The sequence below is a fragment of the Pangasianodon hypophthalmus genome, chromosome 26 (assembly GCF_027358585.1).
Source record: "Pangasianodon hypophthalmus isolate fPanHyp1 chromosome 26, fPanHyp1.pri, whole genome shotgun sequence".
In the NCBI taxonomy this organism is placed as follows: Eukaryota; Metazoa; Chordata; class Actinopteri; order Siluriformes; family Pangasiidae; genus Pangasianodon; species Pangasianodon hypophthalmus.
In genome coordinates, this window is record NC_069735.1 from 6,649,225 (window position 1) to 6,710,172 (window position 60,948).

The following is a 60,948-nucleotide window of genomic DNA, read 5'->3' on the forward strand; positions in this document are numbered from 1 at the left end:
AGAGGCATGAATACTTACGCAAGGGACTGTATGTAATATACAAAGTCTTCTGTAGAAGTTGTGAAGTGTCTGATTGTCAGCTTAGCTCTCACTGAAAACACTAAGACTTTGGATTTCTCTGTCTTAGAAATGTGTACGGGTTGAACTTTTATTCTATATGAGTGATTCTTCGGTTCTTAGGAGCATCAACAGAAATTTTGCAGAAATTCAGTGTATCAGATGGAGTTGGTGTAATAGGCTCATGTTAAGATCTTCTACACATGTATGTACCCTACACAGACAGGTCTAAATGTGGTTGTAAAAAAAGCCTGAATGTGATGTCACATTCAAGACAATGAACAGTGTTTAGCTGCCAACCATTCTCATACTCGAGCATCAGCCACTTGTCGACATGCTCCCATGGCAACAGAAGGACGTTCTGTGTCTACCAGTGGAGGATGACGTGAGGATCTATTATACAACCGTGAATGAAAGCGAGCGAGAGAGAGAGTGAGCAGGAGGGAAAAAAACAGTAGAAGAAAAAAAGGGGGGCGGGGGGATGGGGTGTTTGGTGTGAGGTTATTTCAAGTACGCTCTCTAAACCAGGGGTCCTGCTACATAAAAATCCTGGCTTTAAAATGTCCAGACAAGCAACTAAAATGGCTGAATGGTGACAACAGTCACCTTTTAACACTAAGCCATTAATGATGTTTTGTTTCCCATTAGCTTCACCATTAATGATTAGTTCATGACTATAAATAAGACAATTTGCAATGCTTATGTTTTGTTTTCCACTAGCGCTTCAATAACTACATTGGACTAGCGTCACAGACTCTAAACAGAAGAGACACCTGTTTTGAATGTGACGCAGGGAGAATAAACACATACTTTTCTGTCCAATCATCTTTAATCATTCTGTTTTTGTTTAAATGAGTCATGTAGTCAGTTCGCTAATCAGATCAGAGGGCAAATGAAGTGAAAAGTCTGTGAAAGTCTGATAACTCTGACCTAACCTCTCTAGCCCTGTAGCTAGCCTTTGATCCGATGAGCTTCCTTCAGCAAAATAATTAATGCATGGGCATTTTTATGTGCAGTTTTATTTTTTTCATTTCATGTTCCTCGGCTCTGCTATAGTATTTTTCCATGTACTTGGTTTGGTCCGCCAGTTGACAACCCCTGCTCTAGACTGACTTGTTTACAGCAAGGGCTTTTTCTCTCATTTACGTTTATTGCTGGGAGAGGCTGCAGATGAGCTGATAAAGTATCATGTGATGCAGTAATGACCACTGGTCAGTATGAGTATGATATGAATCTCTTTACTCAAAACAACTGTCTTTTACATCTACCAGTGCTTCTCCTATCTGAAAGCTGTTCAGTGTCTTAGCCTGAAAGGTCTCTTAAGGAATTGTAAGGAGTGGCAGAAGATCTCGAGAACAAACCTGATTGCGAAGGAGCAGCGGTTTCTTGTACATTGTGTAGTCAAGCTAAAAAGAATTACATCCCTGACCTCAGGATAGAGAGCAAATTCCAAGCCCTGGCTGAGTTAAGCCTTTCTGGCTCTAAGCATAGACTAGCACTGCCCAGGAGGTCCAGGATCAGATCTGTATATAAGCCTCTTTCATGTCCGTCTGTTCTGACTTTGTTCGGCTTGTTTTGCTTTGAACACCCGAGCAGTCTGTCCCGAACAGCACAGTACAGATCAAAGATTGGTACTTTTGAAAGAAGACAAGGAGTAAGACTTTGTGGATTTGTATGTTTGATGTTGGTTTGGTTGCGGTTTTTGGGTTGTAGTGCTCATGGAATGAAATGGCTTATAGCTTTACCTAAGTATTTTCATGCCTAACTCCAGAACTTCATGCACAATTTCACTTCAACCCAGCTCAAATCCCTCACAATTTTCTTTTCTCTGCACACAGAATCGAATTATCAGTACTGGTGTTTTTTTACCATCTTGCTGGATCAACAGTCCTATCAAAGAAGAGTATACAGATATAAAGGAGTACCTATAACTGAGAAAGAAATACATTGAAATCAGAAAGAATTGAGATTTTGAGATTTTATATGAGATGGAATAACAGCTTCAGTTAAGAGCTGAGTAACTTTAACAACCTCTAGAAGCAGTGACGGACTCATGAGATAAGTATAATTATGGTTAATAATAGTTCACGAGTGCAGAGTAGACCACACCTTCTGGTTTTGTTATGAGGAGTGATTTTGAAACTGTAGAATGTACACAGAGGGGAACAGGATGTGAAAATTTCATCATTTAACTGGAAATGAGAGTTGGGAATATTTGGAGTATGGGAGGTGTATGAGAAAGGTCTGGTTTCATAACCGTATGACCCGATATCACAGGTTTGGGTATAAGCTTACGGCGTCATATTTTGAAAGAGCATGAGCAATAATACTGCAGCACTGCATGTTACTTGGGTGAGGAAATGGAGTTGTTAAGAGGATCACTCCTGACATTCAATGGTTTATTAAAACAATATGGAAATGCAGTGTAGAAATCTATGTATATCCGGGTATGTTCCCTAAACAAATGGTGGGCTAGTCTAGTCTGGATTTTAAAATTTGTAGCATTTTTGTTTATATGAAGTTATTTTTCTCTTTCGCATATCTTTTGGATTTCCCTATCAGAGTGTACGGTCATACCGGTACATTACCATCTACTGCGAAACAAGACAGGAGAGTCATTTTTTTTTTTTTTTTTTACTGAATTTGTATGGTTGACAAACTCATTTTTATGTGCAACCAGTGGAAACAGTCTTCAGTGAATACTATGTCAGTACATCTCCGTTATTCGCTGACTAAGCTGAAGCATCAGTCTAGATTTATTGATGAGACATGTTATCTTTATTAACACAATCATGCATGCAGTAACCCAATATATACATAATAGTGCACAATTTGCCAGATCTGTCTTCTACAGGTAGGTCATCTGATTCTTCCTTCCTCTTTAGTTTCCTGCTGCATGCAACAGCCACCAAATTCTGCCAACACTCTTCTCAAATCTTATCTTGCACCTCTTTTTGGCTGATTAACCTCTGCTCCTGTTCCTCCTCTCGTTCTGTCTTTCTCTCCAGGTCAGACAGGGGTGGCTGATGATCTCCTGCCTGAGATAGATCTGGAGATTATGCCAGGTATGGGTTTTCCCCACCTGCTTTAGTTTGTCTCCCTGATCACCTAACTTTCTTCTCTTGACTGCCGTGGCTCATAATCAGTTCAGCCTAGTCTGTATGTTCTTTCAGTGATCGTTAGATGAAATACAGCATCATTGCAGACCTGCGTCTGGAGATGTTCTTTAATGCAGTGATGGTGCCTAATATTCAGACGTTCTTGAAGACCATGATTTGCTGGATTAGGTGCAGTGGGATTGGAAATCTTTCAGTCACATCAGTAATACATTGTTTACAAAATTCCCAGTATTATCATCCTGATAGACCTGCGCTGCAGTTATACATTTACACAAAGCCAGATCCTTATGTCTGATTTCTAACGTGCTGCTGTATTTAGTTTGATGTCCTTCAACATGAAGTGTTAAAGCTGTGTCTAATGGATTTTACTCAAACTAAAAATGATTCTGGGAATACTTATGACTGTCAGCTAATTAAGCACAACCTTACCACATGTCTTAGACAGAAAGACCAAAAGCAGTGTTAGTACTCAACAGTATGAACATGTATCTTCAGGCTGACTCATGATACATGCTGTATCAGAATTCCAAGTCATTAGTCACAACTGATATAACTTACCAGGGAGTCTTATCTTCAGTGACTGCTTTAGTAATGATGTACAGCGCACCTCCTGGACTGCAGTCTAATCTCCTAAACATCTTGGTTTTGACATCCAAAACTTTCCTGGCTTTGTCCTGAGAACATTCTGTGTAGCTTTTGTTCTGCTAATGTTTAGAATTCACTCACTTATTATCAGTTGTATGATTTATATCCCACACTCATTTATATGAAATAATGTAATGCTCTTTGTGTTCTCTAAAATAGAAATATACTGTTCACAGGTACATTTCCATCCTTTCACCTTTTAGGTCATTGATTTTATGATTTTTGTGTATTGGTGTGTTATACCCTATAATTTGTAATGGAAATATTCCCAGGTCACAGTACTAGGTCAGACCTCTGTAGGTTTGTTTTTTTCCTTGACATAATCAGACTGTTTCTTCATAGTGCTCTCAGAACTACTGTTTCCAATTTTTTTCCCTAGACGGTTCTCTCAGATTGTCCAGATTTGTGTTTGTGGGCATAACGGATAAACCACTTTTCATGATTATTATATTCACTTATATATTTATATCACCATTTTGCTATAAATATATTCTGCATGTTTATGGGAGCTCCTATGACTGTTGGGTAATTATTATTATTTTTATATTTCTACATGACTTTTACCTTTAAACAGTGAAGGAAAGCATGAGCACTGAACTGAACATTTTATTTTAAATGATTATAGATTTGATAACTGCACAGAAAAGTTATTCATGACAGCACGATTTACAATCATTTTTGAATTGACTATAAATCTGTGAAAATTACTTGAAGAACTATAATAAATAAATTCCACGAACTATGAATAAAAACAAGTACATTTGAATCCAGATATTAAAACCACTTATAGAGCTTGAGTTCTGGATATTCCCTGAAACACTGCTTTAAGAATGTAACTATTTTTCTAATCCATGTGGACCTTAATAGGCAGGCACTGTACATCGTGTACCTGTGAAAAGTAAAACTGTGACAGGAAGGCCTTGTGTTATTGTTATATTAAGAATTTCATTCCATTGCTTGTGAGCAGTCCATATTTTGTCTCTGACCGTACGTAATGTAGTCATTATTTTAGGCTTTTATGTATAGTCTCAACACTGCGCTCTTTGTTGCAGAGTGGGTGTTTGTGACAGTTGTAATCCTGGGTGGTGTCTTGTTCTTCGTCCTGGCGGGTGTGTGCTGGTGTCAGTGCTGTCCGCACTCCTGCTGCTGCTACGTACGATGCTGCTGTTGCCCTGAAACCTGCTGCTGTCCTCGCCACTGTGAGTACCTCACGGCCACTCACTCAGACATTAGCAAGTTTTTTTCTTTCCTTTTTTTTTTGCTTCCAATTTGGTCATTTGGTCAAATTCCACCCACTAGCTAGCTAGCTAGCTCTCCTTGATCACATGACAGCTACCATCCAGGGAGGCTGAAGGCTAGTTTGTGCTTCTTCGGAGACTTGTGACGCCACTTTTCAACTTTTCAAAATGCTGCTCATGCTGCATCACAGGGCAGCTGAACACACTTGCAGGAAAGTGGTAGCTGCCATCTTTCTGCATACATGAGCTCACAGACGCCCACGATTGGTTAGTGTTGCTCTGATTGACATGTTAATGCAACGAAGCACAAGGCAGCTGTTCCTTTTCTATAATCGTGCTTGACACGGTGTCACGCTTTCAGCAACAGCATCCAGTGACAAGTGACATGTGAACTGAGATTTTCTCAATTCTGTGCAAATTAGGTATGACATAGTAAAGTGACAGATCCAAACTATTGGCTCAAATGAGTCCTCAGACCAACCCTATGGCACGTGTGGTCTGACTTGTTCAATTCCCCACTCTGAACTTTAGTTCCTACCTGCAATTGGTGATGATTTACTGTTTGACATGCAAAAACTTAACGTGATTTCATCTTATATATATATAAGGTTATATATGACCTCTCATTAAATGTGTATAGAGGCATTAAAACTTGATAAAGAGCAACAAAACTTGGAAGGAAGTAGCAGAAATTGTCTCTGGTGAGTGTATGCAGCTAGTACAGTTAGCTTGCATTGCTAATCTGGTAATGAAGATAGTATGAATCCTTGCATATAACATGCCAATCAATCAATTTTCACACTGATTAGTGTATTATTTCATTTGTGTTTAACTAGTTAGCTTTGGAAGCTATATAAAAATGGAGGTTATTATAACAGCAATGGAGGACTAAATCTGGAATGGGATGTTCAACAAGTGCATAGAGGTGTGATGGCCAGGTTTTTGTTCATGTAGTGGACTATTAGCAGGATTCTGGAACATGGGAAGAGGTTTTGCATGTCTATTTACATAAACCACACCAATTGCTAATTATTGAGATAAGGATATACTGGGTGTGTTACAATATATTTTACAATTCTGTTGCCATAGTCCAAAGAGATGGCCTGAGCTAGTGGAACTTCCATCTCTAAACAACTGTATCCAAAGTATTTTTTTATGTAATATATTTTACCCACAGTGTATGAAGCAGGAAAAGGCATAAAGACAGCACCCTCCACACCAGTAGCAATCTACCCTCCGTACTACATGCAAGGCATGCCTGCCATGGTGCCCATCTCTCCTCCCTCTCTAGTTGAGCCCAAGATGTCCACTGCACCATCCATCGATAATAATATCTCTTCACATCAGCAGTCATCAGGTAAATATTTCACTCATTTTACACAAAATGCAAATTGTTGTGTTTCCACACTTAGCTGCTATTATGTGATTATTCTGATGATAATGTAACTACAAGAGCACTAGCCAAATACACAGTCATGGAGAATCTGATAAAAACTGTCTTGCCATTCTCTCGTTATTGATACACTAACTCTTCCATGTCATCCAACCTTTTTTTATTTTGTAGTGTTTCTACTAAGATTTTATTACACACAAATTTAAAATACAAATGAAAATATAGCTGCAAGCAGCAATGACGGGCCCAAGCACTACGGTGCCTTCGCCACCTGGTGGGTGTATGAGAACAATGCATAGTGAAGCGAGTCCTAATTTAATCCCTCACCATGGCCACACCGTTCGAGATATCAAATGTCTTGGGATAATGTTGACCAAGTTTGGCGACAATCGCATGAATCCCCTAGGATTTGAAAGTTAAAATAATCCTTGGAAAAACAATAGGGCCCTGCTCACTTTCAGTGCTTGGACCCTAAAAACAGTGGATGGAAATGCAGCACTTCAGCTGCATGAGTCAGATTATGCAGCAGGTACCGTGTTCTAAACAGCAACTATATGCTTGTTTAAGCCTCATGAATTGTATTTGGTTAGCAAACAGCTGTGTAAAATGGACAGATAAGAATCAGTTGTATTAAAATTGATAGTGCTTTATTCCTGTTTCATGTATGTTTGCTTAGTGAATGTTATCAAGCAAAGGTTATCAATGTTACTGTGTATAAACACAGCTCCTGATAAGAGCCAGACAGAGAGAATAAAAGCCCTTGCCACTGAATTGTTTTATTTCAAGGTCTTTATCACTAAGCAAAGCAGTCACACTAATGTGGTTAAATGTTTCCAGAGCTGTGGAAAAAAAAAAAGCTGTAAATTTCACTGCAGGGAAGATTCCACAGCATAAATACACTCGACGGCCACTTTAATAGGAACCCCTGTAAACCTGCACACCTGCTTATTCATGCAATTATCGGCCAATCATGTGGCAGCAGCACACTGCATAAAATCATGCAGATACAAATCATGAGTAATGATCACATCAAACATCAGAATGGGGAAAAATGTGATCTCAGTGACTTTGACCTTGGCATGGTTGTTAGTGCCAGACTTGCTGTTTTGAGCATTTCAGAAATTGTTACAACAATTCTCTAGAATTTACACAGAATGGTGTCAAACAAAAAAACAAACAAAAAAACATCCCACGAGATCAGCAATTTCTGAAACACTCAAAGCAGCTCATCTGGCACCAGCAACCATGTCCCAGTCACATTTTTCTCCATTCCGATGTTTGATGTGTACATTAACTAAAGCTCTGGACATGTATCTGCGTGATTTTGTATCCGTTGATCAGCTAATAACATGATCAGGCATATAGGTGTTCCTATTAAAGTGGCTGGTATGAATGTATGTTTGAATTCTGTTTCACTCAAGCATAAAATTCTCAACTTTTTCTGTCTCTCATGTATGCATATGAATGCAGTCCCGCATGCACATTTACACACCATGTCCCCTGTAGTGCACAGTGGGTACCGTCTCCAGCCCACGCCGGATCAGAGTTCACTGAAGGTGCTGCAGTATGTGGAAAGAGAACTGGCACATTTCAACCCTTCTAAGACCCTCAGCAGTCATGATTGTAAGCCATGTGTGGTACTCAAATGTGCTATGTTCACAAAAGCCTCCTAATACAAGGCTGCACTTTCCTTTTCAGCTAGACAATGTTCTCCAGAGCTCTCTTTTTTTTGCTTTTCCCTGCTTCAATAGCCTTCCGATGCCGTCACCATCATTTAAAGTTAGCGCTCATACAGTGACACAGCACGCACTGTAGACTTTGAAGAGTATCTGATTGCTTTTGAAATGGTACCGGGGTTTTGCATGTAGTTTTGCAGGCTGCTTATTCTTTCTGCTAGAACTGACCAGTTATATAACCCTCAGGTTCTGTTCGTAACTGACTCAGGCCATCTCTTTAGATTTCATGGCAATACAGCTATGAAAATTATTTTGAATTTCTATGTGTGGTATTATTTTATACTTTCATTCTTACCATAACCTTGAACCTCATCTTATATAAAGTAATATATCTAATCGAATAATCTAACAGTATATAAAATGTTAATGTTTCTCAGATTAATAAGACATTGAGCCATGTGCATGTTTCTTGTCAGAAATATCAAAATATGAATTGAACAGAACATTAAGAGTTAATGTGATCAGTGACTGTTTAATGACTTTGAATAGTGCATGATACAACTTTGCTTGAGCCGACTGAATATTAATAAATGCATTTTGCACTGAAAAGGTAATGAAGAGCCTTTTAAATCGCATTGTTTTCCTTTTGCTGGCCAGCTTGCAGTATGTCAGAACTTAGCTCCTTACATGAAGCAGAGACAGATTTCCACCAGGCTTATCGGAAGGTTCAGAAGAAAGCACTTCCAGCCATTCCTGATATGGATGACCCTCCAGACATACTGAGTAGACAAATGTCTCCAGTGCATGCTCAAACGTCCGCTCGACATCCTCATCATCGAGTGAAGGAAGATCACCCAAGGTAACTAAGATTTGGGATGTGTGTTGCCACCTCAAAGCTCCATGCTCCCCAGGTTGATCCTGAGCTCAGGTTGTCCCATTGTTCATGTGGGTTCCCTCCCAATTTCCAAAACTCAGTCAGTAGGTGGACTGGTCAAACTGTCCCTAAGTGTGAATGAGAGTGTGTATGTGTGGCATCCCTTCCAGGGTGTATTTCCACCTTGCACCCAGTGTTCCCAGGACAGGCTCTGGATCCACCATGATCCCACAATAAAGTAGTTACTGAAGATTAATGAATGAATCCTAACTCATCATTATATATATATAGCATCATTATATATATATAGCCTAGTTTTTCACCATATAGCCTTTTATCCTGAGTTGCTTATGATTTTTTAAGTGTTCTGATGTTTTGGAAATAATATACTGTAAATAAATTGAAATTATTTATTAAGACTTCCAAAAATATATTAATATCTTTAAGAACGTTGGATTGCTTTGGAGTAACTTGGAAAGGTCAGAGGTCATTGTGATGTTTCCCCAGGTGGAACCCTCGTTCTGAGCACCTGCAGAGGAAGGCTTTCCAAACGAGAGGACGCACTGGCTCCCTGGACGAGCTTGAGGAATTCGCCATGAGCTACGTGCAGCACGGCCGCCATGACAACTTTAGTGATGACGAGGCCGATTACATGACAAGCACAAAACAAAGGCAGTGTGAACACGAGCGAGAACGGCGGAGAGAACGGGAGCTGGAGCGTGACCCCTATCCGTATTACAGCTCTAAACGTTCTTATACTAAAGATGTCCAAGACAGACCTCGTCCTCCAAGTTCTCCTCCTCTACCAGGAAATCCAAAGAGACGAGGTACAGGGGACTGCAATCTTCGCCGGGAACCCAATGCATGGGATCCGAGAAGGCAGGAAGCTGAGAGTGAGCAGGACTATGATGATGCCCTCCTTAATAGCTTATTGGAACGTAAAGCAAAAGCTGGGAGGAGCTTGTCTTCCAAAGGTGGCCAGAATGAGGAAGAATCAGACAGGCCCTCCAAGAATAGCTCTCAAAAGAGCTGCCACAGTCACTCACCTAGCAACAGATCAGCTAGCAACCGACCAGCAGAGGAGGACGACTCGTTGCCTCCATACGCAGAAAGGGAACCAGAACGTTTCCGTGGTGCTATGAACTCCCACCAACCTTTGACCTCCACACGCTCCAGAAAAGAACAAGAAAATAGAGAGGAACTGAGCAGGCCGCGTAAAGTGGTGAGTTATATGTAGGCACAGTGATTACATGAATCTTCCATTAGAGTGCTTGAGAACACTTCAGGGACACTCCAAGACAAAAAAAAAAAATCTGTGAGGAAATCCCCTTAGAATAGTCATATCATATACTAAATGCATTTGCACTCTATAAGATTTCCTCAAAACTGTCATGTTCATCAATTATTTCATGTTTATCTCTTATAGACATTTTATGATGAACAGAATTCGCAGGTTGATTCGGACCTAGGTTTTTTGGTCACGGTTCGATTTGTACCTCGCTTCGACAACAGAAAATAACCTGTACACAGGTAACAAGAACAGGAAGAGAAATGTGCTCTCAAGCATGCATTCGCTTGCATTTGAGTTTTTTCCCCCAAGCCATCTGTTAAACCTTTAACACAGCTAACATTTAAAAATTAGAGACACACCAAAATAAAGATTATTTGCAGGAAAAAAAACAAACAAACCAATAAACAAAAGAGATGGATTTGTTTTTTTTAATTAACTAATTTATTTTGCTTATTTGTTTATATATTAATTTATGATTTAAACTTTGATAATAATTTATACATATTGAACTTAATTGCAAAACAAGGTAATGAAATGATAAAAAGAAAAATTTTGGTTCAAGGTCAGCTTAAGGTGATTAGGTTGCCCAATGGAAGGTTATATGTTTTGGTATTTTTGTATGAATTTTTTTTTTTTAATGAAAAAAATATGAATAGTCTAATTATTGTAACTGATGCGCTAAGAGAAGCCTTTCCTGTCTTGCCTCTGCTTTTCACAACTCAAATCAAACTGAATCAAATCAAATCTAAAACAGACATATGATTATGAACCTGGATTCAAGGCTAACTGTTTTTGCATATTCAGCACTGCTAAAATCCCAGAATAATTTTGTCCACTATGCTCCACTGAGATTAATATTGCATTGGCTTTAATTGCTACACACTGCATTACTAGATAGTCCTGATGGATTTTAAAGTAAGGGAAGCACAGCTGTCTGCGCATCCATAAGTAAAAGCATCGAAAGAAATTTCCATAACCAGGTCGACAACATTAGTATCTTCCACGTCACACTAAAAAGTAGCTATGCTGCTAACTAGATTTCACTGAGGAAGGTAGCTAGACCTATAAATAAACAAAAAAATTTCCCAAAATATTGCAAATAACCAAACAAAATTTTATACTTACAATTTATTTACTATATTTACAAATTACAGAGATATAATAACAACCTATACTAGGTATGGATTAGGTTACTGACCGACTACTGCAACTCCAAGCACGCTGCAAAATATTTAAGTTTGAGATGTTAGTCATGTTCTTTATCATTAAGCAGTTAGTTATGAAGTTCCACAGCTTGGAGACATTCATCATCATCATCATCCAGTCTTCATGTGGAAAAGCCATGCATCTGCACGGGACCCAAAATGGCGTATTTACAGCGCGTTGTCCAACGAGTGTTAATCTTTGCTCCATTAGAACTACGTGAATCTGTCACAGAATCCCACTGAAGCTGTGTGTCAATGCGCTTGTACTGGAGGTGTGTCTAAGGGCTTCCGTGGACATTTTCACGCAGGCTGCATCGTCCACTGAAACCAGTTTGCATTAAATGAATGAACAGCGATATACTGCAGTGAGATATTTGACATTTTGATTCGCTTAAATATTGAATTTCACCAAAAGTAATGAATAATATAGACACGTTGGTACACATTTCATTCCTATGTGGTCTTAAAGCAGGCTGTGTCTACTATGTACTACTGGAACATAAGATATGGATATGGAATATGGAACATAAAATTTAGGTAAACAGTGAAATGAAATCTTATAGAGTGCATTCTTAGGGATCCTTATAGGATTTGCTTATTCTTCAGTTTCTCTTCCCCGATTGATCCTCTATTTTCAGCTGCTTAACGTTTTTTTTTTTCCTTTTTTTTATAAAACAGTGCAGATAATATTGTTTTGAAATAATAATTATAATAATTGACTTACAACCCCTCACTTGCACTATTTTCACAATTTGCTACTAATATTTGCATGACTGCCTGTACACAGCATATCATTTACACTCTTCCTCTCTTTCTCTCTCTTTTTTTTTAACAGAACACACTCCTAAGCAGAGATTCACTCATAGTCTGACCAGCAAAGGCAGGTCTCACACGCACTTGCTCTCCAACCAGCATCTCTAGGCTTCCCACTCTGCGCACTGATCTCCACACTTTTTACGTGCTAATTGGCGGTCAGACATCCTGGAATGCTCCGAGGATTAAAAGGAGGACAAGTATTTATTACAGCAACATCCAAACTGTGCTGGAAAAGCTTGAGTTAACAAAGAAGCTTTGTTTTCTTAAAGAAAACAACTGTTACTTATCTGGACTTTGAGCAGTCAAGAAGCTTATAACTGGGAAGCCAGTGGAGCTAGAGTTTTATGAAGATGAGATCAAAGATTGCTCTGTGGTAGTATTTTATTTGATGGTACCTCCAAACTATTATTCTTCTAACATTTTGAAGTGAAGGTTGATGAGTTCACAAGGAACTTCTGCCACGATACAAAGTGGACGTAATTAAAATGAACTGGAGGGACAGTATCTGTTTATTTGATCAGATAGGACACATACTGTCATTGCAGGAACATGATATAGCATTATGAGTAATGAAAACCTTACAGAGGTTGAGATTGACATAAGCATAATGGGCCTTAATTGTGCACATGGAACACACACACAAGTCTTTGTGATGACACACCAGGATGAGTTCACCCGACGTCACCAGGAGTCCACGTTGCTGTGTGAGATCAGGCACTGGATGACGTCATGTACCTTTTGTGGCGTCCTGAGATTTGCATCCCTCATTGCCACTATCACATAATGTGCCAACAAACAATGCCACGTGTGCTCTATAATCGGGAAAAATGAACTTTTTTCCATACTTTGCCTACGTCTGTTTTAATATAAAAGGAATAGTTGAGAAACTTGACAATTATTAATATTATGCCTTTTTGCCTATGAAGATTTTTCTATTTATTCCTATATACTGTATGTTTACATAGTGCTTTTTTTTTACTTTTAACAGTTGTTATTGCTATATCCAGGTTTTGTTTTACTCTTTATGTTTAATACTAAATCATGTCATTAACTTAACTATGGCTAGAGGAACATGCCAGCTCGTTTTAACCTAATCTCTGTGTATTACATCTAAAATGTGAATATAGTGCACAGACTGCATACCACAGACAAGACTGATATGTACTGAGAAAAAAAAACGAACACCTGCTTAATTGAAACTAACATATTATAGATGTCTAATGGCAGATATTGGTCAGTAATGTTCAAAATGTGAATATACAGTATAGTAGCACAAATACAAAACTACAGCCAACTATTTAATTCATTCCTAATTAGTGACTGCTTTCTCCTCGTTGCAGATCTGGAAACACTGCACGCAAAGCTGGAATACACACTGAATGAGACGCCAGTCCAATGCAGGGCATTATATTATACACACCCACCAACACACACACACACACACGTGACTCCTAGGCAAAATTTAGAGTAACTAATCCACCTTCCAGTGTGTTCATTGGAAGAGGGAGAGAACCGGAAAACCCAGAGATAACTCACAGGGATAACATGTGAAGCAACGAACAAACAGTAACTTATGGAGTTAGGATCAAACCTGAAACCCTGAGCTGTGAGTTGGCGATGCTAGCTGCTCTACCAGCGTGCCACAGACTAACACTAAATATAAAGGTCTAAGCATGAAACACATATATGAGAGAGAATGGCTTAACAAGCCTTTATCCATAATTGAATTCAATTTGCAATGCAGTAAAAAGCAATCCCAAAGATGTTGTGGTCTCAATACTGAATCAATTGTGAACTGAAATACTTGTTTTCTACATTGATAACTCATACCATAAATTCTTCCCTCTAAAAAAATAGTTTCATCTCCAAAAGGATGGATTTTACAGCTTTAGAGTGTAATAATCAAATTCTGTCTGACTGACTGAAGAATTAAACCTTTCAACACAGTATACAGGATTCATGTACACATTTATTGGCTGCCCCAACAACTATCCTAAGACTTCCATTACAAATGAAGTTTCAATAAACGTTCTTTTCTCAGTACTGCGAAATGTCAAAAGACTTCCCATTCCAGTGCCCCTGACCTTCATAAAGCATCTACAGAACACGAGTGATGGAACGAGGCAAATGCATTGCGCCCTGGCCAACACACTCATGTAAATCAGCGTGGCTTTTTTGTCTCATGTGCTTCGTATCAAACCTCCCGCATGAGAGTAAAAAGACTGTTGGATCCCAGTCCCTCTAGTCCTATGACTTGTCAGTGGTAAACACACATACAGTATATTACTATAGATGTGGTGTTTAGAGATTAGGTTTAAAATGCTGGAGTGTTCCTTTAATGTATTCAGAAAAAAAAGGTATGTCACGTTAAATCAGCGTGTCTAATGTAAAACCTGGTGTGAGGCGTTTATCTGTCCACATGTGCTAGGAGTGTTGTGCTGTCAATGAGAGCGTGTTTCACTAAGAGTGACTCATGCACTGAGAGTCCTTGTCTATTGTTATAACATAATAAGTGTCTCTCTGACAGACATCTCAATCTAGCAGCATACAAACACTAGGGTTATCATGAACAGACAAATACTCAGGCATATATTAGCTGTATAAGAATGACAAAAATGCACTCACTGCTTTCATAACTCTTTATCTAATATCTAATCTGTGTTAATGTCACAAAAGGGAAAAACTTTCTTAGCTGTTCTGTGACGTACATGCTTTTATAATGTACCACCTTTTTTTTTTTTTTAGAACAGTCTATCCCATAATGCCATGCTGATTTATTTATTTTGCTACAGAAATGCTTTCTTCAGGTAGTACCCCAAATGTACTGCACATTCTTTTCCATCCAATAAAAAAGAGCTAAATTTAAATCCATTACATTCTCGACTGACAGTTATTCATGTGTTTGGCAGTGAGGTAAACTGCAAAAATACAGAATACGGGACTATGGCTGTTGACCACAAGAAAGGAATGCAATTGTGTAACTCGTGCTGCGAAACACGGCACATTATCATTCACCTTGTAGTCTGGAATTTTAATTAAAATGACACCATCCTGCTTTGAGTAGCTGATTACATTTACATTTATGGCATTTATCCAGAGCCACTTACAAAAGTGCTTTGAAGACTCTATCAATAAATACATTCTGATACTGGTTCTCTAGGTCACAAACTAGGAATACCATCAGTCCAAAAAGTCTGTTGGGAAGGTAATATAGTGATAAGCGATCAGACAATACAAAGTTTTTTTTTGTGCTAATTTAAGTACTTTAGGAAGAGGTAAGTCTTTAGATATCATTTAAAGACTGCCTGTGACTCAGCTGTTCGGACATCTAGGGGAAGTTCATTCCACTACCTAGGTGCCAGAACAGAGAAAAGCACTCAGAACCTCCAGTTGTGTTTGTTCCAATTAAGACATACAAAATGTCGAGTGGAATTAGGACATAGGATTCAGCAGGATACATCTGAACCCTGAAAGGAAAAAGGGAGCATGTGTGAGTGTGTGAGAAGTGTACAATTCCAGGAAACAGCTTTCTACAGCCTTTACACACAGTTCCTGTTGGTTATAAAGGCAAGCGGGACACAGAGCAGTGTATGTTTACTCGTAGTGTGCAGTGCCATGGGCAGATCCATGTTAATGGTCAAAAGAAAAGCGCAGATTAAAAAATTGACTAGTTCTTTGACACATGCACTGACACTAATTACATTATTAAGAGAGTAGAAGCAACAGGACTGCCCTTACAAGTGCTCTTCTGGTCTAAGTCTGTTGACTGCCAATATTTAGAGAAAGCACTAGATGACACGCACTGCTGCACAACTGGTATGACACAGGCTTGCAAACTCGTGAGCTCCAGGAACATGGGGACCTCTTTTTCCCTTTTTAATGGGACCATCAGTCTTCAAATTCAAATGCTAATTTGAGGGCCTGCCACTGCTTGGAGCTCCAGTTTGGCTGAGGCACCAAAGCCAAGTGTTTTACAACACAGAATAAGTAGAACTCGATGCCAATGGCTAATGCCTCCACCACTAACAAGTCTAGTCCTTCCTGCTACTAATTTGCATGCCTCAAATATCCTTAAAATTATACTTCAAACAGGAAGGAAGTTATTGAAGAAAATCCATTTCGGACATTTGACCTTGCTGTGAATTTCAAAATCAGATCATCTTCTGGTTACAATGATAATTCCAGTGTTTGTAGTATAAAACCTACAAACATTTAATCACTTGTACTTGAGTCATTGTGCTAAAGAGCATCTTGGACGCATGCACAGAAAACCTGAAAACGTAAGACCTAGTGGTGGAGGCATAATAAGTATAAGTATCATGGTTGATTTTTTTGCTAAATGAAAGTGCAGTTTAATATTATTAATAGGCCTGTAATAAATGTATAATTTCAAAAGGACCTCAGAATAACTGTTATTTGTATAATTGTCGTGCAGTGGCTCTGACTAATTTCTTAATTTAGGCTTCTCTGTGCACATTTTTCCAGCCCAGAAATTAGTTTTCCCATCAGCTGAAAGAGAGCTGTTTACTTCTCCGTCTCTGCAGTGATACATTAAGATTGTTTACAGGTGCCAAAAGGACTGCGCGGCTGTGGGCTGGTTATGTCCCCCGCCAAATATACGGGTCCCTGAGGACTGCTGGACTGCACCAACTTGCATATGCATTTTGGTTAAACCTCAAGTAGAAGGAAACTGCTAACAGGATTATGATGTTGTGTTAAAAGGAGTAATAATTTTAGTATGTGATTATTACTGTTATACACCATTTAGTTCCAGTCCACTAATCAGTGTTCCGAAAGTACTGATATTTATTATAACAGCACTGGTACATTTCCCTCCGCTTGTCTGTGTTCACTACATAAAATTCCAATTCTAGCAATAGTTTGTTACACTGAAACCATTACTACACTCACAACAGGCTGTCAGTCAGTCTGTGCGTTGCCACGGCAACATGCAATGCTCTGTCCAGCTGTGGCTTCTTTGGGAACTATTTTCATTGACGGACAAAAATTAACAAAATATTTGCTCATAGTGTGTCTGAATAGGGTTTCAGGAACATAAGGAGCCTTAGCTGGTCCAGAAAATCAGTCTAACTTTGAACACAGATGCAGTAGGAGATTGACAACAGCTAATTTGGATTCCTATAATTATTTACTCGCAAATAATTATAAGAATTTACTGTAAATATATATTTTTCTTTTTCTTTGCACTGGTAAACTTTTGCACTTGTGGTGCAATAAAAATATCTGCACCTTCATGTTGTTGTGATGGAGCCATGTTTTTTTCCCCAGCATTTTCTCTCATTTCGCTCTCTACACCCAAAATTACAGCATATATGTAATTTGGCTACAACTAAATATTTGTACGAATAATAAGAGAGTACAGCTCATCAGATAAGTCCTCTTCAGATGCCTTTCTACACAAACACATGCAGTACGATTAAAAAAACCAAACAAACAAAACAAACCCTAAATCCACAAGCAAGAACCGTTTTACTTTCAGTGCAAAACCTTTTATCATTAGTGATTAATCAGTTCATATTTATTGTTCAATTATACAAAAAATTCCAGCTTTATATCCTCATGTATATACAGTATTTCTGTTTTTATATGATGTAGTCCAGTTAAATTGAAACTTGTAGGTGTTTTGGGCCATCTGCTGGTTGAATGTGATACCACAATCTTTTGAACATGAAGTTTTTAAAGAGGAAATCAGTGGAATTAATTCAGAAAGATAAAGGGTATTTATAAAGAAGGGTACTTTTATAGTGAATAAATAGAATATGAAGAGCACTTTATATTAGATATTTGATATTTTTAAAATAATTATAAGAAAATTACATTCATCTTCAGTAACTGCTTTATCCTTGTCAGTGGAAGCTGGAGTCTATCCCAGGAACACCGGGTGTGAGGCAGGAATACACCCTGGATGGGTCGCCAGTCCATCACACGGCACTGTGCGCGCACACACACACACACACACACACACACACACACACACTCATTCAGAGCCATGCAATTTTAGAGTCACCAGTCCACATACCAGCATGTTTTTGGGAAGTGGGAGGAAACCGGAGAACTCACAGGAAACCCATACGGACACAAGGAGAACATGCAGAACATGAAGATGAATAATAAAATAACATAAATTCTCATTTACGTACTAAAGCGCGGTCCAGGGAAACCACAACCCACTGTTATCAAAGTTATTACATTTATTATTGCAGTCTTATACTTCGTGAGTTGAATGGGTTTAATCAAAACTCAAATAATGTCAGCTTGGACTTAAAGATACATGAGATTACTGTGGATGTTTCCACTCAGAAACCATGAAGATGGCTTTGGACTGCAAATGATACGAACGATTTTGCTATGATTGCTTTAGGACTGCAACTGCCACGGACAGTTTTGCACTCAAGTCTCCATCAGTGAACAGTTGATAACTTCAACAACATAGACTTCATGTTAAACCTATAATGAATTTCCTGGTTACAAAATTGCACTTTTTGATTATATAGTACACAGTTATAGAAGGGAAATGATTTACAATCGCATTATCCTGCGTCACACAGAAGAGAATGAGTTCCCTTTTGAGTTTGGTTCCTCTCAAGGTTTCTTCCTCATGTTGTCTCAGGGAGTTTTTCCTTGCCACCATCATCTCTGGCTTGCTCATTAGGGATAAATTTATACATTTCAAATTTATATCCAGAATTTCTATATTTCTGTAAAGCTGCTTTGTGACAATGTCCATTGTTAAAAGTGCTATACAAATAAAATTGAATTGAATTGAATTGGGATATTGCTGTACTGTGGGTATCAGGGGAATTTATTTTATATCTAAAGAAGCCCCTGGCTACAAAAAGTCTGAAAACCACTGTACTACAGTATGTCAGTGTAGGGCAAAAGGGTCAAAAGCCCACAATTAGTGGTGTTTTTTAGCCGCTATTCAGGATGCAATTTGCATTTCTTATGAAACAGGATGTTTTGGATGTACAACCATATAGTGCTTCTGAAACTGGTGAAACCAGTTATTTTGCTATAGTTTACAGGAAACAAATAAAAGGAACAAAAACAGACCACCCATGTTAAAGACAAGAAATTAAAATTATATATATATATATATATATATATATATATATACATATATATATATATATATATATATATATATATATATATATACATACACACATTAGTATTATTAAGGAATGAAAAAAAACCCACAAGGACAGGCAAACAAAAACAGTAACAACCGATTTTAGTCTTTTTAAGTTTATTTCAGTTTTAGTTCTGTCAAATACGTGATCTTATAAAATTTTCCATGTTTGGCTTTGTGTAAGTGATATTTATTAAATCTAAAATAAAGGTTATGGGGTAACATTACAATGAAAAAACAATTATAACAGCTCTAAGATTCATGTCCACATCATATCCAGCTTTAACTGAAAAACACACAGACATTCATTCTAAAAATATGGTTCTGGCTCTTTTAAACAAAACGAGCAGGTCTGTTCAACACCTAAGAATCTAGACAGTTTATATGTACAGGGATAAATATTATGCAAAAAATGTTTTTATGTGTAAAATCTGTATGGAAGAGACCGTGCTAATTTTTGTTATAACAATTATTATTGCAATTCTTTCTACACTGTAAGACATTTCAAGCTGGTTAAACTTAGAAACGAAAGTTCACCTGCTGCCTTAAAAGCGTTGTTTCAACTCAAAGTCAAGTCAAGACAACAACTCAAAGTTAAGATAATGACTCAAAGTCAAGACAATGACTCAGAGCCAAGACAAGGACTCAAATCCAAGACAATGACTCAGAGCCAAGACAAGGACTTAAATCCAAGATAATGACTCAAAGTCAAAACAATGTCTCAGTGTCAAGATAACAACTCAAAGCCAAGACAACGACTCAAATCCAAGACAATGACTCAAAGTCAAGACAACGACTCAAATCCAAGACAATGACTCAAAGTCAAGACAACGATTCAAAGCCGAGATAATGACTCAAAGTCAAGACAATGGATTACTTTAAGTTTAATTTTTGAAAAATCATAAATTTGAGTTCAATATCCAAAACTTGTCATGACAATTGGAGTTAAAAAGAAGAAATAAATTCACATAACTTAATGAGGCTATCATGTTTCACAGTGTACTGTTTTCCAGGCTGATGATATAAAGTACAGTACAGTATTAGAAAGTTTTTATAAAATTGCATATGTGATTTTATTAGCATTAAATGACCTGAAGGGATAGCACTAATTACAGTAAAAAAAAAATTTATATTATATAAAGAAGGACCATGTAGGCATGAAATGCTTATATAAAAGTAACTGACCAGACTTATCTAAAACATCTGGTACATAACAGATAAACCTTACTTTTTCCATTTTTCCAGGTTTTCCTAATTGTAATGTCTGCATTATTCCATATAACAGCTTTATGTGGAAAGATATTATGAACATAACACAACTTCCAGGCCAGTAATGCTTGTAGCTAAAATGTAGAAAAATTAATATAGGCAACAATTGTAAACCGCCGCCATTTTGAAATATGTTAAGTGGTCTAGCTATCTAACCCGCTCGCGCACAGGTACACTGGAGCGAGCGGCGTGATGACGTCATGTGAAGCACCTGTGTGGGGGAGGAGTCAGAACACCGCGGAAGCTGAGGAGGAACGAGGCCCAGCAGCAGCATCAGCCGGGCTCAAGCAGGAACGTTTTAGTTACGACCTATGGTTTTCCCAGGAAAAACCTCTGTTTAACTTTTTTTTCTTGGTTCTTTTCACTTTGTACGTGAACTTAAGGCCACATTTGTGCTCAGGGTTGTTTTAATTAAGCGCGTCTCGTCTGGTGAAGTGGAGCACAATGAAGAGACTTATAGTGGCGCCGCTGCTTCTCAGTTTTCTGCTCTCAGGTAAAGCTCGCCAAGTAGTATTCATTTTAAAAACTATTGTAAAAATTAGATATTTAGCCTGTTTTATTCGGAAACGAAATTGGAATGTATATAAACGTCGGTATTGACGAAACCGAGCGCGCGACAAACCGAAAAGATAACCTGCAACAATGCACACGGTATCGGTCACGTGATCACAGGTGTTTACAGATGGCTCAGAGACACTTGTTTCTATTTATGTATGTTCTTCTTCTTCTTCTTCTTTTTATTATTATTATAGAAAACTCAACGAACCTGTGTTCATAATCAATTTCAGAAATTCAAATCTAAAATGATTAGCTCATAGAACCATTTTGAAGCATTTCAGAATACATTTTGATACTAAATAATTTATAATATAATACACTGACATCTTCAGTATGTTTATGTAGCCTGTAGTCTTGCTGTGTATCTGGAAAAATTTAACCCTATTTCATTCAAATGAAAGTTAAGCTAGAGAAAGGGTTTATAAGTAGCAAAACCAGAAAAAAAAGTGTGTCTGTGTGTATTGGTGTGGGTTTTTAGAAGCATGAAACTATTTCCTGCTCTCTCCCTTTCCAGTTCAACAGGTTTGGCTGTTTTCTTCAGTAACATGTCTGTCTGTCTCTCTCTCTCTCTCTCTCTCTCTCTCATTCTCACTCACTCTCTCTCTCGCTCTGGAATTCTATAATAATTTTATAGATATTTAAACATCACAATTTGTAATGGATTTTAATGACCTAGATATAATTACATATATACAATCTCCCCCCAAAAAAAAGTTCAAAGATTTTATTTTCACATAGAGTTTTCCTTTCAGAAAAAGTTCCAAATCTTTAAAAAGCTAGACTCATTAACAATCCAATAACTGAATAGATTGAATTTCAAAAATGTAAAGTACTCCTGCTCCTATTTAAGTGCCGTATGTCCTACAACCCTACTGTGATTACATAACATAAATAACATGGGCCAGTGACACTGAAGAGTCAAACCACCATTTTGAGCAAAGCTAATATGCTTTTAGGGTATTGGTGTTCTAAATAATAGTTTAATACCATCACATTAGTTTTTCCCAGTAGAATTAACATGTAACACAACGGTATTTACTTTAAAATACATCAGCTATGTTTGAAAACCCCCAAATAAATCGACTTTTTTAACATTATGTGTTAGAAAGAAAGAGAGAGAGAGAAAAACGAGAGATGAGAGTTGTATCCTTCATATGCAGTCTTGGCTCGAGTGCATAGATGAGTGTATGTGTGTGAGGATAAGTTTTTGTAGGTGTGTGTTCACCTTTATGGATGCTTGTGCTCTATTTACACGACATGGCATACACACTTGAATTTTCAATTCAACAATAAAATGACCTCTTTCAGTTTATGAGGTGGCACATCTTAATTGAAATGAATTTATTACATTTAGATAAAATGTGTTGGCAAATAAAGTTTTTTTTAATAAAAGGTGTTATTTTGCGGGTTCTTTATGTCCATTTGTCTTCTATTAATAACCTGTGTCAACTTAGGTTGTATAATTTAATAAAAGACAAAAAAAAAAAAAACACATCACAGTGGCTTATCTATTTTTAGTTGTTGTTGTGGCAACAGTGAAATTGTTTTTAGTGATTTTCAATCAGACTTTACAGCTGCAACACCCTCATCTTTTTTTTTTTATTTTTATTATTATTTTTTTTATATGCCCTCATATATTAATTACTATATACTGTATGACATGCTACTATATATAACAAATATTGACATATTTTAGTGTATTGTTTTTTTCTCTAGAAATCTTTCCTCACCAATGTCTATTTGTCTTTCTCATACAGAAGTATTTTCGGTTCAGGTGACGGTGCCTAAGACGGAATACGGTACAGGTCTCTTTGTCCCGATCACGCTGCGCTGTGACTATTCCACTTCAGCTAACCTTCAGAGCGTGCTGGTCACCTGGCTCTACAAGTCTTTCTGCAAAGACCCTGTGCTGGACTACTACTCCACAGGTGAGGGGTCAGAACGGCCCGCAGGGTTTTAACCGCATGCTTCTAGGAGCTGAACCACAGGTGCTGCTGAACAGCTCGTAAAAAGGTGAAGGAAAGGCGTGCTAGAAAAGATTTACCTTCATTAGCTCTGTATATGTGCTTTTGTGTCAGCTACATTCTAACAACCAGTCAGAATTTCTGTCTAGTGTAGACCCATAAAAGCTCTTCTTGGTGTAAGGTCTTTATAGACTTCAATAGGTAAGTGTTTTTAATGTAGATTTTTATTCCATTACTCAGTTTGTAACTTGTAATCTAACTGGGTGATTATGAATTCTATCTAAGGCCTAAATGTAGAATTAATAATAATTTCACATTTTTTTCTGAGAAAGTAACAAGATTGCTGACGCGTCCAAGTGAATCACTCGGTCAGCCTGTAAAGGGGAGGTTTGCTGAATATAGTTCAGTTGGAGACAAGTGTAATTTATTTAATTTCTATGAAAAGGCACTGTAACATACACTGCCTGGCCAAAAAAAGGTCACCGTTTGGATTTAAATAAGCAAATATTTAAGAGCCTATGATCGGATCATTACTGCAGTGATTAATATGTTTCAGCTGGCAACAATTCTTTTAACCCTAACTGATGCAGTGTGCAGCTTCTCATTTCTTAAACAACCATGGCAGATTACGTATCCCATGGTCATGGAAAAGATGTTACTGTGTTTCAGAAAGGGCAAATTATTGGCTTGCAACAAGCAAAGAAAACAACTAAGGAGATCACTGAAATCACTGGAATTGGGTTATGAAATGTCCAACGCATTATTAAAACCTGGAAGGATCGTGGTGAACTGTCAACTTTGCAGAAGAAATGTGGTCGGAAAAAAATCTTGAATGATCATGATCGGAGATCTTTAAAACGCTTGGTGATGTCACATCGTAAAAAATTGACAGTAAACTAAATGTTGTGATGTTGCATAAGGTTGTCGAAACAATGCCATGACGAATGCACACTGTAATCAAAGCTTAAGGTGGTGCAACCAAATATTAGTGTGTGCAACTTTTTTTTTGGCCAGGCAGTGTATTTATCCTTTTTGAACATAGGATGAATGAGTTTCATTAATAATGTTATGATCCCCATAGGTTTTAATTTTTTAACATTTTGGCTGTCTCTAAACTTACTCTTCAGCCTACCAGGCTGCTCTGCAGATGGGTCAGGACCCGTCCAATGACTGCCCAGATAGCCAGCGCACCATCCGGACTGTGGCTCAGAAATACGGCACCAACGAGGCCACACTGGGTCCAGAATACAGCGGGCGCAGAATCACCATCCAGAACAGTATGTCTGTTTCATTGTTCATTTAGGATCTCCTGCAGCATGGGATTATTATTTATTTTAAGTAATAGATCATCAGATTCTGTCCTAGTGCCCAAAACGATATGAGTTCAAATCCCAGGGCTGCCAAAGAACCACTGTTATTTCCTTGAACAAGTCCCTTAGCATCTATCAAATTAGTAAGTGGAAATGTAAGTTTAATTTTATCCTCCAATAGCCAAAATTATTATAATGATTATTTTTTAAACATATCTCAAGGGACCTATCACTACACAGTGCTCTAGCTAGGGCCAGATCTGGTTTTATAAAATAAAATGTCTTTTTCCCCTACTACTACCATCTAGCATTTTAATGATTTTCAGTGGAACTGGAATAAAGGGGGCATGGTGGCTTAGTGGCTTAGTGGTTAGCACTGTTGCCTCGCATCTCTGGGGCTGGGGGTTCGAACCTCGCCTCCGCCCTGTGTCCACAGAGCTTGTATGTTCTCCCCGTGCTTTGGGGGGCTTCCCCCGGGTACCCTGGTTTCCTCCCCCTGTCCAAAGACAGGAGGCTGATTGGCATTTCTAGATTGTCTGTAGTGTGTGTGCATGTTCGATTGTGTCCTGGGTGTTCCAACCAGGGTGTTCCCCGCCTTGTGCCACGAGTCCCCTGAGACAGGCTCCAGACTAATCACCCTCCAGAATCTCCTATTAGCCTGCTTAGCTTGTGGCCTGGTGCAGGATTAGTTCAGCATTTGACTCTTCGATTGCAAATGAAAGTAAAGATAATATGTAATGATAATATGAGTAGATTTTTTTAAAATATGTTTTTAGGTTTATGGATATCGTTGCGTGTTCTTTCATTTTTTTTAAATTTTTTACTCAGTTTTGTAGCAAGAAGCAAGATGCAGTTACAAATGTTTGTATTTTTCAGTGACCTTTGTCTGTAGTAGTTATGACTTAATGGTTAAGCTTCTAGATTGAGTGCTCTTACTATTCTTCTACTGACTGTCTCTGTTTCTTGGTATCTCTCTTACTCTATCTCTGTCTCTCTATCAGAGGCAGACCTGGTGATCACAGAGGTGATGTGGTGGGACAATGGTGTCTATGTGTGCTCTGTTGATGCTCCTGGAGACACAAGTGGATATCCAAACCAATATATCAAGCTTGTTGTTTACGGTAAGCAGCTTCTCTTCTTTATATTGGGAAATTAAATTGTTTGTTATATAATAATTATGGGACTGGAAGCCATGCTTGAGATGGGTCGGACTTTGTCATTCTTGTCTTTAAATCTACAGCCTATTGTAGAATTTGGGCCTTCTAATAACTTAACGTGTATCTTTGTCTTTTCAGGTTGGCTGACAGTACTCTTCTTAATCATCGGGGCCCTCCTCCTCATCATCCTCTTTTGTATTTGCTGCTGCCAGTGTTGCCCTCAGAAATGCTGCTGTTATGTCCGTTGCCCATGCTGCCCACAAACCTGCTGTTGCCCTGAGAAAAGTAAAATTAACATACATATTAAGGATTGTAACAATAATGTATGAGTGAGTGGGTCAGTGAGTGAGTGAGTGGGTCAGTGAGTGAGTGAGTGGGTCAGTGGGTGAGTGAGTGGGTCAGTGGGTGAGTGAATGGGTCAGTGGGTGAGTGAATGGGTCAGTGAGTGAGTGAGTGGGTCAGTGGGTGAGTGAATGGGTCAGTGGGTGAGTGAGTGAGTGTGTCAGTGAGTGAGTGGGTCAGTGGGTGAGTGGGTCAGTGGGTGAGTGGGTCAGTGGGTGAGTGGGTCAGTGGGTGAGTGAGTGGGTCAGTGGGTGAGTGAGTGGGTCAGTGAGTGAGTGAGTGGGTCAGTGAGTGGGTCAGTGTGTGAGTAAGTGGGTCAGTGGGTGAGTGAATGGGTCAGTGAGTGAATGGGTCAGTGGGTGAGTGTGTGGGTCAGTGTGTGAGTGAATGGGTCAGTGGGTCAGTGAGTGGTTCAGTGGGTGGGACAATGGATCAGTGGGTGAGTGAGTGGGTCAGTGGGTGGGTCAGTGGGTGAGTGAGTGGGTCAGTGGGTGGGACAATGGGTCAGTGGGTCAGTGGGTGAATGATTAGATAGCTGGATCAATCAGTCCATCAATCTTTTACTTGGTTATAAATATAAGCATAAGGTGCTCTTCATCTTGCTATTTCACAGGCAACAAAGATACTGGATGAAAATAAAAGAAAATTGTATTTCTGAATGGTTTAAATAAGCTACTAAAGGTGAAGAGCAAGTCTTAATTCTAGTAGTTTCCCCACTTGAAAAAACAAATGCAGTGTCATGTCATTTCATGCCACTCTCTTTAAAAGTGTTCACACATGCACATATATTCCCACAAGAGCACCTTTTTGATATGTGTCCTTGTTAATTGTCTTGCAACTTCGTAACACCTGAAGTGCTGACAGGCAGAACGTGGCTGCTCCTGCTTCCCAGCAGTGAACTCAAAAACGCTGGGGCTCCAACTTGTGGCCATCACGTATATTGCAGTTGCAGAATGGTTTGCACTGATAAACCCATACAGATTCACACTGACAAACACTCTGTTCTTGCTCTCAGTGGTGATGCAGCACAGGATGATGAAGGAGGCCGAGAAGGCCATGAGCTCCTGGGGTCATGGACAGCCGGTCTACGCACCCCTGAGCACTCATAGCTCTGCATACCAAATGAATCCCATAATGTATGCAGGTCAGTTCATTAGCATTTGCTTTATATGAAGTATGTCATTTTTATTTAGCCTTGAACAAAGCCTTATAATAGTTTGGTTATGAAAACTGCAGTGCAAAAGCTAAGCTAAAGTTATATTGACAATGATGATTATTACCTATGAATGAAACACTAAAGCAGACACTGCATATTCTCTAAAGCCTTACGTTTATGTTTCAGGTTCAGCATCAGGAAAGATCCCCATGTCCCCCATTCCTCCCATGCCCCTCCCACCTCCTGCCCATCCCGTCCACATGCCCGTCCACATGCCCGGCCCCATGCCCAGCCACATGCCCGGCCCCATGCCCGGCCCCATGCCTGTTGCTATGTCCGGCCCCATGCCTGGATCTATACCACCACCCAGCATGCACGGCAGGGACAGTGCCAACAAAGTGCTGGATTACCTGGAGAACCAGGTGAGGGACATGGATGTCACCAACCCCATGATCCCACCTCCGCCCGTGCACATGGCCCACAATGTGCCGTTCTCTGCTGGCCCACCCAGCATGCTTTCTGGGCTGGATGATGGTCCTGCCTCCCGCCGGCATCGCCCGGCATACTCCAGTGGCTCATCCAGCTACAATCGCCACCGCCAGCCTCCTCCATCTAGACGCGGCATGCCACGCAGTCACAGTCAGGAAGACGTGCTGGATACCCGGAGCCAAGCATCTTATCGGCCTCGTTCACGATCCAGAGAAGACCTGCTGGAGAACAGTAGAGGATACTGGGACTCTGCCAGTGATGACAATGGCAGAAGAGCAGCTGGATCTAGAGGTGGAGCCCGGGGTGGAGCCAGAGGCGGAGCCTGGTCTGACTACCCACCCAGCTACAGCGAGTATGAGCCAGGCCAGAAGCCGACAAGGCAACCCGAACGCTTCTCTGTAAGAGTCTAAAAACCTTCTTTTGTGAAAATACTAAAATGTTTTCAGACTTTTAATGGCCTGCTACCTTGCTGGGAAGTAGTTCCCAGCAAGGTAGCAGGCTGTTCAGCTTTTTTTTTTTTTTTTTTTGCCATAATGGTGGACAATCCTGCTACTTGAAGCTTTGCTTGAATTGGTGTTATGATTTTTTTTCTTTAGCACTTATCTCCTTTGGTAGCCCAGGATTACATTTAATGATTGGGAATATTCTGAGTGTTTTAGGACACACCATGGTGCTGAACTCACACACACACACACACACACTCTTTTTGGATTGGACATTAACTGAGACTTCTCTTTCCTTTAGGCAAAGAGCTCAGTGAGTGGTGCGAGTGTAGTAATCTGAAGCTTGTCTGCCTTCCACCATTATGGAGACTATCCCGAAAGCAAGTGCCAAGGACAGCACTGCATAGTGAATAGTATTTGAAGGAGATATATATATATATATATATATATATATATATATATATATATATATATATATATATATATATATATATATACATATATATAAAATGTGTGTGTGTGTGTGTGTGTGTGTGTATATACACACACATATAGCTCTAAAACTTCTAAAGAATTTGAGCATATTAAAGATGTTAAAGAGGGTTTTTGTTTTGTTTCCCCTTAAGTGAGTCAATCTGTATATACATAAAAGCATTTGAGCCCTTTTGCCAATTTTGGGCCCTGCTGAATTTCAAGGCAACAAAAAATTCAGTGGCCTGAAGCCTGAGTGTAGAGATTTTATGAACACGGTTTTTAACATAAAACAGTTGCTCATTTTCTAGTCCATGATGTAATGCTTCTTTACCAGTTGTATATAATGGAAGCTTTTTTTTATATTTAAAGGGCACATCATGATTTTTAAAGCTGTTTTGTTTACATCAATATATGAAACTTGTGTATATATATTTTAAATGTATTTATTCTTGAAAGCAGTTTCTTTTAAAATGCCTCAAAAGCACACTGTAAGTGAATAAAGGACATTTTTTTTATTCAGTTAGCTTCAGCAAACAGTTAGATTACAGAAATGTTTTTCTTTAGTTAATTGAAGTGAAGTCAACCTAAATGGTAAATCCTTGGGTATCTGTTCTTTACCTGTGTATTTTTTTTTTTTTTTTTTTTTTTTTTTTTCTTAGCTTTATTTGTTCTTTACTTGTGTGTGAATGATCTTTTGTAGCTTAATTTTTAATGAAGACATACTATATTTGCATATAATATTGGTGAGTTGTCTGACATAAGCTGAACAAAAATGTTAAAAATAAAGAAGGAAAAAAAGTTTGAATTTAAAATTCTCAGCAGAGGAATGGCTGTAATCTAGCATGTATTTGGGGAAGGATGCATTTGTGATTTACTTTGTCATATAAACGTTTTCAGGTATGTCTTTAATAAAGTTGTGATTGAATGTAATGTCCCTTCTGTTTTGTGCAGATTTGCATGGGGTTATAATTGTGCATTATGTGCATCACAACCCTTCAAAAGTACTTGTTTGTTTGAAGGACCTCTGAAATTGTGTGCTGCAAAAGGTTTCAATTTTTATTCAATTATTCAATTAAGATGGATCCTGAAACATTTCCATGTCTGTTCTGTGACACTGCAGCTGAGCAGCCTGTGCGTGGAAGCGTTTCCACCTGGCCAGGAAAGAGGCGTGCGATAACCGCGGATCAATCCGAAGCAGCTTCCTGCTGATCACATAGCGCCCTACCTATGCTGTAAACGCCACTGCGTCTTGCCGTACATGTAGTGCACCTGTGTAGGGAGCTGCGCGCCGTTTGGAACGCGGCGAACGTCTCGCGCCACGCAGGGAACCCACGTCGCCGCGTCGATGACGTCAGCGCGAGCGAGGGAGGACTCGGTTTGCCACGTCGGTTTGTGTGTTGGGAAGAGAGGAGCTAAACCCTAACTGATTACTCTGGCTAACTTTACACCTTACTGCCTGCACTGCGGTGTGGAAAATAATCTTTAGAGTAAGCGGAAGTGTGAGTCGAGCGTGTCCACCTACACAACATCTGGCTGTTATTAAACCATCACCTGAGGAACCAGAGCTGGCTGTGGACTGATGCGTCCACTCCATCCGCTCGCAGTTCATGTGTGAGTGACTTCTTTCCTCCTTTCCTCCTTCTCTCCTTCTGTCTTTCATGCACTTTCCACTGCGCTCCGCTTGGAAACACGGACAGAAGCGCTGCTCTCAAATGCAAACTTTAAACAGCTGCTAGTTAGCTTCTGAGCTAACCCATGCTAACTAGCTAGCACACGTAACAGCTAAGTAAAAGTACACGTTTTCTTCTTCTTCCTGTATTTTGGACCCAAACCACAGTCTCATAGCAGGCTGTTTAGAGAAGAAGCGCTCAGTTTTTCGTTAGTTCGCGGTTAGTTATGGCTTTTTGGCGAGTTAAAGTTAGTGTAAAGGTAACGCTAACAGCTACAGGTTGCATTTACCTGCAAATAAATGGCTAAGTGGAGCGCAGAGTAGCGCACGCGCTGGACTACACGCCTCCAGCTGCTGCACGAGAGCCAAGTGCAAGTGTGCTTCTCTTATTATTATTATTATTATTATTATTATTAATGCTAATATTATTATTACTGTAAACTGTAAATTCAGAGCAAAACGAGACCGTCCACACGGTGCTACATTGCATTTCTTTCTGTCTTTTGTTTTCTTTTTGGCTCTTCGTTTAAGCCACATGTTTTTTTAAATTTATTTTTTAAATTTTATTTATTTGTTTGTTTGTTTTTAAATAATAATATGTGGAAGGCACTTTGTCAGTAAAACGTTGTGAAATTCAGGGCGGTTAAACTTCATGGCATAAAGTTTCTTGCTCAGTTCCTCATTTTTCTTCTGTTGACTGCAAACATATGGCGAGAGAATGCAACACACACACACACACACACACACATACTTATCTTAACATTCTTGTGACTACATTAATAATGCAGAGAATGAATTCTATGCCTAAACTTTTAGTTTTTAGTAGAAGGAGTATTTTAAGTGTCAGAGTTACAGGCAGATCATCTTGCTAGCCTATTTATCACATTTTCTTTTTTTTTTTACACACCAGTTGTCTTACTAATAATAATCAGTTTCTAATCAATTATAATCCGTTTATGGTGGTTGCCTCGATTCATATCATATCGGTCATTGCTTTTTAAATCCAGGCATCGATCCCAAATCAGCCGATCGTTACACCTCTACATGCAACCAGACCTGCCAGGTACAGACATGTGCCAATAATTACTATAATATACACCACAAGATGAAAATGCACGATACTGTTACAGTGGTCATGATCCCTGCATTGCATTCTGAGGACTGAAGAACGCACTTGTAAATGTCATTTAAAGCATTGGCGCGTTAAAGGAAAACTGAGTCTGGGGATAAAAGTGCTGTATAAAATGATGTTCCTGAGCTGCTGTAAGTCACGCTGACACTCCTGTAACAGTAATTCAGTGTTATGTTGGGAAATTTGTACACATGCAGTTGGAGTCATAAGTTTACATACGCCTTGCAGAATCTGAAAAATGTTAATAATTTAAAAACAAAATAAGAGGGATCATAAAAATTGCATTTATTTTTTATTTCGTACTGCCCTGAACAAGCTATTTCAAATAACACATGTTTACATATAGTCCACAAAACAAAATAACTGAATTTACACAAATGAACCAGTTCAATAGTTTACATACACTTGATTCTTAATACTGTCTGTTGTTACCTGGATGATCAACGACTGTTTTTACGTTTTGTGATAGTTGTTCATGAGGCCCTTGTTTGTCTTGAGCAGTTAAACTGCCCGCTGTTCTTCAGAAAAATCCTCCAGGTCCTGCACATTTTTTGCTTTTCCAGCATCTTCTGCAGATTTGACCCCTTTCCAACAGTGGCTATACGAGATCCATCTTTTCACGCAGAGGGACTCATACACAACTATTACAAAAGGTGCAAACATTCACTGATGTTCAAGAAGGCAACATGATACATTAAGAGCCAGGGGGGTGTAAACTTTTGAACAGAAGGATTGATGTAAACAGCTTATTCAGGGCAGTACTATATATATATATATATATATATATATATATATATATATATATATATATATATATATATATATATATATATATATATATATAAAAAATGCAATTTTTATGATCCTTTGTGTTGTTTTTAAATGATTAACATTGTGCAGATTCTGCAAGGCATATGTAAACTTATGACCCCAACTGTACATCACTGCATCCCAACTTTAGACATGAAAGAATTACAGAATGAAATTTATGGTGAATACGGTATTTACAACAAATGAAGCACACTGAAAATCCGCTTTACTGAACAGAGTTAATCCATTCTGCTCCGTTTTTACTTCTCTCTTACCTTCTCCTTAGTATCCAATCTACTTCATGACTGCCACTGCAGGAGCGAACCAAAACAAATGTAAGATTATAATGTAGCTTCTCAACACTGTAAAGTTTCAACCAGTTAGACATACCACTCCAACGCTGATTAGTTTCTTCTCAACCTTTTAAAAAAATCTTTGTCTTTGAGGAAAATACGATCAGGTGGTGACTGTAGCTTCAGGCTGCATTTACACGACAACGATGTAGTCAAAAACGGAAAAGTTTTTCTCTTGCGTTTTCAAAAAGTTTCACATATACACGACAACGTTTTCAAAACAATTCGCGTTTACACACATCCGCGATAACGGCCAAAAATGCTGTATTACGTATGCCAGGCCAGTAGCTGTTCTCGCTTGCCTTTACAATAGACACGTACTGCGCATGTCTACATACCTAACACGTACTACGCACGCGCATGACGTCACCGTTTTCAAAGATTCCCGTATTGGGTGTTTACGTGGAGACGATAACGGCGGATTTTCAAAAACTTGCACTTTGAAACTTGTTTTCAGTCCCCAAAACGCTGTTGTCGTGTAAACGAACAGGCAAAACGCATAAAAAGTTTCCTGTTTTTGGCTGAAAACGTTGTCGCGTAAACGGCCCCTCAGATTCCTCTTGACAGGAGTGGAACTTGGTGTGGTCTTCTGCTCTTGTAGCTCATCTTCTTCAAGGGTCTTGTATGTTCCGAGATGCTTTTCTGCTCAACACAGTTGCAAAGAGTGGTTAGTTACCATAGCCTTCCCTTCAGCTCGAACCGATCTGGCTATTCTCCTCAGATATCTTTCATCAACAAGGCGTTTTCACGTGTTAGGTTTCAGTTTTTTAATAATCGGAACTTAAAAATGACACACTGTTTGCGTAGTGTTTTTGCGTGATCCATTCAGACTATTCATTGTCTGGCCAAGCTTTCACTGGCATGACTCTCCGTGTCTGAAGCATGGAGTTTTTAAAAAATTGTTTTTTTTATTTCCCATACCGCTGTTAGTTAGTTGCGCTGTCAAAGTCACAGAGCTCTCTGAAGCCCTAGTTGTTTTTTTGGATCCTCTACACCACTGCGTAGAGTTTCATATCTGCAACTATGAACTTCCCATTTGCCACAGTTATTTCTTTAACCCGCATTAAATCACCCGGGAAATGCGACGTGTGTGTGTTGCTTTGGGTTTACGTTTAGTTCTGCTAACTGACCCAAAAGGGTGACGTCGGAGCAGATGTATGAATGTCTGTGGTTTTCTTGTCGGCGTATGATATGGCGTATGCTTCAGTCCACCACTTTCTGGTCATCAGCGTTGTAACTTACCGGAAATCCAAAGTGCTCCCAAACACTCAGGCTTTAAATATTTAGTGGAATTTTCCAGTTCCTGTTTGCCGTACATAGTCATGGTGGTTTTTCTTGAGATAATACACTAGTATACTATTATTCTGGTGTATTAGCTCGTGGGGAAAAACCAGCTTGCTTAGAACTGTGTGAGTGTGTGTGTTTAACTCCTGTATCCTCTCTTAATTCAAGGTAAAGAGGAAGTTACTTATTTGGAGGAGAGACGGCTTGATTAAAAGTTTATTATACCCCATGTTATATAAATGATATTTTATGATGCGTAGCCTACTTTATTATGCAGCCTGTTGAATTTATTGTTGGATAAATAGACACATCGAATTGATTTCCGTATCATTATAACCCTGTACGATATGAAGGACATAAACCATGAAAGGTGAAAATGATCAGTTTGGGGAAAGAACAACATTTTCTCATAACTGTTAGGTTAAGAATTCCAGTAGGATTTTATGCATTTGCTCTCAGCCGCAATTTTCCATTTCTTTATCAAATTTCTGTTGGTTTTAAATTCTAATTCAACCCGCTCAAGTCATCGGGTGTAAACGAAGCTGAGTGTCCCTCGGTACTCTCTACACCCTCATGACTGATTCGAGTCCAAGATGTTCAAAAGATGTAGAAAAGTCCCTGCACTTTGTACTTCATAGGCGATCAAGGTGTACACGATTGCACACTTGCCAAATCGCCAACGGCTTCCCATTGACTGTATAAATATCATGCTGTAAAGTATTATACTGTATGTCTGTAATGTATTATATGTATTTTAGTGCCATTTGAGTTTTAGCCACATAAAAAGCCAAATGATTAAGGAAATCTGTTTAGATAGACTAGCAACTAGAGTTGATGCTAAAAGTTTACATATATCTAGGGAAAAAATATTTAATCTCAGTTTTTCACAACAGCACGTTTCACGTTACCATACATTTCTTTCGGCAAGTCAGTTACGGCATCTACTTTGTTCACAAGTGAAAATTAAAAACAGTTGATTAGAGACAAATGTATTTATTCAGCTTTAATTCACTAGATCAGAACTCCAGTGGGTCCGAAATTTGTATACATCAATTTGACTGTCTCTTTAAACAGTCTGGAAGATTCTAGGAGTTGATGTAATGACTTTTAGAAGCTTCTGATTGGTCAATTTTCATAATTAGGAGTCAATTGGGAGCACACCTGTGGCTGTATTTAAGGGCCAGTGCCTTTTTGCCCTTGATACCATGGGAAAATCCAAAGTCAGCCGAGAGTTATGCACCTCCAAAACTCCAAATTTTGAACAACAGATGATGCTATGAGCATCTGTACAAATAATTGTAAATTATTAAATACAAAAAAAATATATCTTGGCACCACACAGACACTTCATCTGTCAGAAAGGAGGCACGAATGAGCAAATTTTGTTCTGTAAGTGAACCCCAAGACAACAACAAATGAACTGGTGTTGGAGGCATCAGGTACCAAAGTATGTACAACTACCCTGCTACACCAGTCCTACATCGCCATGGCCTGAAAGATCGCACAAGGAAGAAGCCGCTACTCCAAGACCAGCATGAAAAAGCTAGACTAGACTTTACAGGCGATCACAAAGATGAAGAACTAGCCTTTAGGAGGCTTGTTCTCTGGTCAGATGAAACAAAAATTTAACTGTTTAGCCATATAATGATCAGCACTATGTATGGAAGAACACCATCCCAACTGTGAAGCATGGGGGTGGCAGCATCATTTCGTAGGGCTGTTTTGCTGGAAAAGGAACTGGTGCACTTCAGAAAATAGATGGCATTGTGAAGGAGGAGAAAGATTATCTAGAAATACTGAAGCAAAACCTCAAGACATCAGCCAGGAAGTTAAAACTTGGTCGCAACTGAGTCTTCCTGCAGGACAATGATCCTAAGCGTACCTTCAAAGATATATCAAAATGAAAGTACCGGAGTGGCCATCACAAAGCCCTGACCCGAGTCCCATAGGAACTTTTGGACTGAAACCGAAAAAACATGTCTGAGTAAGGAGGCCCACGAAGCTGACTGAGTTACTCAAGCTCTGTCAGGAGGAATGGGCAAGAATTACAGCAGAGTGTTGTGAGAAGCTACCCCAAGTGTTTGATTTAATCTCAAGCAATTAAAAGGCAACACCACCAAATGCTAACAAAATGTATGTAAACTTTTGACCCACTGAAAATCTGATATAATAAATCAAATCTGAAATAAATCAGTCTCTTGGTTATCATTTTGAAATGAACTTTTATGGAAATAAAGTAGATACTCTTACCTACTTAACCCAGGAAATGTGTATTAACATGAAATGTGTCGAGTTGTGAAAAATTGAGTTGGAATATCTTTAGCCTATGTAAAAAATGTTGGTCTCAAACATTTAAAGTAAAACATGCGATCTGAAATATTCAAATGTGGACTTTCTTGGCTTATTGTTTCCCATCATGTCCGGTCATGGCTCTGAATGTTGACAGTGACGATGAGCTAAAGAATGTAGCACATTAAACTGTAGCACCTGCGGTGTCTGTGGCAGTATTGGGTATATCTGTATATAGTCTGTGGTGTTACCCCAGTCTCAGCCCCACACACTCAGCCCATTGCATACTGAGAGTCTGAGAGCATTTCTACACATTACACAATTTCCAAAGCTAAAACAAACCAAGTTTTTCAGAGCAGGATATTGTCAATGGACCGTAAAAAAAAAAAAAAAAAAACAGTCTTGTTTTTAAAATTTATGAAATAAGTTTTTGAAGCAGTAAACAAAATCTGTTTGTGTGTTTATCAGCAGAAATGTCAGGCAGATAGCCTCTTCCTGTGAGGTTTGCCCACGTTTAGTGATGAACTGTTCCAGCAACCTTCTCAGACCTGCTTTCATGCTGGTTCTCAGCTGTATTGCTTAGACAAAGGTGTCAAAAAGTGCCGGAGACTGAGCCAAAAAAAATCTGAGCTGCATGACAATCGGATCTGAGCTGCTTGTCATTTGTAATCCTAAATGTACGATTTGCCTTGAGTATCCGTGAATAACTTTATAAATGCCTCAAGTTTCAAAATCGTTTCCTGTTTATTAAGTGTAAGATTTTGGAACTCTAACAACATTATTAAAATTATGTTATTATCAACATAGCAAGATTACATAACTGAATGTGTTGGGCTAGTTGCGACTATTTTCTGAAGAAATTTTCTTCGTATGAGCAATGTGTAGTGATTAGCCGTGAGACGATACACTAAAGCTTCACGAGACGGTAAACAAATAAAATATTACATTTTAATACATTTATATTGTAATGACAAAAAAATCAAACCAATATCAAACTGCAATAGCAATACAATGTATTTTAAGAAAAGTAAATCAGGATTTATAATATAAGATGTGTTTTTCCCCCGCCCCTCCCCCCATTATTAACATGTTATTTTAATCTTTTTTCAGCGTTATTAATATGGAAAGATCGCTTGGCAGTAGATTGTGCCTTACATAATTAGGCTAAATAACTAATTCTTGTCATCACCGCTCCTGTTGCTGTCTGATATCCACCTGAAACGCACAAGTGAGTCACAATTACTGATTTAATTGTGCAGATGAGAAAAACAATCGTGAGTTTATTTGATATATTTCCTCATCCCTCTGAAATTACCTGCTGGTTATGCCACTGTGAGCACATCACACATGCTTCTGAAATGTTTTAGATGCCAGTGTGACTTACATCAAGCGCAGCACGCAGGTGTTGATTTTAACCTAAATGTCAGACCACTATCAAGCAAACGTTTCGGCGTTATTTTTTCCAAGTTCACGTGAGCCAAATGAAATGACGCTGTGGGCCTTGCGTTTGACACACGTGCCATAACCCTTCCTTCTGATTAGCTTAACTTTTTGGCCTGCTGTGTAAGCATGCTTCGAGGCAGATAGGTTCCCACTCGCGAACTTCGCGCTCTGTATGCTGCTACCTCTGGAGCTGCCACCTAGCGTGTAATGAGCAGTAGGGCTCATAATGAATATTAAACGGAAATATCGTAATACACCTCAGAAGCAAAATTCGTCTCACCAGTATTTTTATATCACGATATTTGAGACAGCGAAATTCTGTTGACATGTTCCTTTCTGCTTAATAGCACCACATGACCAGGCAGGAAGTGTATGTATTTCCGACCGTTTTAGTAGTTGTATTAGTTTGGCTCGCTCTTCAGTGCCAGCTGCCGTCCACTGAGACAGGTGTCAGTAAACATGAGTCATTTTTTGAGAAACAACATCCTGGTAATATTATTAACTGTTGTAAAAGGTTAGGCGGTTACTGTGATACAGATATTTATGGTGATTCTTCAGCTCTTTGGGGACAGTTGATGATTCCCAGGAAGAGGAATGTTTTCTGTTGTATTCACTATGGAGCATGTGTCCATTATTCTCGTGCTAACATGTTGGCAGCCTTTAGGGTTATTTCCCTCTCTCTCTGTTTCCCCACAGTCTGAATGTGTTTGAAAGTTTGAATGCTTTTCCCCCTTTAATCTTAAATTTTTAACTACATCTATTTTTACACCAGTTTTCACATTATTCCACCAATGCTTTTCCTGATGCTATGCATTATGTTCATTGGTGAATCTCAGGTTGTTGAGGTAGTCGTTCAAATCTGATGTCACGTCTCGTGTTATGAAATTGAAGTGCCGGTGATTTTCAATTCCACGTTGCTGTATTTAATTACTGAGTTTAATTTTGACTTTAACTTAATATCTTGTTTTTGTTCTTTTTCTCGCAGTGGCCTGGCTGCACTGGGGGAGGAGGCCGTGAGGACGTTGGCGCTGGGAGCTGCTGGGATTGTGCTGGTGGTTGGCACCGTGCGAGCCGGACATGCCCGGGGGCCGCAGGGGTCCGAGTAGACAGCAGCTGAGCCGCTCGGCGTTGCCCTCCCTGCAAACTCTGGTGGGGGGTGGCCTCAGCAACGGCACGGGCCACAGGAGCAGGTACGGCTTCCAGTGTCTCTGTACATACATCTACTCCAGCGCATATCTCATAATGTACAATTCCAAAACTCATACATCCTAGGGGTCAGTTTCAGTCATCCTGGTCATTTTAACTGTTGAACAGTAGTAAGTCAGGGTGAGTGAGCTTGTTGGTATGACCAGATCTCTGGAGCTGGTTCAGTTCAAGTTATTTTTATAGAGCTTTTAATAATAGACATTGTCAGAAAGAGAGAGAGATACAATCCCCTCCAAAAGTACTGGAACAGCAAGGCCAATTCCTTTGTTTTTGATATACACGGAAGACATCAAAAGATGCATATGTTTTGTTTGAACCCACCCATTTGTTCAAGTGATTAAAAATACTGGAACATGGGATTGACAGGTGTTTCTTGCTGCCCAGGTGTGCTCTGTTAGATTGACTGTTTAAACAGTTAGTACCTCTGAATGTCTACTCTTGGTTTGAGCCCTGGGTTTCACCTGTGAAGACTGCATTTGTTGTTAAAAAGAATAAACCAACATTTAGACCAGAGAGCTGTCTATGTGAGAAAAGCATTGTGAAGCTGAGAAAAGAGAATAAAATCAATCAGAGCCACAGAACAAGCATTGGGCATAGCCAATACAACAATTTAGAATGTCCTGAAAAAGAAAGAAACCACTGGTGTACTAACAACCAGACATCGAACAGGTCGGCCAAAGAAACAACAGCAGTTGATGACAGAAACATTGTGAGCGCTGTGACGAAAAAAACCAAAAACCACAGGGCAGGGGTGAGGTTACCACAGTCTACCTTTTGAAGCACACTTTGAGAGCAGAAATATAGAGATATATATAGAATATATAGAACCACTCCTCAGCAGTAAGAATCAGAAGAATTCACAAAAAAAAACAGAGATGAGCCACAAAACTTCTGGAACCAAGATGAATCTCTACCAAAGTGATGGAAAGGCCAAAGTGTGGAGAAAGAAAGGATCTGCTCATGATCCAAAACTTACGAGCTCATCGGTCAAGCATGGTGGAGGTAGCGTCATGGCTTGGGCTTGCATGGCTGCTTCTGGAACGAGCTCACTAATCTTTATTGATGATGTAACTCATGATGGTAGCAGCAGAATGAATTCAGAAGTCTACAGAAACATTCTGTCTGCCAATTTACAGAGAAATGCATCCAGTCTGATTAGGAGGAACTTCATTATGCAGCAAGACAATGTCCCAAAACACACTGCCAACACAACAAAGCACTTCATCAGGGGGAAAAAGTGGAAGGTTTTAGTCTGGCAAAGTCGATCGCCTGACCTTAACCCAGTGTCACATGCATTTCACCTCCTGAAGAGGAGCCTGAAGGGAGGAATCACCCCAAAAACAAACAAACAACTGCACTACAAGCCTGGAAAACTATCACAAAAGAAGAATGCAACAGTTTGGTGATGTCAGTGAGTTGCCGGCTTGATGGAGTTACTGTAAGCAAGGCATATGCAACCAAATATTAAGTGTTATTTACTTTAAGACTATCTGTTCCTATACTTTTGCTTACCCATAAATTGGGTGATCTGCCACCAAAGGTGTCATGTTCTAAGTTGTTTAACATATCTAGATGTAAATATCAGGAAATGAAAGCTGAAATTCTGATCAATCATCTTTTATTCATATTTTGATCTCAAACCCAAATGTCTTCAGTGTACAGCAAAAACGAAAGAATCGTCCTTCTTGTTCCAATACTTTTGGAGAGGGAGAGAGATTATTTCCATAGTTAGATGAAGTAAGAATGGTGATGTATAATTTTAAATTCAGTAGTTTAATCCAGTACACAATACTTGTTTGATAACTTGATAGACTAACTAAAGGCATTATACTTTAGTAAGCTACAAGCACTTGTACACCATAAATGTTAGTGAACTATAAACTAGTATAAATGCCCTACTTGATCTGTTACGTGGTAACACACTTATCTCACTTATCAACGTACCACTAGGCTTATTGTACTCTGCACGTCTAATTGACTTCCAACACACACTGCTGCAATCAAACTGCTCTGATTCCTCCCTTAGCTGCTTGGACTTTTGCTCCAATTCAGGTTTGTGTAAAAAGCTTCTAAAACAGCTTCATTGTGTTCAGTCACTGAGTTTCATCCTGGAGAAGCCCATTTGGCCAGTGGAGTTTATTCTGCTGTCGACTTGAGACAGAGATCGCAGATATTCAGGGAGTCTAGAGAGACCTAATGAAGGAGCAGTGTGCTTCATAAAGCTTATTGACTCCAGCAGTCAGATTGTGAGGTTTCTTACAGAACTGATTTATCAGTCAGTCTGGACATTGATCTACTTATGTTTAGACAGGCAAATACACAGCAAAAAAATCTATCCGGTATTTCCAATGACTTCTTGCAAACATTCTTTTCTTCTAAATCTTCATGTCTAATATTCTGTTTGTTTGCCCCTCAGCAGTATTATAGATTCATAATGTCAATAAGTAGAAAAAGGTAATAAATTTTATGCCTCAGTGCCGTTCTTTATTCCGATTGGTCAGAACGTGGTGATATGTTATTGATTCTTTAGTAACAACTTGCACCAGGGACTTGTATGTTGGATGCTCCATATAAATGGATAAAAAAAGTATCTAATTGTTGATATGGTGAAGGTTTCTGTGAGGATTTTTGGAAGGTGTAAAGCTGTAACTTTGTTTTCTGACAAAGGTAAGTCTTCAGGACTTTTCTTGGTAACAAGCTGCATCTTTTGGCTTATTAACTTCAAGAGAGACAAAGAGAGGCTGCTGAGGGAACAACTGTTTTATTGCAGGAACTAATCAAAATATTTTCTGTTATTGGAAACTAATCAGAGTAACTTCAGTGTGGTAACTCATTGGGATGCATCACACCCACCCATTGTTGATTATTTTCTTATAACAGCACTCTCCCGTTATTGTGCTGGCTGTATAGCAGTAACGTGTGACACTCTGGTTCCAGGAGCAGTAATTCATCGGGTCTGTCGGCTCCCCCTCTCACGACCCTGATTACGCCCGAGCCGGTGCGCCACTGCCGCATCCCCGAGCTTCCTCTGGACAGCAGCTTGCTCTTCGAGTTCCTGCTCTTCCTCTACCTGCTGGTGGCACTCTTTGTGCAGTATATTAACATCTACAGGACGGTGTGGTGGTATCCTCACATCCACCCTGCTGCCTCTACCTCGCTGGTGTGTATTACTGCTGCATATCCTGCAACTCACGCAAATTAAGTAGCAACTGAAAACAGGAGAGTACAAATATGAAAAAAACGGTATGCAAATGCAGAGTGAAAGAAAACACATCAAAGGCAAGAATGAGTTAACAGTTAAATGTTAATCAGTTAACATTTCCACGTTGACTTTCAATGTGTCTCGGTCATCTCCCTAGTTCAGTAGTCGGGGCACTGATCAGGGAGTCGGCCATTTTAAGGGCTGTCTCAATCGCAGAATCGTTCCAGTGCACTGGAACATTAATTTCCTAAAAAATCCCACAATGCACCGCAAAAAAACAGGGAGCATCGATGCTCACTATGTTCCTTTACTGGAAATGACGTCATATTTTCTGAAGCCTCTCAGCTCGAAAAAAAATAGGGGATGAACTCTCAGTCAACTTCGTCCACAAACGTAAGTAGCTTGTTATTGTTGTTGTAGCTCTCAAACGATTACTTAAGCGATTTTTAACTTTATCTGTTGTCTATATACAGTTTGTTTGAGTCTAATGACTGTTTTTTTTTTTTTTTTTTAAATCCACTAGCTAGCCTACGATCCTTCTTGACGTACTGTGACAGAAATGCGTATGATTAAGCTAACAAATTTATATGACACACGAAACTTAAATATTTTTAAGTTTTTAATTTTTGGTGATATTTTACAACACGGGTACATAGTCATGTTAGCGGAAATTGAGTCATCAATGTCCCAGTGTGCAGTGAGCCAGGGTCCTTACCAGTCCTCGTGAACACGATACACAGATTCACGACCTGGGGAACTAGAGAGCTGATTGAGACACACCATTATTTTTGTGTTAGCTAGCCAGCCATCAATTTCTTTTCTGATTGACTAATAAATATTTGTCTATATTGCACTGAGCAGATGTGTTTGCAAAATATGATCAGTGTGTGTCAATATATGAGGCTGAATATAGCAGTCGAAAATAAAGTAAAAGAAAGACAGACCACCCTTTTTTGTGAAAGCGCAGCAGAATGACAAGCTCATCTGCCCCTTGTGTATATGTGTGGGGGGTTTGTTTAGACCGTTTGCCCGGCAAATCTGTCTGTATTTCTTGACATAACTTGTGTGTAAATCAGGTCTCGAATCTAAGGTGATGGCAAAAAATGTTTCCAAAATGTTTCTCTTGATTTTTGCTTCAGACTTTAGCCACCGTCAGTTTGTATGCATGTTAGCAATCCATGCTTAAAGCTTAGGTTCACTGAAAGGTGTTAATTATTCATCAGGATGTCGGTTCTGCAAACTCTAACTGCTTGTGCATAAATAATTAGTAAGTTACATTAGCTTTACAAAAAAAATGGAACATAATCTACTTTTTGGAAAGTTTTTTAGATCATAATTGAACCTCAGTGGTTTCAGGATTTTCAGTTTTTAATCACAATGATGTCTTTTTCACAACTTGAAGTTCTGGATAATGCTTTGAAAATAAAACGTTTCCATGTTTTATCTCATCGCACCACCACATTGCTTTGATACATAATAAAATGGAACAACTGATAGACTTCCTATGATTTTACAGTGGAACAACTGATAAATTAGTTTTCTTCATGAATCACACTTAACAAGTTTGCAGATCTGTGTTGGTGGTACAAAAACAAACTGCTGCTGTAATTAGAGCTGTGCGATATGGAGATACATATCGTAGGATGATAGAAAAATGGCTGTTGATAGATATTTTCCTGTCGTCTACATCACCAATGTCGCAAAAGCCACTGTTTGGTAGCTGATTTACATCGCTAGGGTTTGGACGTGGTCTGGGTATAACAAATCAGACACTGACAATAGTCATTTGTGAAGTATGCTGTAGACCAGTCATGATTGCATGCAGTCACGTTTTTCTAGATCATTTCTCTTTTTTTGTTTTTTACGATATTTATTGTTTCATGATATGAAATTATCCATATCATGATATAAGTTTTTTCCATATCGCCCAGCTCTACTTGTGACAAAAAAAAATGCTATCAGCATTGAGTTTTTCCGAGTTCAAGATTGGAGCTATTTTTGTGTGAAGGTCTGCGGCTAAAATACATAAAGCATATGTTGACTTTGTGCAAAAGTGTTCGTCTTCATTCATGTACTTTTGGTTTGGTCACTGGTTAGTTGCATCTAATATGTGGTCTCTTTCTATTCATAGAACTTTTATCTGATAGACTACCACCTGGCTATCTTTATCACCGTGATGCTGGCCAGAAGACTAGTATGGACCATCGTCTCAGAGGTACCGCTTACATCTGTGTTATACAGCCTTATACAGCCTTGTAGTGTTTCTGCTTCTAATGTGGAAATCTGCAGTCATGCAGCTTCATGCTCAGAATACACACACAATGTATAACATTAAAGTTTTGGTACTTCACTCTGAAGGTGTGTTGTGGGAAATTTCCACCGGAGGGACTTTCCTTTCTTTTTGATGTGTGTACATCAGCTGCAAACATCGTGCCAGTACTGAGGATGCGACCAAATACGAACACATTGTTCAGATTGAACAGATAATGCCTCTTAAATATTCCTGCTTTTGTTTTTTGTTTGTTTGTTTTTTGTCAGAAAGCCTCTGACTAGGTGTGTGCTTCGAGATCCTGCAGGAAGGAACAAAAAAAAAAATGAGTGTCACGAGCATAAAATTTTTAAAGGTTTTTAATTTAATGCTGTGCTTTGTGAGACAGCTCATGGGGAGAGTTGCCAGGTTTCAGCAAAATTCCCACCCCAACTACATCTCAGAAACCGCATAAAGACTTGAAACTAGCTCACAGTGTTGTAAGAAAAGGTAGACACTATTTCATCTTGTGGGAAACAAGTTAACAGTAGCATGCATTTCTGATTTGCAGAGTCTGCAACACGTGGGTATTACACGAGGAACCTGGCAACGTTTTTGTTGTTCATGAACGTTCTCTGTTGTTATTAAATGTTCTCAGAAAATCACACAGGTGTTACAAAGAAATGCTGCATAAAATAACCCCATTTTCCCTTGCAGAAAACCCAAAATCTAAAGTAAATCTGAAAAATATTATTAGTCTTTAGTTTTAACCAACACAAAACCTGTCAGGTGTTTTATGTCATCTTGCAGTGTTCTTTGAAAGTCTCTGTTGACCTGTTTAGCTAATGATGATCTGCTGTAGTGATCTCTGATTACAGCTTTGATTAAACAGTATCAACACGTTTAATAATTGCTTCTGCCTGATTGTCCATGCCAGGCGTCCCAGGCGAGCCCGTCTTCATTCGTGCAGTATGTGCTGCTGATCGTGGCCCGACTCAGTCTCCTCACTCTGTGTGGTTGGATTCTCTGCTGGACCCTCGTCAACCTCTTCAAGACCCACTCAGTGCTTAACCTGCTCTTCTTGGGCTACCCGTAAGCTCATTCGAATTCCATTACGTTAGAAAACAAAAGTTTTCTCTCTGGGGAAAAAAAAAACAATTGATCAGGTCCTTCCAAAAAAAGATAAATAATATACAATGACTCTGTACAAATTAATAATTTTCAGATATTAGGCTTCAGATTAGTCATAATTAATCATATGGATAAATATTGACATTTCACTTGTCTACTTTCGCTTGTTTATTGGTCATTCAGTAGTCCGATTCATGTGATGAAGTGTATTGGAGACAGAAAATACTGTCATTAATATATTGATAGGAAATGCTGATGACTGTGTTGTCCTTCTCTAAGTCTCCCTGAAGGCTGCTGGTAAGATCCTTAGCTTAAATAATCACTATTTAAAAATGATCAAGCCAGTTATTAGAGCATACTAGGCTTGTGCATTATTGATTTTTACTTGATGGCATATGATAAATGATTTATGATCAATCATGATAAATGGTTTAATCATCCAGAGCCGTTAGTCTAAAAAAAAAAAAAGTCAAGAAAACACACATGTACACCATTTCAGGCTTAAGAAGAGTAGGGGAGGTATAATAATGTTACCTGCTGTGCAGTGAGAAACTGCAAAGCACAAAAGCTCCTCTGGATGGTGGGTTTTTAAGTGATTCTGCAGTAATGTGCAGTAAAAAAAAAAAAAAAAAAAAAAAACTTTCGTTGTAATCCTTTTAGAAATCAGTTGTCACATATTCACATTCACATGGCTGATATTCTCTCTGTTGATGCTGCTCATGGTGTTGAGCAGGAGAGCGCTAGTCAAAAAAAAGTGTATATAATCACTTACTAATCATCATCGCCATTAACAATACACTACATAGCCAAAAGTTTGTGGACACCTGACCATCACACCCATATGTGGTTCTTCCCCAAACTGGTGCTACAAATTTGGAAGCGCACAATTGTGTAGAATGTCTTTGTAGGCTATAAAATTACCGTTTCCCTTCACTGGAACTGAGGGGCACAAACCTGTTCCCTGCCCCTGTGCACATTGTCATTATCACATGAAGACATGGTGTGTTAAGGTTGGAGTAGAAGAACTCGAGTGGCCTGCACAGAGCCCTGACATCAACCCCACTGAACACCTTTGGGATGAACTGGAACAGTGACTGGCCCCAGGTCTCCTCACCAACATCAGTGCCTGACCTCACTAATGCTCTCGTGGGTTAAAGTCACGCTCCAAAATGTAGTGGAAAGCCTTCCCAAAGGAGTGGAGGATAACAGCAAATTGAGAATAAATCTCAACAAGCACATGCTTTATGAATGTTATGGTCAGGTGTCCGCAAACTTTTGGCCATGTAGTATATCTGTAAAATGTTAGAGTTGACACATTGTTGTAGGCCTATTTAACCAAAAACCAAAGAGCCGTTTTGACCATGTTTCGGTGGAATATAGTAAACTGATGTTATATATATATATATATATATATATACTTATCTAAAGTTAGCTAGGTTGAACATACACTGATAGATTTTATTTCAAATTAACAAACTTAAAATATTCTCCATTTACCTTGACCTGACTAGTGAATTATTTCAGATTCACATCTCGGTTAGCTCCTCTTTCAGTTTACTGGGGCAAAAAGGAGCGCTCTTTTGGGGTATTTGTGAGTGATAACTCATACAAGTGTTCTCTGATGTTACTGCGGTGCTCATAAGCACTTTACATATTCATGCTATTTTAAATATTAATAAGCAGAAAATCTGTGTGTGCTGCTGACTGGTAGGTGCTGGTTTGTCCATTAGACATTCCGAGGGTCAGGGTTTCTGTGTTGAGGGACATTAACAAAGACAATTTCATGATGCAGCTTTTAGACAGATTATCGGAGAACGCTGTATTATAAAATACAGTATTTGCTTTAACAGAAAATGATTATTTTTGAAGTGTCATACAGCCATATTTATCAAAAAGAAGGGTTCCACTTATCAGATAAGGTAATTTAATTTCACCTCTCAGTTTATTTATTTTCACTGACAGTGCAGAGTTGTTCATGGTGACCTGTACTGCAGGATAACAGCAACAAATACACCTGTTGTATGAAGGAAAAGGTTTTCATGCTTTCATTTTGTGTTTTAATGCAAATGACAATCCTTCCTCTATTTTTCCAGTAAATATAGATGAGCTAATCAGAGAGACATGTCAGTGAGGTAAAAGATCTTGCAGGTAAATATGTTGAAAGAAAGTGAAGATGCTAGCCAGAATCAAATATTGATGTGTAATGCGAAGACATGACACAGGGTTCAGGTCACAGACATGATATGCTACAATAGTAACTTTGTTAAAAGCGGCTAATCATATACACTCTTGTTTTCTTTAGTCTGTGATAAAGCAATTATTTAGCTCACCATAGCTTATTATATTACCTTGCATGCCACTTTTTTTTTTAAAAGCCAAGTCAGTTTACGGGCCACGAAAACAAGGGACTGGGCAGCACACTGGACTTTCCACTTGCTATGCTGCCACAGTTGTTTTTTTATTTAGCAGTAATTGGTCTCTAGTATAATCAGATTTTGTTGTGCATTCTGACAGTAGGATGCAAAAATTCAGTATGGTCCTCAAGTCTAGCGTTACTGGACTATTGATTTTCTTTCACAGGCCACAGGCCTGTATCTTTGATAAGTCACTGACCTCAAGTAAATTTTTATTGTCATCCCATCTGTAGACTATGAGGCAACACATAAGACAGTATAGGAGCAAAGTACAAACCGTTGCATATAGCGCAGATGTGATGTGTGTAAGGTAAGTGTAAAACTGCAGACTCAGCAGAATGATGTGTGGCATTAAATACACAGGACCGTTTGGTAACCACAGAGATCACATAAATGAACCAGAAAAGGAGTAGCTTCAGCTATAGTAAAGCTGTCTGCAGATTGAAACAGCATAACACTATAAAATCACACGCGCATCTGTGATCTGCCATAATAAGCTCGCACGTCACCAAAAAGTGGATTCACACATGCGTTCCTACTGAATGAGGAAGAACCACCACCATGTGACTCCTGTAAAACAAGAATGAGTGTTAAGCATATATTACTAATATTGGTTGCAGATCACAGACGTTTCATTTATTGTTCTTTTAATGCCATGTCAGCATCAATGGCTATTTTCACGGCAAGATCAAGGTATTACTGGACTGTCCTACTCTTAACAATCCTAGACAATGATTCTACTCCGAAAAGGCGTATCTAGACGTCTTCCAAAATGTCACACCAGGAAAAATCCTATTCTTGTCAAATATTAAAGTGAAGGACCTTATATAGCTGCTGTTGTTGACGCTGTTGGAATGTTGTCAGATTTTATTTTTGTAATGCTGTAAGAATTTACGGAATATCCTGTTTTACCTACCTTGATCTTGCCGTGAAAATAGCCATTGATGCTGACATGGCATTAAAAGAACAATAAATGAAACGTCTGTGATCTGCAACCAATATTAGTGTGTGGTCAGACAATATGCAGTAGCATGAATAATTGGTGACTACATTTCCTTAATCCGCATTTTTTGCTGTAAATTGGGCAGTTCTAAGCTCAGGTAAGACCTGCATAAGCTTTATCATCACCAGTCACAAGGATGATGTTACTTAAGGCATCCATAAGAATGTTGCACAGCTTCTTTGAGTCTGAGCTACCTAGCAAGTTAGCATCCACGTGTTTAGTTCCACTTAAGTGACAACATGTGTGTGCTCGAGGGTGGTCACAAAGCCATAATTTTGACTTTAATACCAATACCAGGTGTACTATCTCAATTCTTGATTTCAAAATAAAGCTTAACAACTAAATAAATAAGTAATGGGGGAAATGCGCACCCACACCCAGGCTTTACTGAACACCCCAAATTCAGATTGTTTCCTCATAAAACAGATAAGTTACATAATAATTCAAACATGGTTTCATTTTATTGGCAATGCTCCCAGGCAGCTATTTTCAGTAATACAAGACCAGGCTCCAATCTCCTTGAATGGAAAAAGAGACAAATGCCAGAACAACAAGCCTTTCAAACATGGACTTGAAATCAACACAGAAAAAAAAGTTCAGGTCGCACAGGCTATTGCGCATGAGCGTTTCTACAAAACCAACAGAGCAAAGTGCTCTAAATCTGCGCTTGCTTCAGTGTAAACATCTGATAGCCTGGGCCTTTACCAACAAGGAGATAGGCTCTTTTGACTGGAAGACCTGAACTTGCGCAAATCACCTGACTTGTTGAGTATTATGTGCTATTAGATTGATATTTTAAGCAGTTCTCTATTAGCACTGTCTCTGGTGTGTTCTGAAATCACATGTTAGAGCTGCTTTGTGCTGACCAGTCAGAACGTTGGAGGAAAGTTGCAGTTGTCTGAGCATTGTTACACACAAACGCATGTACAAAAAAAAAAAAAATGCTAGTTATAGCAGTTATAGTTACAGCCAAGTACTGAATGACCCCAAACTTCACTGCTTTTAAGGGAACTGAACTTTCAGCTCTTTGCTGTGCAGCTCTAGCGTACTCAGTACAGTATTAGGTCACAGCGGGACGGTTCTCAGATTCCAATGAATGTACTGTGATTTATTTGGGACATACTTCTATCATTATATTTCTATCTAATTTAGTCAGAATTTGCTGGATATTGAATATACCACTAAAATTTGGTGTCCTACAAAAAATTTCAACATGTTCCATGAAACTTTAAATGCTCATTCAGTTTGCATTACAACGTTTTAATGACTTACAAATGACTATGCAGTTCTGTATATTAACACACATGACAAATATTATAAAGAGTATCCCATTTTTCTTTTTCTTCAGGTTTGGTGTATACGTGCCACTGTGCTGTTTTCACCAAGAAGGCCGAACTCAGCAAGCACCGACAGACTGCTCATTTTCAGAGCAGGACGGGACAGACAGCTCTCTGCAGCGACCCAAGGACTTCTTAGCGCTTGTGCGCGAGAACCTGCGGGAGCAATTCTTCAGCCCCGCCCATGTTCCCGCCCACACATGCCCGCCCTCTCCTGAGCTCATACGCAGCGAGGTGGAGGAGCTCAAGAGTGACTTTAACCGTCGCATCAAAGAGGTGCTCTTCAATTCGCTGTTCAGTGCCTACTACGTGGCCTTCTTACCGCTCTGTTTCGTCCAGGTGAGTGTGATTGACACAATGACACTTCAGATAGACAAGAGTCAGCTTATTATAACTTATAACTGTGGATTATAAATGCATATTTTGTGTGTGTGTGTGTGTTTCTCCCCATCCGCAGAAAACACAGTACTATGACATGCGCTGGTCATGTGAGCACTTGATCATGGTGTGGATCAACGCATTCGTAATGCTGATGAGTCAGTTGCTCCCTCCCAGCTACTGCGACCTGCTGCACCGCTCTGCCGCACATCTGGGCCGGTGGCAGCGACTCGAACATGGCTCGTACAGCAACGCACCACAACACACGTGAGTGTTAATAACAGTAACGATGCATTGTATTTATAGTCTGCCTAGTAAGCCAAGGCGACTGGACCAGTAGTATAATCTTAAAGATCATTTAGCAAAGATGTAACCTGATGGGCTTTATTGGTTCTGAACTAAGAAAGTCTCGTCAAGAGTATACCAGTACCTCTGATATTTACTATACTTTTGCCGTGGCATTTACAAATTTTGACACCTTGCTACAGTGATGCAGAGACGCCAGAAAACTCTGCTTTCCTGCTTTGTCAACTAAAGCAGTGGATTAAATGCAACTAAAATTCCCCCAGCGGAAAAGGCAAGGGAAGAGACTGTAAAAGTGGGATTAGAACTTTAGTTTAGTTCTCCTTCCATTTAAGTATTTCTTTTTTCCATCAGTGTTCACGTTAAGTAAAATTGTAATATATTTATATGTATTCTCTCAGAGGCTAATGTCACACTTATTAATATATTAAAGAGTTTACACCAGCAGTTGGAACATTAAATTTGTCTGCCTAGATTGTGTTTATGCAAAGCAAATATTTTGTTATGTAATAAAACATGCATCACACAATCACCTATTCTGCTGTAAAACTCAAGAATATTGTTTTTTGTTTATCAGGTGGTCAGAGAACACAATCTGGCCTCAGGGTGTGCTAGTGAGACACAGTCGCTGTCTGTACAAGGCCGTGGGGCCATATAATGTGGCCTTGCCCTCTGACGTCTCGCATGCCAGATTTTATGTGAGTAGCTTTTGCTTTTTCAGTCAAGCTTATATAATAATATTTACATCTGCTAGCTTTTTTTCCAATTGCTGTAAATAAATCAGTTGTGAATAAATTATGCTAGGATTATCGGTAGTTTCATTTTTTTTCAGCATGGCTTTTAGGTTTTCTTAGCTCCTGAGATGACCATTCCTGAGGTTACACTTAATGCTTGAGATGGTGAACATTGGACATTGAATAACACAATTTTATCAGTGGTTTCACACTCATTATAGGCACTCACCCTTTCACGCATAGTGTCCTCACTCATGCACAGAAAAATCTAAAATGTAAATCACTTGAACGGATTACTGAAAATTAACATAGCCTTATATAGCACTGTAGACTATTTGTCTTTCTCAGTCTTTACTACTCTGTATATATATATATATTACATATATATATATATATATATATATATATATATATATATATATATATATATATATGTATATGTAAAATGCCTTAGATTTTTAAAAACTAGGTTTTTTGTTTGTTTGTATTTAAATTTTTTATTTTCAGAAATATTTTCTAAAAATTTTTGTTTTCAGCATTACATATTTTAGACCTGAATGTTTTGGACATTGGAAGCTTTTTATATACTACTACTACTACTATTATTATTACTATTATTATTAAAAAAAAATTCAAAATAATCTGGATATGTGTATAAATAATTTATACATGAATGGGTTAAATAGGAACACATGTGCCCCTGTTCATTCATGCAAGTCTTCAGTAAGCCAATCAAGTGGCAACAGCGCAATTCATAAAATCATGCGGACACAGCTCAGTTAATTGAGAGCTTATTAAGAGCTTTGGTTAATGTTCATGTCAGAGAAACTAAGTGATCACATTGACTTGGACTGTGACATGGGTGTTGGTGCCAGATTGGCTGGTTTGAATATTTCAGAAACTGCTGAGCTCTTGAGATTTTTTCACACAGCAATCTCTACAATTTACACAGAATGGTGCAAAAACAAACAAACAAAATAAAAATCCCCTGAGTGGCAGTTCTGTGAATGGAGACGAGAGGTGAGAGGAGAATGGCCAGACTGATTTCAGCTGACAGGAAGGCTACAGAAATTTAAATAACCAGCAAGACTGGACAGTTGAAGATGCTATTGTAGCCAGTCCGCCTCAGGGTTCAACATATTATGCATTTTGAGATGCTTTTCTGTTCACCACAGCTGTAATTAATGATTATTTTAGTCAGCTCAAGTTCTCCCCTGATCTCTCTCTTCAACAAGGCATTTCCTTGTGTGTGCCACTGCCACTCACTGGAGGAACGGAGTGTCCGAAAAGTCAGGAACCAATGGGAATATGTTGAGCAAAATCCACAAAATCATGATACGGCAGCTGAGAAAATGTGTAGAACGTAAAGGGTGAACATGCACTGATCAGCCATGACTTTAAAACCAGTGAGAGGTGAAGTGAATAACACTTGATTATCTTGTAACATTGGCACGTCAAGGGGTGGGATATATTATGCAGCAAGTGAACAGTCAGTTCATACCAGGGGTATTCCCGGTATGCAGTGGTTAGTACCTACCAAAAGTGGTCCAAGGAAGGACAACTGGTGAACCGGTGACAGGGTCATGGGCACCCAAGGCTCAATGATGCGTGTGGAGTGTGAAGGCTAGCCTGTCAGGTCCGATCCCACAGAAGAGCTATTGTAACACAAATTGCTGAAAAAGTTAATGCTGGCTATGATAGAAAGGGGTCAGAACACACAGTGCATCACAGATTGCTGCGTATGGGGCTGCGTAGCTACAGACCAGTCAGAGTGCTCATGCTGACACCTGTCTACAGCCAAAAGTGCCTACAATGGACAGGTGAGCATCAGAACTGGACCACGGAGCAATGGAAGAAGGTGGCCTGGTCTGATGAATCAAGCTTGATGAATCTCTTCCCTGGGGAAGTGATGCCCCCAGGATGCACTATGGGAAGAAGGCAAGCCAGCAGAGGCAGTGCGATGCTCTGGGCAATGTTCTGCTGGGAAACCCTGGGTCTAGGCATTCATGTGGATGTTACTTTGACACGTACCACCTACCTAAACATTGCTGCAGACTAAATACACCCCTTCATGGCAACAGTATTCCTAATGGCAGTGACCTCTTTCGGCAGGATAATGCGCCCTGCCGCACTGTAAAAATTGTTCAGGAATGGTTTGAGGAACGTGACAGAGAGATCAAGGTGTTGGCTTGGCCTCCAAATTCCCCAGATCTCAATCCGACCACACGTCTGTGGGCTTTGTCTCTGGATGGCCTCTCCATGGAGGTCCCACCTTACAATTTACAGGACTTAAAGGATCTGCTGCTACCGTCTTGGTGCCACATACAACAGCACACCTTCAGAGGTCTTGTGGAGTCCATTCCTCAATGGGTCAGAGCTGTTTTGGCAGCACAAGAGGGACTTACACAATATTAGGCAAGTGGTTTTAATGATATGGCTGATCGGTTGTATGTTGTAGAGCATATGTTGTAAATAATAAATACAAATTTATGTATATGTAGTTTTACTGTTATTGGTTCCTGACTTTTCAGACACCTTGTATTTTGTTTTTCACACTATTCTTTGTAAAGTCTAGAGACAGTTGTGTGTGAAAACCCTAGATGATCAGCAGTTCCTGAAATACTCACACCAGCCACCTGGCACCATCAAGCATGCCACAGTCAAAACCACCGAGATCACATTCTTCTTCATTCTCATGTTTGATATGACTGAAGCTCTTAACCTGTATCGGCATCATTTTAAGCAGTGTGTTGGTGCCACTTGAATGATCCATTGTTAAGTTGTGAACAGAACATAAAGGTTAAATAATATCTTTGCATTCCTCCTCAGTTCCTGTTCCATAAGCCATTGCGGATCCTGAACCTTCTGATCGGGATCGAGTCGAGCGTGGTGCTCTACCAGCTGTACTCACTGCTGCGCTCCGAGCGCTGGAATCACACGCTCTCGCTGGGCCTCATTCTCTTCTGCAACTACTATGTGCTGTTCAAGCTGCTGCGGGACCGCATCGTGCTGGGCAAAGCCTACTCGTACCCCCTGAACAGCAACAGCCTGGGCCTCAAGTCCCAGTGATGTGTGCTGGAGGCTGTTTAGGGTGTTTTATCAAATGACTGTGAACTCCAGCTGGTATTTCTTTTGATACGGTTCTATTTTCCTGCAACGTTTCTATCTATTTAAGAAAATATTTTATTTTGTATACTGTTACATGAATGAACGCAGGGCATTACGTTTGCATGACGTGATGTCACTTCTTCCCCTATGTAAAAGTTTTTGAAAAAAATAAACAGTGGCAAAAGAAGCAGGCGGGGAGAAGAGTCCATGCTTTTTAGCACGTGTCCCACTTGACGTCCAAATTTCGCCAAAGATGCTCTTAAAAACCACAGGCATCCAGTCAAGAGAGGAGTTCAGCTGTCCACTCTCGATGGAGGTCTGAGAAGTGGATGAAAGTCAATCTTATATAGTGAATGCTGTATTATTTCTCTTCATTGCATTACTGTATTTTATGATTATTAACTGTTGATAGCGTGATATTGGTGCATTTTTTTTTTTCAGACTCCACTTTTTTCCTGTCGCGACAGCATTTTTGAAGCTTAATAGATGCCACTTTGTTTTCTGTTTATTTATGTTCATCTCTGTGCCAAATCCCAGGATGCTATGGGAGCCTACCTTTGCCATTATTTTCAACATGGTTAATGGCTATGGCTGCATAGATGCTGGGTGGGGGCCATAGTCTGTCAAACTTGCAGTATGTGACACAATGCAGCATTATTTCAGAATGCCATGGCATCCAGAATAAAACAAGAAAACTTCTCCCATTGTCTCACAGTGTGTGGGTGTCTTGTTTTTGGAAAAAAAGTTTAATGCACAAATAAGCAACTAAGTAAATTTTTGTACCAGACATTGCATCATAGTTACAAGATTAAATTTACGCGTAAGCACACTACAGGCTTTACCTTCAGTAAAAGATACTCTCTTTATGGCATATTATGGCATATACGTATTTGTTTTAAGTTGAGAAGCCAAAAAAATGCATAATAAATACTTTTTTGGAGCAAATGAGCCATTAAAAAGGCCCTGATTCCTGTCCTGTAGTTGCAGTTATGTCCTATAGAATATTTACATTTGGGTGCACAGTGACATGTTAGAATGATGTATTCCTTTCAAAAGCATTTAATAAACATTTGTATAGTACAGAGTGAATTATCATTCAAAGCTGTTAATGACTAAAGAAATCAGTAATTTAAAAATTCAAAGTGCTTTAGGTGCTGACATTGGTATATAACATTTAAAGTATATAACATCTGCATCTCCGAGTACTTATTTAATTCAAAAAAAAGTTCTGTGATTAGTGTAAGGAAGCACCATCCGCCAACGCTTTTTCAGACTTGGGTCTTGTGGCCATTAGATGTAATGTCTTTGACCACTAGGGGTCGCTAACAGAATAGAAACCACATGCCAATCCACGCAGACAGAGTTCATCCAGTAGTTAAAGCCTTCTGTATGTTTGACTTGGATAGCTATTTTAAAAAGCACCTTTGGTTAAACTGGAGTACATTCTTCACAATGAAAACGTTCACAAAGGCTTAAAGCCTACAGTGCTTTGTACTGGAGAAGTCCACAGTCATTGAAAACCATCTTTGGTGATGTTAGGTCCATCCTGCCACTTTCATGTTCTTTCTATCTATTCACAATTGTTTGCTCTTTTGCTCCAATGGTAAGCTTAACCACAGTTTTGTTGACTTATCAAAGATGAATCCTAAATTGGAGCTATACTATTGTAAAGGCCAGCTGAAACTAAAGACTGTGCAAAATTATTTGGTTAAGTAATTGTAGATAAGAGAAATTCTAGAAATTCTTGTAATTTCTGAATATTTACAGTGTGTGAATGGGTGTGTTAAGTTCATTCAGTGTTTACATGCCAGTGTTTCATGTATTCGTAGGTGTTTAAACTCCATTTGAATGAATCTAGAGGATGCACAGAACTTTACTTAAGGTAAGGATAATACTGAAGCTTAAGTTCAGCCTTCTCTGCAGTCCACATAATTCCCTTTGATCCAGTAGCAGATCTGGGCATATTTAAGAGGCGTGATGCGCACTGCTACGTTAAACTCCTGGGGGGCACCATTGAGGTCCACCCACTGGTGTCCCGAAAAGATGCCGATCACCTTTCGCTCCCAGCGGCGGCGCCTGCGGTCCCACATCCGGGCATAAACACCAGAGCCGCTAGCTCCAGGCTGAGCATCACAATGCTGATACAGAAGGTCGTAGGTTTCATCCCCGGCTTTGCAGAAGCGGTAGACCAGCTGGCCTGCTCGATCGTTGTCGAAGCCGGAGAACTGCACTCGTTTACCAGGCAGTTGCTGGGCAGCAGGACTCACTCCCAGCTTCATGTGTTTACGCTTGTGAGTCTTCTTGAGTTCCAGGAGGGCGTAATCATAGTCCATGCCAATTTCATTAGCGTTGCCTTTTATCCAGCCCTTGGGCACATGGGTACGCTTGACTCTGATCCACTGGAACTTCATCTTGTTGTCAGTGCTGTTGTTAGATGGTTGGTCCTTCTGCCGTGGCTTCAGAAAACCCACACGCAACCTCTGTGCACCTTTTACGTAGTTCTTTCCATCATGGATGCAGTGGGCTGCAGTGAGAACATGCTGGTTACCCACTAGCGTGCCTGAGCACCCTGTGGAGAGCTTCACAGCAGTCGAAAAGGGGTAGTTCAGCAGGAAGTCCTGGCCCACAATGCTGAAGCGACCATCATGGCCAAAGATCTGGCGCTTGGCTCTGGAACGTCCCTGCTCAGCGGCAGGGCTCTTCAGCATGTTTGGGTTGAAGCCATAGATTCCCACAACTGTTTCAGTCAGCTGGCCATTTGAGTGGAGAGTCTCATAGGACAGGAAGCTTCGCAGGTCCCAGTAGCTGGGTGTTGGGGCTTTCTTGTGACACTCGGGACCACAGGAAGAGGTCACTTCCAGATGAGCTGGGCCGATGAAATGAGGGGGCGGACGCTCCTCAGTCTGTTGAGGAAGGACTACAGGCACACGCTGCAAAGGCCACTGGGGCTTCTGATGGAAGCTTGACTGAACATGAAGTAACTGAAGTAGAAGGAACAGGACAGGATGGAGCACGGATGCCATACTGGTAGAACTGAGGAGACAAACAGGGATGAGAAAATGACCTTTTGTTCAGAGAAGCTTCCCTAATAACTAAATGCTGTCTCATTTTCCTGTTTACATTTATCTCACCATTTCAGATGAAACAAATCTAAAATCTAAAACACATTCTGTGGCTTCTCTGTCAGCATTCATGGGAACTGTTATTAATACTGAATATCAAACTGAAGCACACTGTCAGCTTACAGCATGCTATTTTTCTGGCCTTGTTCCCTTTCTGGTGGAATTTGTTCCACTGCTGTTTGGTATTTTTTTTATTTTTTTTTTATCTTTAATCAGGCAAACCAACATAAATGGAGAACACTGTTTGTGGTTGGATGTTGAGACTGCAAAAACATGGGACTGACTGTGCGCGGTGTTATTTTTAGCCACCGGCCTTGTGAGCGATCTGCTTGTAATATTGAGCTGTGATAGAATTTCATAACAAAGGTTTCTGCTGAATTGAGGCAGAAGCAAAGGGACTCTTTAAACAAATATATACGTTCAGTCATTCCCCTCTCCGTGCTGTCCCTTGTAGGTCCTGATCTTATTAGCATGGTGGTCTCTCAGTAGTTCAAATGAAAGTGCCTCAACAGTCCAGATGCCTCAAACAGGGATTTTAGAATTAGGTCCCGTATTGACTTTTCTGATGTATTGAAGCTAGAGTTGGAATCAGTGCTATCCTCCCAAAATGTGTGTCAGGCGTGGAGCTACATTTAAACTGTTCATTTAAAAGCCCTGTATAGTTCATTGATACAGGCACTGAATAACCATACTGTACCCTTTTCTTGTTATTGTACTAATTTAATAAAGAAGCCTACAGGTTATGGATAGCTATTTTTTTTTAATGAATTTTAGTGAGTCTGGACAATATGATGTCCACTAGCCTGAGGGCTTAATCTGTCTGTCTGTGTAGTATTATCCTTAAAAAGTCATTAAAAAGATGTGACAAAGAATCCCTACTAACTAACCTAACCTAACCTCTTCTACTAAGAATGAAAATAGACATAAATGTACACATAATATAAATGATATATCTTTTTTTCAGATCAAGGCTAGAAGATGTGGACAAAATGTTATAGTGTCATGAATCGTCTGAGGCTGTTATGCTGACAGCACATATGAAAACACTTAGCGACTGCATACATCTGCATCTGCATACAGTAAAGTGCAAAAACAACTTGCAACACCGTGACTCCCCACCCCAACCCAGATCTGATCTGAAAAAGGCAGTGTAAGACATCTGGCAAATATATACCAAGCAGAATGGGCAAAGGTTGAGCAGGCAGCAGCTAAGTTGGGCATACAAGTTCTAAAAGAGTATTTATATCACATTCAGAAATGAAGATTCCAACTCCCTTTCATCATTTAGATTTTTTTTTTTATTAATATCTTAACACTATTTGAAACCTAACAATCTTTGTATTGCAAAGACTAATATCAATAAGTGATAAACATGTTAATATTAGTCTTTGTAATACAAAGATGAAGCTGAGTTTGCATATTATTAAGTCTGTTAGGTTTCAAATAGTGTTAAGATATTAATAATGAATAATTAAAAAAAAAAATCTAAATGATGAAAGGGAGTTGGAATCTTCACGAGATGATATTTTGTAGCTTGATCATAAAGACACCCTCACACCCTTTTCCTCGCTGTTCTAACCTCAAATAACTCATGCAATTCACAGAGAGCTATTGAATATACATACACACACTTTATACTATGCATTTAGATTTAAATCAGCTGTAGGACTGTATGCATTATATATTATATTATAATGCAAATTACCTTTCATTTTGTACCAAGAGACAAATCAGACATCCTGCACATGAAACTTTTTATTATACTAGACTATAATTAGGTTCTGCCACCCCTTAGTGGTCACTTTGCCCACCTTTGCCACCCAAATTCTACAAACCTGGACAGAAGAAAAGTCTCTTGACAAAAGACCAACACCCAGTGCTGCTAATATAAAAAACACACACGTATCAGTTACAGATCAATAAAAGAAACTTTAGGATGAAAGTGGTCTGATGACAGTTTTCACCTGTAGCTCAGAGAGAGAGAGAGAGAGAGAGATCAGATCAGGTCAGGTGTTCTGAGCAAAATCCACAGAAAGTCCGTTTAAAGAGATGAGGAATGGGGTGGAAAGGTGATGTCGCGTCGCTCATTCCCGTCTTCCTCAGATATCATCTCGTCAAAAGTGTCCATGAAGCTTTCCTGAAGGAGACGTGCTGTGAGAGGAGCTGAGTCCATGTGCGGTGCTGAGCGGGTGGAGGCGAGCGCGAGACTCGGTCAGGCTGCAGTGCAGCACCACGTGACCGCGCGCACACACGCGCACACACACAAACACACACACACGCGCGCGCGCGCGCACATACACGCGCACACATATACACACACACACACACACGCGCGCGCGCACATACACACGCACATATACACACACACACACACGTGCGCGCGCGCGCGCTCAAATAACCAGCCCAGTCCCAAAACTCATTAACCTGGTAGACCTTTAACAGTGTATTCATACTCTACACTCTATAACTACATACTCACAGAAAACAAATACTAAACTAAAAGTACCTGTATCTGTCCTGGTCACTGGGGTGGTGCTCTTAAAGATATATCTTTTGTACTTTTAGTGTGTATTTTTTTTTTATAAGGTAATGTGACTGTACTGTACCTTTAAAAAACTATTCAAGGTATAAAACTGGACCTTAAGTACCAGTCCTGCTTTACACACACACACAACCTGCATCTTTCTATGTGCCGCTTATCCTACACAGGGTCGTGGGGAGCCTGGAGCCTGGAGCCTATCCCAGGGGACTCGGGGCACACCCTGGACAGGGTGCCAACCCATCACAGGGCACAAGAACACACACACACACAAACACACACACACTGCGGACAATTTGGAAATGCCAATCAGCCTACAACGCATGTCTTTGGACTGGGGGAGGAAACCCCCTCAGCAGCACTAACCACTAAGCAACCATGCTCTTTGTAATGGAAAAATAAAAGGTATAAAAGTTTCCTGGTCAGCACAGTGACATGGAAAGGTATCATTTTTTCTGTGAGAGTACAGTACTAAACAGTACGTCTATTCAGACCTTGTCCTTAGTTCACATGGTAGTATGTGGATTCTGTTTTTGTTTACATTTATTCATTTGGCAGATGCTTTTATTCAAGGTGACTTACAGTTGAGCTAAGCAGATGAGGTTTAAGGGCCT

At 39.4% G+C, this 60,948-nt stretch overlaps 4 protein-coding genes across 11 annotated transcripts in view; 3 read left to right on the forward strand and 1 right to left on the reverse strand.

Moving 5' to 3' along the window:
• The window catches only part of LOC113537481 (immunoglobulin-like domain-containing receptor 2), a 23,754-nt gene extending 8,569 nt beyond the window's left edge, over positions 1–15,185 (forward strand). The window contains exons 4-10 of one of the 6 annotated variants that reach the window (XM_026931963.3): positions 3,066–3,122; positions 4,874–5,020; positions 6,237–6,416; positions 7,923–8,075; positions 8,786–8,987; positions 9,510–10,224; positions 12,334–15,185. In XM_026931963.3, coding sequence (XP_026787764.2) covers positions 3,066–3,122; positions 4,874–5,020; positions 6,237–6,416; positions 7,923–8,075; positions 8,786–8,987; positions 9,510–10,224; positions 12,334–12,369 — 1,490 coding nt within the window. In that variant the 3' untranslated portion in view covers positions 12,370–15,185. The remainder of the gene's footprint in view (positions 1–3,065; positions 3,123–4,873; positions 5,021–6,236; positions 6,417–7,922; positions 8,076–8,785; positions 8,988–9,509; positions 10,225–12,333) is intronic. The other 5 variants (XM_034300244.2, XM_053230123.1, XM_034300245.2 and 2 more) reach the window with 5 other exon arrangements.
• A 5,715-nt stretch (positions 15,186–20,900) lies between these two features.
• ildr1a (immunoglobulin-like domain containing receptor 1a) lies at positions 20,901–29,554 on the forward strand. The gene is made up of 8 exons (XM_026931737.3): positions 20,901–21,229; positions 23,052–23,222; positions 24,386–24,535; positions 25,570–25,689; positions 25,864–26,010; positions 27,083–27,211; positions 27,410–28,110; positions 28,457–29,554. Exons 1-8 carry the CDS (start codon positions 21,181–21,183, stop codon positions 28,493–28,495), a joined length of 1,506 nt encoding a protein of 501 aa, XP_026787538.3. The 5' UTR covers positions 20,901–21,180; the 3' UTR covers positions 28,496–29,554.
• A 250-nt stretch (positions 29,555–29,804) lies between these two features.
• Positions 29,805–55,382, forward strand: tmem39a (transmembrane protein 39A). The gene is made up of 9 exons (XM_026931833.3): positions 29,805–30,240; positions 38,595–38,799; positions 41,753–41,975; positions 44,149–44,232; positions 45,203–45,357; positions 50,162–50,489; positions 50,608–50,795; positions 51,409–51,529; positions 54,395–55,382. The coding sequence occupies exons 2-9, from the start codon at positions 38,687–38,689 to the stop codon at positions 54,632–54,634; spliced, it is 1,452 nt and encodes a 483-aa protein (XP_026787634.1). The 5' UTR covers positions 29,805–30,240; positions 38,595–38,686; the 3' UTR covers positions 54,635–55,382.
• A 334-nt stretch (positions 55,383–55,716) lies between these two features.
• On the reverse strand, positions 55,717–60,035 carry LOC113537384 (serine protease 23). Of its 3 annotated transcripts, none has more exons than XM_026931835.3 (3): positions 59,760–60,035; positions 59,631–59,674; positions 55,717–57,706 (listed from the first exon to the last, which is right to left on the reverse strand). In XM_026931835.3, the coding sequence occupies exon 3, from the start codon at positions 57,694–57,696 to the stop codon at positions 56,581–56,583; it is 1,116 nt and encodes a 371-aa protein (XP_026787636.3). In that variant the 5' UTR covers positions 57,697–57,706; positions 59,631–59,674; positions 59,760–60,035; the 3' UTR covers positions 55,717–56,580. The 3 variants fall into 3 exon arrangements, with proteins under 3 accessions (XP_026787636.3, XP_053085924.1, XP_026787635.3); XM_053229949.1 differs by having other exon boundaries at positions 59,631–59,677; XM_026931834.3 differs by lacking the exon at positions 59,631–59,674 and having other exon boundaries at positions 59,760–60,033.
• Positions 60,036–60,948: the final 913 nt, after the last annotated feature.

What these genes read in the sequence shown, in the direction of transcription:
- ildr1a (XM_026931737.3), top strand. Translation starts at nt 21,181, where the DNA reads ATGAAGAGACTTATAGTGGCGCCGCTGCTTCTCAGTTTTCTGCTCTCA. An exon ending in GCTGGACTACTACTCCACAG is followed by an intron (nt 23,223 to 24,385) that starts GTGAGGGGTCAG and finishes CTTACTCTTCAG; the next exon opens with CCTACCAGGCTGCTCTGCAG. An exon ending in GGCAACCCGAACGCTTCTCT is followed by an intron (nt 28,111 to 28,456) that starts GTAAGAGTCTAA and finishes TCTTTCCTTTAG; the next exon opens with GCAAAGAGCTCAGTGAGTGG.
- tmem39a (XM_026931833.3), top strand. Translation starts at nt 38,687, where the DNA reads ATGCCCGGGGGCCGCAGGGGTCCGAGTAGACAGCAGCTGAGCCGCTCG. An exon ending in GGCACGGGCCACAGGAGCAG is followed by an intron (nt 38,800 to 41,752) that starts GTACGGCTTCCA and finishes CTCTGGTTCCAG; the next exon opens with GAGCAGTAATTCATCGGGTC. An exon ending in TACCGCTCTGTTTCGTCCAG is followed by an intron (nt 50,490 to 50,607) that starts GTGAGTGTGATT and finishes CCCCATCCGCAG; the next exon opens with AAAACACAGTACTATGACAT.
- LOC113537384 (XM_026931835.3), bottom strand. Translation starts at nt 57,696, where the DNA reads ATGGCATCCGTGCTCCATCCTGTCCTGTTCCTTCTACTTCAGTTACTT.